This window comes from Gymnoscopelus microlampas (assembly GCF_963454915.1).
Source record: "Gymnoscopelus microlampas genome assembly, chromosome: 23".
Taxonomy (NCBI): domain Eukaryota; kingdom Metazoa; phylum Chordata; class Actinopteri; order Myctophiformes; family Myctophidae; genus Gymnoscopelus; species Gymnoscopelus microlampas.
In genome coordinates this window covers 21,833,068-21,894,015 of record NC_139960.1, presented here as the reverse complement: position 1 = coordinate 21,894,015, position 60,948 = coordinate 21,833,068, and the positions used below count along the sequence as shown (strand labels likewise).

The following is a 60,948-nucleotide window of genomic DNA, read 5'->3' as shown; positions in this document are numbered from 1 at the left end:
ACATCTTTGCCAAAAATAGCCGATCTACAAGCCCACAACGAGGCGTTGTGAGCTTGTAGATCTGCTATTTTTGGCTAAAGTTCTCCTCAGAAAAGGGATGCTAGGGTTCAAGTGGTTATGGTAAAAAGAAAAATCCTATCACATAAAGATTTAGCGGACCCCCTGTAGTAATTCTGAGGACCCCCTGTTGAAGACCCCTGCTGTAAACTGAAAAAAAAGAACTTTTTTTTTCTTTTTTTCAAAAGGGCACTTCTGGTCAAGAGGGCAAAGGGCAGGTGGTCTAGCACCACCCAGAGTCTATCTGTGCACGTCCCTGAATAACATATGCGAGGAGAGACAATGGGCCCCTGGGGAGTGGGGACAGACAAGATTTTTTAAAAGTGTGCAGCAATTGAACCAGTTTTACACATTTTTATGTTCTAGAAGTCATATTTCATAAAACACCAACACATATTAAGCAGACAAACATTTTATTCAACTAAACTAATCTTCTAATACCTAAAATATATTCTCACCAAAGTACACATACTTTTGTACTGCTCATTGATGTTACGTTATAAGTCATATGCTCTCCTTAAATATAATATAAGACATTTACACAGCTTGTGTGTATTTTGTGAGTAACCTTTTTCGTTCAGTTCCCTTTCGAAATGATCTGTTGCAGCATAAGTATCGGTCACACAGACCACAGGTTAAGGTTGTAACCCTAACCATATACAGTACAGTGTGTGTGTGTGTGTGTGTGTGTGTGTGTGCGTGCGCGTGCGTGGGAGTATGTCATATAATATCATTTATATATTTAATTTAAAATTCATAAGAGGTTGAAAGTTTAACCACTTTCAAACTGGCATCCCTATTTTAAGCATGTCAATATTTTTTATAAAATTTGCAAAACATTTAAAGAAATATCGAAAACAGCTGATCTACAAGCTCACAACACATTGCATCGCGCCGAGTTGTGAGCTTGCAGATCGGCTATTTTCACTATTTCTTTTAAAAACAATTTTGGGGGGCTCACCCAGAGGCTATGGCTATTTGGGGGCCCTTGGCATGGCAATGTTTGGGAGCCCCTGTTATAGACTCATTCATGTCCTTGTTGTTATAGAGCCGACAACACCAGAACGTTTCCCTAACCGTCGTCATGTTCCTGTGATGATGTGTGTGACTCCAGCTTGTTCTGAGGGGACGGGCTGTCTTGATTGGCTCTCATCTTGAACTTGGTGATGAACTCATTACTAGCCAACGCCCCTTCCTTCTTGGGGCATGTGTGTTTTATCATCATTTGGTGTTCTGGACGGTCTACAAAAAAAAATTACAAAATAAAATAAACAATATGAGATAAATTATTCTTAACAACTTTTGTCCTGGCGACCCTATTTGGGCATGTCATTGTAGGCGATTTAAAAAAAAACAATTACGGTACATTTTTGTCCAATATTTAGATAAACAGTGAAAATAGTGCATCTACAAACAGGTTGCATTGTAAGCTTGTAGATCTGCTATTTTCGCTATTTGTTGTACAGCAAAGTATAAAGGGCTTCAGTGGTTATGCCCTGACACCGAGCAGAGCAGCAACAGTAATAATTAAAGGTACAGCCTGTAGACTCTGCCTGACATCTGAATTCTGATCCGCCAGAAGCAGGATCAGAAATCACAAATGCACAAGAATTTGATTTGGTGACGCAGAATAGCTGTGGGAACTTGTAATATTTTGTGAACTCCTACATTATATTCTATTTATTTATTTGTATTAATTGTGTGTGAGGCTCGCTCTGTAGGAGACGAGCCATCTAGAAATGGGTCTGTGTTGTGTCTGCCTGTCTGTGTGATCGGCACTAATCTTGCAAACCGCTGGACCAGTCAGCGCATTTGCAAAATGTAACTTTCATTCTATAACAGAAGTCATGGTGACCCTGTGTTGTTAAGTTATATATTCATCAAATCAAATCAAGTTATTCATCAAATCAATGACTCGACCAACCTCCAGGTTCTATGGGCTTCATCAGGCGGTTGAGCTGGACGTTCCAGTGCCGGACATGTTGACTGGCGTACCTCAACTTCTCCTGGATCTCCTGCAGACACACCAGTCAAGAAAGTGGTGATATTAACCCATTAAGACCTGAGGCAGATTCTAAAAATGTCTTTTAAATCCTAACATTGGCCGTCGACCCCCATCTAAAAATATTTTGTTCCAGGGCCCCCAGAAGCAAAGGTTTGACTTATTTGGCTTATCCTACTATCCTACTATAATTCTAGTAATTCTAGTAACCTCTGTGCGTGCGTTTGTAGTGGTGGTGGTGGTGAAGCTACCCGGTTCTCCTCACTGGCTGGACCAATTGCTCTGATTTTGCACACAGCCATTGACCATTACCATCTGAACACAACTGTGAAGCCCGTTTTTCAATTTCATCAAATCTCAGCTTCTTATTAGCGTTTTTGTGTCAAAGAATGTCGTCCCATAGCTGCGGCTGCCCAGCTATGGGACGAACTGCCTCCCGGGTTGCCAGATCATGTGCGCATATCCCCCCACGGCTGCGCTGCGCCGACCGGGTATGGTCTAGTATATATAATTTATATATTCAAAGATTTTAAAAAATCTTCAAGATTTTTCAAACATAGCAGATCTACAAGCTCGCAGTGCGGCACAAAGTGACGCACAGTGAGCTTATATATTTGGGGGGGGGGGGGGGGGGTAGACTTGTGAATGACATTTATAATTTTAAACATGATATAATATGTACGGTATATATTTTTTATTTAAAGTAATAGACAAACAGAAGGCAAACAATACATCTAAAAACCTTGCTCACATAGAAACGTGAGTAAATGTAAAACATGATCTCTCATTTTCTCCTCCTCTCATCTCACCTCCAGCCTCTGGTGGCTCCTCTGACGGGAGGCCTGCAGGTCCTGCAGCTCCTGGGAGGCGGAGTGGAGGGCCGATGAGGGGGCGTCTCGCTCCTCTGCACCTGCCTCCTCCGGTGCCTCTTCTCTGGGCCTGATGATGCTCTGCCGCTCCTGCAGGAGCTGGAACTGCAGCTTCTTCTCCTCCTCAGCCTGCAACAACCTGGAGGGTGAGAGAGAGAGAGAGAGAGAGAGAGACATGTTTCACTGTATTAAAATCAGTTAACCACTTTCAACCATGGCATCCCTATTTTGGGAATGTCATACAGTAGGTGAAATAATAGCAAAAATAGCAGATCGACAAGCTCATAACGTGATGCATCGCTTGATCAGCTATTTTTGCAGCATGACACCACTGTAAGATAGTATTTAATAGGGCTTAAGTGTTAAAGGTCTGCAGGCCCCTAAGTGAGGTGATACACCATGGGTGTGATGAATAAACAAAAAAGGTAAAGGCAGGTGATTATTTAGCCTCAAATCATCATCAATCAATTCATGCAGTTCATGCCTTGATTTGTGCTGAAAAATCTACCTCGTTCCGAGTACAATTGCAGCACTTTATCGCCGTGTAATATTCACGTTCTCAGTGGATGTACACAATGTATACATTTTGGGGTGAATTACGCACGCACGCACGCACGCACGCACGCACGCACGCACGCACGCACATAACCAATCTCCAACATTCCTTTCGTCAGCAAAATACTTAAAAAGGTTTTCTACAAACAAGTGCATACAGTAGCAATCTGTAGTATGTACCAATCTGGTTTTAGAGCTAATGTCAAAGCCCTCATAATGTTGTAACCCTAACTGAAAGCACTTAAGAACCTTACATTGATGCAAACAGACTCTCCGATTATTTGAATTACAAGTGACTTTGTAGACGTACATTGTTACAAAACTTACCATCAACCAATTAAGCCCTATTTAAAGTTTGTCTATGCAAAAATAGCCAATCTACAAGCTCACAACGTGCCTGCCGCATTGCAAGGTGTTGTGAGCTTGTAGATAAGCTATTTTGGGGGGAAAAAGTTGGATTTTTTAATACAAGTTAGTAGGCTACTTTTATGTTTGTACTGTAAGTATATTCTGATGCCAATACTTTTGTACAGAACTTTTACTTGTAACAGTGTATTTATACATTGAGTTATTTCTACTTTTACTGAAGTAAAACATCAGAGTACTTTTTCCACCACTGGGCAAAGGCAGAAAATCTTCATTGCTCTATGAAACCCAGTGAGTAGGTCAGAAACCAGACTTAAATCATAAAAAGACCACATCTCCAACAAATCAATAGTTAGCTTCTTGTCCCTCTGAAAAAGTGGTCCATGCGTTCATTTGGTTAGATTATGTGGAAGGAAAAAACCTTGATATTAAATGTGTTCGAATTGTAGAATTTGAGGAATAAATGAAAAGACGAATGATGTCTCTGTGGTGTATTTCAAGGCTCAGGACTACAAGTAGTTATTAAATATGAGAATATTACTACCAGGTTATTTTTGCTATGACACATTAGTGTAATAGTAAGGAACTAGATTAAATAAATTGATGACTCACTTAAAATCTACTGTGCCAGCAAAGAGGACAGAGGTTGCCTAACAAAGGCCTAATCAGTCCTCACATTTACATAGAGATGTGTGATGAGTACATCACCTGATGAGGCTTCAAAGGCTGACTGAAACACTTTGATAAAGAACAAAGGGTGGTCATTAATGTAAATAGTAGTGATGAGCGGGTCGACCCGTAACCCGCGGGTCAACCCGCGGCGCGGGTGGGTCGAGTCAGAATTAGGCAATTATGCGGGCTGTGGGTGAGCGGGTCAGCCGCTCTCACACGCAAAAAAATTTAAAATAATCACATGCTCTTGTTTTGTCTGTATTCCTAATAAGAATAAGAATAATAACAATAAAACAGTTTGAATATACTTGGGGATTATTTTCTAACCATGATTTTACAGAATAAAAAAAAAATCGCGGGTCGCGGGGCGGGTTGAGCCATAGATTTATATATGGGTTCGCGGGGCGGGTTGAGGCGGGTTGGGTTCCGTCGCGGGGCGGGGCGGGGCGGGTCATGAAAAAACCCGACCCGCTCATCACTAGTAAATAGCATTAATCATGTGTTCCTCTGTTTTACTGATTCTCCAAGACAGGTCAAACAGTGGCTGGAAGCCAAAAAGCAAGCTTGTAAGAAACATAGATAAGATAATATAAGATAATATTGACTTGCAGTATTTTTCCCTGACTATGAAAAGCCAAAGGTCACCAGACTTAAGCAATGGCTAATGTAAATGTAACTTTTCCTAAGTAGACTCAGGATGAGAAATAGTATGATATTCTAAATATAAAACTTAAAACCTGTTGAATATACATAAGATACATTGTATCAAGGATTTCTACTTTTACTGCTTTAATAAAAACTAGACTAAAAGGTTTACAGATCAAAGATCAATTCTAGGTATTAAAATAGTAGACAATAGTCTTTCTTTAAATGTTTCTTTTCATATAACTATATTTTAGTACAGATAAGTCACAGTGGACAATTGTTTATTTACACTAAAAGCTCCAAACATGAAACTGTATTTTAAATTAGGACTGTACGAGTGGAACTTTTGTTTGCAATGATTTAATGAAATACTTTTTGGTCTTAGGAGGACAAGGAGTTGTCTAACTAATGAAATTAAGTATCAAATGTATTAGTTATGATATATGCTTAAAAACTGAATACTGCTGTGACCGCATACTAATTTGTTACACTCCTCCCGGCAGCGGCTGCTGCAGGGAGGTAGAGTTTCTGCGATTGGATGATCGATCTGTCAATGAGAGGCGGGTGTTAAGACCCCGCCCCGGAGGCGGTAATGTGTATAGTATATAGGCACTTACATTAGACAGAAACAGTGCGCGATACAACATTGACCCTTGTATTTGTTCGCCATTTGACAATAAACGCAATTGTTGAAACGATTCCTCCGGACTCCTCGAAACTCATTATTGCTTCCACCGGGAGACATCTCCTTTTCCGTCTTCCAAACGGGCTTAGACACCACATCTCCTTAATCAAAAGTTTACTAACGTCTCTCAGAATTATCCATGGCACACAAAGATAGAGACAGCCTTTTGTGGCGCAGGAGAAGTTCCCAGTGCTTTGACTGCTTCCTGTTTATATACTGTAGTGTTGTGACAATTGCACAGGTTGTCAAAGTGGGAGCCACCAGGGGGCCAATTGGTGTGTGTGTGTGTGTGTGTGTGTGTGTGTGTGTGTGTGTGTGTGTGTGTGTGTGTGTGTGTGAGAGAGAGAGAGAGAGTGAATGTCACGAGTGTATATGTACAGGCATGTATATCATAGAAGACTTAAATGAAACCTCTTAATCCTCTTCAAATACTGTAATATCCTCTTCACTGGACTTCCCATTAAAGACTCCAGAAACACTCAAAATACTGCAGCCAGAATTCTGCTGTCCTAAAAGGCTGTCCTAATAATATTAGTGATATGATTTTGAAAACCAGAATCGGCATCCACAATAATACCGTAATAATGGTTCTCAAACATTTTCATGTCAAGGACCACCAAATTGATATATTTGTGCCAGGGACCCTCCATAAGAGAATGTTTGTGTTTTTTATTTTTATGATTCAACAGCTCACAACGTGTTGTGTGCATGCATGACTGCGCATGTGTGTGTGTGTGTGTGTGTGTGTGTGTGTGTGTGTGTGTGTGTGTGTGTGTGTGTGTGTGTGTGTGTGTGTTACCTCTCCAGGTCCAGTCTTGCTCTCTCCTCCTCCAAGCGGGCCTGCACCTCCACGCTGAGAGCGGCCTCCAGCTCCTTCTGGGTGCTCTCCAACTCCTGGATCCTCCTCTTCTGCTGCACCGCCTCCTTATCCTTCTCCTGCATCTCCGCGTGCATGCTGTCCCTCAGCTGGGAGAACACACACACACACACACACACACACACACACACACACACACACACACACACACACACACACACACACACACACACACACACACACACACACACACACACATATTACTATACAGTACGTGTGAGAACATCAACACTTTAGGAGGGCGATTTTCTGAATGCCAAGTTTGGGGAATTTTTAACCCTGAAGCCAAAAATAGAGGATCTACAACTTGTAGATCCTCTATTTTCTGTGAATGACACTGGCACACAACTAAGTATGAATCAGTCATAACTTTAACCCCAAGCCCTAAAGACAAGTAAGACGCGCGAACGCGGGAAGCGAACGCTTTCATCTTGGCATCCGGCCTGAAATATGCACAAATGAAATGGAATTCTTAGAGATCCCAATAGCTGAACTCGTGTAGATGCTTTTAGATGTGTTATCTTTTACTGTAGCTGCTATATTTCTCTCAGAGGAGTGTAGTGTGTGTGTGTGTGTGTGTGTGTGTGTGTGTGTGTGTGTGTGTGTAGCTGCTATATTTCTCTCAGAGAAGTGTAGTGTGTGTGTGTGTGTGTGGGATTTCAGCCACACTGTAGTGCACTCTGGCGGCTGCACACAGGCAGTGCGGGCAGTGCACACAATACTGCACACAGAGACACACACAGCGACACACACAAGCCGAGCACGGTTTCATAGTAAGCTCCACTTCCCTGCACTCGCAATAACCTCTAAATGTCTAATCCTGATCCTAACCCCAACCTGAATCTTTTCCTGATTGTAAGCCTAACTCCCCAAACACTTTTTATACAATCATTTCTCTTGTGAGGACCACAACTCTATGGTCTTCAGCCCCAGTTTTATTAAATTGTGAATATTGTTAATATTCCCCCACAGCCCCTCAGGGTCAGCTCTGTAGAGCAACAGTCAAATCAGGACAGTGGGTTATACCCACAGAACCCCATTTATAAGCACCTTTCAGGGTACCCAGGACACTGCACAAGATGATCAATTAATAAACAAATAATAATAGACATAAAACATTAACCACATGAACCCCAGCGTCCCCATTCTGGGGTGTAAATTTGCAAAAATAGCTGATTAGAGAGTAGACTGTCTATTTTCATCTGAAATTGTTTGGTCTTAAGGTCATTACACACTGGCGATTATGCGAATATACGCAAAATTCGGACTCGGTCCGAATAAATAAAAGACGCTTTAAATCAACACTGCATAGTACCCAAATACCAGTGTTAATTTTGACAGCAAATTCAGATTTAGTCTCAGTCTTAGTCTTTTGAATAACACACCATTTAGTTGTAGTCCTATTTTAGTCATTTGAAATGGTTTAGTCTTAATCTAGTCTTAGTTGACTAAATATCAAAATATCTTTAGTTTAGTTTTTAACACTGGAGGTAAAGACTTCCAGAGGTTGCTGTACTAACTACTGTTTACTTACTACCTGTTATTAGGATTGTTGTGAACGTGGAGATTTCATCTCACCATCTCTGCCTCCTTCAGCTGTCTCTCCAGTTCCAGCTGCACCTCCTTCTGTTGTCTTCTGTCTCTCTCCTCTGCCTCCCTTCGACGACCCTCCAGTTCTCTTGCATGCTTCATAAAAAGACACATGTTCATCTCTTCACTTAAATCAGTAATTCTCAACTTTTTAATTTCAACGACCCAAACGAGTATTTAGTTTCATGGTCATTTTGGGAATAACGTAATACATTTCCACAAAACAAGTTTTTTTTTTTTACGGTGTGGCTCTGCAGGAGTAAATACATCCTCCTGCTCTCTCACCTGGATGATGCTCTCTATCTCCTTGTCCTGTCGTTCTTTCTCTCTCTCCGTCTCTTGGATATTTAAGTCGTCTGATTGGCTGCTTCCACTGCTCCGGGCGCTCAGGCTGCGCTCCCGTTGGTTGTGGTGCTCCCGCCTCTTCAGTTTCAGTTCCTGATGCACAGAGGACTTGCCCTCACTTTGGAGGCGGAGAGCTGTCTGAATGGCTGTACGCAAGGACACACACACACACACACACACACACACACACACACACACACACACACACACACACACACACACACACACACACACACACACACACACACACACACACACACACACACACACACACACACACACACACACACACGTTTGTATTACTATTGTTATTTAGTATTTTATGAATTGCAGTTTTACCCTATATAGTATAACCCTAACGACGAAAATAGCTTGTGAGTCGGGTGTTCTCTCTCTCCTTTCCAAGTTTGATAAATAAACCGTAACGTTACGCAGATGCACAACTCTCTCTAGTAGTCTGTCTGTGTTGTTAACCGAACTGGGCAGTGCGTATCTGTCTGTGTTCTGTGACTTTGTGCCTGATAAAAGTGAGTGAATAGTATTTAATATGATCGATACACCGCGTTGCTCGTGTACATGCCATGTTTTCATATGCGTGTCGCATGTCTGTCTGTCTGTGACTGTGTCACTGTCTGCGAAAGTGAAGGCACGCACAATTGACGAGAGAGGGAGAGGGAGGGAGAGAGATAGATAGATAGAGTAAGCTGTTTTTACGCACCCTTACCCTCCTGTTTTTGTCAGAATCGTTCATAAATAATACTAGCGATCTTCTATCGCTACATTCTTGATTATTAAATGCATTATTAAATGCAGAAACAGTAGCCCTTATGCTGTTATTTGGCCTAACTTTCTGGGGCAATTATATGGTTAAATCAATTCATTTTACTTCATGAAAAATATATAAAAAGTTGTGCACACCCCGGGGTCGGGCATGACTTTTAGTCTCGGGCACCAAATACTTTACAAATTAAGCGCTGCTTCTGTGTACCCCTAGGGGTATACGGACACCCATTTGTGAACCACTGGTCTAGGACTCTCCAAAATCGGGATCGGACCAAAAACTCGGGCATGGGTCGGTGTGTTGTTTCCCATACTGTACATCCAACATACCTTGTGTCCACTCCACTTTCTGTTTCTGGTCAGAGGCGCTCATCTCGTATGTTTTATTATGGGTTTTCACACAGAGTAGACAGCGCTTCCCCTCCCTGTCTGGGACAGGCTGAGAGAAACACAAGAGAAAGTCACATTTATCACCGCATGTCAGATAGAACAAGACTAAGAAATAACAATAATTAAGAGCCTGACGTGCCTATTTTTGGCATGTCATTACTGTCAAACTTTTCAGAAATAGCTCAAACATAGCAAGCTTGTAGATCGACAATTTCTTTCCATTTTACATGTCGTTGCTGTCGGGCACAATAACCTTGTGTGTCCGAAACTTACTTTTCAGGAAATGTAAAAAAAAAAAAGAACATGCATTCCAATGGATCCAATGTAGTTATTACTGTATTTAGTCATAAGCTTAATACTTTTCATTGGGGAAATATTTATAAAAAAAATAAAAAGAAGTCTGCACAGGCAGCTGCTGCTCCTGTGTGGACTTCTTTTATTCTTCTATGTTATTTTTTTTGTTCTGCACCAGTATATAACACTATATACTATGCTCTGAGACAAGCTATGAAAGGAAGGGAGCATGAGCTCGGCTTCACTATCACGCCCAGAAGGTCAACGAGACCTGACAGACCTGGACTACGCTGACGACATCTGCCTGCTATCTGACCACGTAAAGCAGGCACAGGAGCTCTTGTCCAGAGTGGAGTTGGAGTGTGCTAGGGTTGGCCTCATGCTAAATGCAAAGAAGACCGAAGTCATGACCTATAACATCCCCCAAGAACATCCGCCCCTAACAACAACAGAAGGCACTGTGCTAAAAGAGGTCAGTGACTTTAAATACCTGGGCGCATGGGTCGGCTCCACAGAAAAGGACCTTAAGGTGAGGAAAGCACTTGCCTGGAGAGCTCTTAATGGCATGACCAGTGTGTGGAAATCCAACCTCCCCCGACGCTTCAAGATCAGTTTCTTCTCTGCGACTGTGGAGTCCGTTTTCCTCTACGGCTGTGAATGTTGAACACTAAAGCAAGCCCTACAGAAGTCCCTGGACGGGTGCTACACCAGAATGTTACGTGTGGTTCTGAACATCAACCAGGACGAGCACATTACCAACAAGCGTCTGTACGGGGCACTACCAAGTGTATCAGAAAAGATAGCAGTCAGGAGGATGAGACTAGCTGGCCACTGCCACCGGCACAGAGAATTCCCGGTCAAAAAGCTTGTACTGTGGGAACCAACACACGGGCATCAATCAAGAGGACGTCTCACACCTACCTACGTAGATGTACTAAGGAAAGATGCTGGTGCAGAAAGCACAAAGGAGCTGGCCAGATGTATGGAGAACCGAGATGACTGGAGACTCCGATGGAGGGCTCGTCTGAGGACGACGTAGAGAGACCAGCAACCAACATCAACATGCATAACAATTCCTTTTGAATAAAAAAATATGACCCACATTTTTTTATAGGCAGAAATGCACAAACCTTTTTCAAAAATAGCAGCTCAAAAGCTACGCGATGCGTTTTCTGTTTGTAGATCTACTTATGACGAAGTATGAAATATGGCATTCATTTATGGAAAAACTAAAAGATGAAATATGGATACAAGGTTTCTGCCTGACCGCCTGGAAAACAGAGTGGACTGGGCCCATTTCTCCACTAACCTCAACGGCGCAGGTCTTATCCAGTTGTATCTCTCCCCTCTTGTCCTTGAGATCCTCTCCAACATAGTAAGCTATGGAGGAAGGCTTCAGGACAAACCATCGCTCTGTCCAGTTCCTACGCATGTGGCCTTTTTTCCACATGTAACCCTGAGACATAGAAGCAGGCATATCAATAACAATGAAGACCAGCACAGTTTTGCGGACCTTGTCACGCTAGCATTTCACTGCTTGTACCTGTACAACAAATACTTTCTTATTATATAAAGTCATACTGGGTAACATTAATTTTCACGTGTCTTTTTCGTGATACCTCTCGTACAGTAGCTCTCATTAAATTAAGTTTGTCTATACAGAAGTACAGCATAAAAAGGAATGCTGCAGGGTCCTAGCACCCATGGAAATTTTGTATTTACTAATGTCACAATTCATAAATAAATGATAAATAAGTTTCTGGTACTGTATATGTCCAGTGTCTCCATCATTTTGGTGTTTATTTGTGAGTGTCAGGGGAAGACACTCACAAATAAAAATTGTGTTTAATAATTTTTAGTTTTTTATAGAAATATTATAGATAATATTTCTATAAAAAACTAAAAACATATTTTTCATGTTTAATTGAAAAAGTTACAAAATATAACTTTAACTGAAATTAAAATTAAAACTAACTGAAACTGTATTGTGTGTTTACAGAACTAAATCATAGAGAAAATGTCCTTTATTTATGTCTTTGTCACTTTATTTCATACATAAGCCTAGTATTGTAAAATCTATCTTCTGATTAAAGGTACAGTAGGGTAAGTGATATTTTTGGGTTAAAACAAAAAGTATTTTGTTAAAAGGTTAAAGCACTATATTCTGATAGTAATCATTGCTATAGAGTGTTTGTTCAGTAACAGTAGTCTCCCCGTCTCTCCAGCTCTTTAATAAACAGAAAATACATTTTCCGGTAGGTGTCAAAATCTCAGCCAATCAGGAGAAAGTACCAATTTTTAAGCTTCATTTTTTATAGTGTTCCAGTTCCAATTTTGTCTGCTCATTTCTAAAGGTCCTTACACACCGGGCGACACCGGCGAAAATAGCGAATATACGCAAAATTCGGACTCGTTCCGAATAATTAAAAGACGCTTTTTCGCTTCGCTTTTTCGCTCCATGTACGGAGCCATTGACTTTATAAGGTTTTTAAAAAAAACGCATTATTCGCACGAAAAAATCGCCCCGGTGTGTAACAACCTTTAGTGTCATCACTTCCAATTTCACTTGTTTAATCTATATCCTGATTGAGTTCTCTATCCTGATTGGATAAAATTGGAAATGAAACTGAAACTAAAACGAAAATGCATTTTCTGTTTTATAAAGAGCTGGAGAGACAAGGAGACTCCTTTTACTGAACAAACACTCTATAGCAATGAGTACTATCAGAATATAGAGTTATTTAACATTTATTTTAACCAAAGAAAATCACTTACCCTACCTTTAATTATATTTGCAAGTTTTAACTGTGAATGTAATATTTTTTAATGATGTGATTTTTTTTATTACTTTTGTTATATTACATAATTAAAAAACATAATTCCCTCCTCTCCTTTTCGAAATCCCCGTGGCATGCCGTAGCGGATCGCACTTTGAAAACCTGTGGTGTAAGCTACACTACAAGTAGTAGAGGGACACAAACACACATAGTGGCTCACCCTCTTGAGGACACTGTGATACATCTCCAGAAAGACCTCGTCCAAGGCCAGACTGAACGCCTCGGCGCTCGTCACCCTCAGTATCCGCCCAGCGCCCATGTGCTCCAGGAAGGCCCAAACAGACATTCCCTCCTCACCGACCGATGCATCCTGGGATAGCAGGTCGTCAAAGGGCTTCCCGTCCCACTCCGTGTTCATCGCTGAGGAGATTTTCTTGAGAAGGTATTCCACCTACCGTAACAAAATCCCCAAATTATGATAATATGAACTGTTGTTAAAGGTGGTGAAAGTGATATTTTTGAGTAAAAACTAAAGTTAAAGCTCTAGTTTCTATTCATGGCTATATAGAGTGTTTGTTCAGTAATAGGGGTCTCCCTGTCTCTCCAGCTCTTTAGTAAACAGGGAATACATTTTCAGGTGGGACACCAATTTTATCCAAATAGGAGAGAGTACCCATTTATCAGCTTAAGTTTTGAAGGTGTTGGAGAAAGGGCCATGGGATCAATACAATTAGTAGGGTTCATCCTCTGCAGAGCACAAAGTTACACATCAAATTCAATGATAATCCAGCCAGTACTTTTCAGGATAACTCGTGTGAACGGACGAATGGACAGCCTTGCCACTAGCGGGGCTAAAAATAAACCCAATCTCTGGGAAGCTGCTGCGCTGACCACATACATCAGGGGTAGATTGGTCTCAAGTGCAGGAAGGAAGTAGCTCATGATTCATTTCCTTACTTGCTCTTGCTTTTTTTCTGCTGTGAGAAATCTGAATGGATGTGACTCTTTCTCCCCAACCAGGATCAAAAGAAGTCACACACATCCAAAAGCCTTTTGAAGGCAGGTGCCTTTCCCAAAACGGGCAGAGATCAAAGGCAAACAAGGAGGACTGCACACTGTAGCTCCCTTTCAGTGACTTTTTATAAGGCGTCCAAAACAAGTGACGTTGTGAGCCACCGCTCTTCTTCAGACTCTTTCTCCCCAACCCCCATCCCCAGTTTTCGATTTGTAAAACAATTGTCTTAACTACTTAAGCCCTATATACTTCTATTTAGTTCTACAAATAGCTAAACCAGCCGAATTACAAGGTTATTAAAGTTTTGTTAAATTGTTAAATGTGTGGTTAACTTCCATATTTAATGAAATTGTTAAATTGTGATATTATCAAACATAACAGAGAGTCTACATTTCCCGAAAGGAAATGTGTGTATGGGATAAAACATATCCCCACCGGCCATTAGGGCCATATAAATGAAAGACCAGAGTGGGGATATCAAAAGGAGAATTATCGGTCCCCCCTAGCAAATCTAACCCTGCCCACCCCTTTGGTTTACCTCCTCTGGGATCATGACTAGGGGATAGCGGTCCTCAGACAGTAGGTTGAACAGACAGAAGAGTTTAAAGCAGTCTCTCTCTGAGGACAGTGCCCCCGCTGGACATTGTCCGCGGTAGTTCTTCTTCATAGTCATCATCCAGCACAGGTCATCAAACTTCTCCTTGTCAAACGTACCACCTTTGACCTGGACAGACAGCAACACAGGACTGCTTGTTATTAGGGTTGTCACGATCATGACATCTCACTTGACCATTAATTGTCATGCAAATAATTGCAATTAATGATTTGATTGTGTATTTGGCATTGGATATTGGAACATACAGTAAGACATGAGAGCGACAGACAGACAGACAGACAGACAGACAGACAGACAGACAGACAGACAGACAGACAGACAGACAACATTATGCACCAGCAAGAATTGTTGTAAAACAAAAACTTTTTTGTTAAAATGTTAAAAGAGTCCCTGGCTAATAAGCCTAATATGCCGTAATACATTATAATTGCCCTCTATAACTAAAAGTAAAAGATAAAAAGATGAACTATTTCTTTTATCATTAGTTCATCTTTTACTCAAGGGGGACAACGCCCGTCGCAATTAAGTTGATGATGTCATTTGTACATGTGTGGTCCAGCCCTAAGGAATGTTTTAATACATTTTTATCAGCACATGCATGCCATAAATTCCATAGGGCTATATTTTGAGAGTGTTTGTTCAATAACAAGGGTTTCTCTTGGTGTTCTTTTTTTGGGGGGGATATTTTTTTGGCTTTTCTGCCTTTATTGGATAGTACAGTGGAAGAGTGACAGGAAACATGGAGAGAGAGACAGGGAGTGACACGCAGCATACCTCATATAGGCATTAGAGCCTATATGAGGTATGCGCCTTAACCACTAGGCTATCGGCACCCAAATCTCTCCAACTCTTAAGTAAACAGAAGACACATTTTGAAGTCAGAATACCAATTTCATCCAATCGGGAGAGAGAACACATTTATCAGCTTCAATTTGATAGTGTATCAGTTCAAATTGTGTCTGTTAATTTTTTTCACTTCCAATTTGACTTGTTTATCCTGTATCCTGTGTGAGTTCTCTCCTGATTGAATGCAACTTTAAAGAAAAGAGGGTTCTGCTGTCCACATGACCCTTTGCATTGCGATTGAGGTCAGGACAGTTCCCATACCAGACAGTGATGCAGCTAGTCAGTGGTTCCCCTATAGAAGGCCTGTGGGACTTTGGAGCCCTTGCTGAGCTTCTTGTGGCTTTTTTCACCACCCGTTCAGAGTGTACATGTATCCCAGGTGAGTTTCTCTTTACCCAGACGATATGTAGTCCTCATATCATGATATCAATATAATATTGATATATTAGCCCAGCTGTAACCCAGGGGGTTCCTCCGGACCCCACTTAGAGAACTACTGAAGTATACCATGACTTGTAGTCAATGGGTTAACATGCCGGACTGGTCCTTTAACCTTTATTACCAAAGATTATTGTCTTGGCTCTTACTCAGCAACGCCCTGTGACATCACAATCACACACACATTCCTACCTGGAAGCAGACCGCAACGCCCACAAACCTCTGATACTGACCACTGAACAACTTTGCTGACATAGTACACACTAAAGCTCATTTTAAATTATTAAAAAGATTACGGTAGTCGGTAGAGTATGTTAATACAACATAACTAGCACATCTGCAGTGGTTGGAGGGCAGCCTAGGGCACCTAGCCACCTACTAGTAAAGACAAGTAAAGTAGTACCGCCTGAAATAAGCGCAGTATCTCCCCTGGCCTATAGCAGGGATTTCTTTGTCTTGGAAGAGCAGTAGTTTAGTCTATGGATTGCAGCTTTAACCCTAATAGGGTCCATTTAGCTACATTTATACACTCTCTGAGTTACAAGTGGATACATTAACACGGAGGAGCTGTGTAGTGTGTTGGCACATGGTCAGTGACTGTGGACAGGACGACAGTACCTTGTCGAGTATGTATTTGTTGAGGTAAGGCATGTAGCCGTGGTTCGACACGGGTCCGTCGTCGTCATCCTGGAAGTGCTCCTCCAACGCCACTGGGTCATGAGGGATGTTTAACACCGTGTAGAGGTTATGAGACAGCACCTTTTACAACCACATGCAAACACATGTGCAGATTAGATTTAGATATTTAGACAGATGCCAGGTTCATGGTTTACCTGGTATTCTCGACAGGCACTACACAGCTCTTTCTGCATTCTCTGCATGTATATGCGTTTATTTACCGTGCTTATTGTCGCTCTGGATAAGAGTGTCTGCTAAATACCTGAACTGTAAATTGAGACAGGACCTATTGCTGTCACATACACACACATGTACACGTTATGACTAGGAGACAGGACCTGTTACTGTCAGCCACATACAGTACTTCACATGAGGGATATTTAACATCATGTACAGGTTATGGGACAGGATCTGTCACTATCAGCCACATACAAACACATGAGGGATAGTAGCACTGTGTAGTGGTTATGCTATTCTTTCTATCGATTAGTCACCCCATGGAGAAATGAATTCATGGATATTTTTTTGTTTTTGTCGCATTCCTAAGCCAATAATTTGATGACCAGCGGCCCGGTAGGCAGCGGTTCCGGTAAGAGACACAAAGGAGACTGTCTCCTATACCGGAACCGCTGCCGGTCATCAAATTATTGGCTTAGGAATTCGACAAAAGGTGACTGATGGATATTTTTTATGGATTATTTATTAATGATTTTATTGTATAGGATATACAGCATATATATATATTTTATTGTTATTGTGTTTAACAGTCATGTACATACATAAAAGGCCACCACCATTTGCCACACACAAAAGCCCAGTGTGTCCATGAACTTTACTGCAGTCAGTACACGATTGCCTGAGCATTCTGCTATGATTGCTTGAGTTGAAATACTGTCTGGCCATGGACCTGGTTTTAACTAACATCATGAGAACTGTATTGTTGTGGATTCCGGAAAACCTGCTATCTACGATTGAAAGACCTTTGCCGGGAACCATAGGGGATGGTTTTGAAGACATCCAGACGAAGGTCACCCCCCTGGCTCCTTGATAACAATTCAACTCCCCCTTGGTTCAGACTCTAAAACAAACCACTTTATATCATGCTTTTTGTGCTATCGAAGCCAGAAGAGACTCTTTATTACAGACTACGGTCGCTTTCGATCTAATTGTTTGTACCGCCTCATATCTCTTCCATATTTTGTGCAAAGTTAATTGTAATATAATAACCTATTATAACCAGTCATGTTGTGTCTTCTTTTTACACATACCTTTTTATAACACTCTCTTTTTAATTATATTTTGCCACGGTTCTGGTTCCGATCGATAGGTTGGTTAATTATTGCATTATTGCATATGATTTCCTAATCTACCAGTGACTAATCGATAGAAAAAGAGTAATTTTGGGGGTGAACTATCCCTTTAACCTCAGTCATATAAGAACCGCTGGGGGTGAGTGGTCCGCGGAAAAAATGGGGGAGAGTGTGTTTTGGGGGAGAGGGTTCCGGTTACCGCCACGGTCACATACAAACACAAACACAGGGAAGACATGCAGTTACAGCAGCACTGCACAGACTGTAGGTCGCAACCCAAACTTGGCTAGTCTCACGTAGCCAGACAATTAGAGGTCTCCGTCTACTGATAAGTCTAGGGAAATCTATAGTCAATTTATGGGCTAGAACAGTGGCAAGAACGGCCTCTAACAAACCTACGCCCACAGCTTTGAAAACCAAACCCATCCCAATATGAAGGATCGCCCTAAGGTCTTTGCATTGATTCTGCTGTTTTTCGAATTGTTTCCACCCAGTTTTAGCCCCTACATTGAATTTAGATGTCACCAGATGTATTGGTAGGTGGAGATCTCTGATCATCTGGCTACGTGAGACTGAAACCTGGGTCACAGGAGATATCTATCAGGTCATGGAATCATGTATACATCATTAGAATGTCAAATGCAATTACATAATACATTTTTTTTGTGTTAATTGTTCACATGTAGTATGTACTCATACAGCAGTGGTAACCGGAACGCGCGGCCCAAAGCACACTCGCCCCCATTTCTTTCTCTCTCGCCGCCAACGATGGATCACTCACCCCGCTTGTTGTGGAACGCTCGCCCCCCAGCGGGGGACCACTTTGGCAGCTAGAAATATGTGGGTCTGATCGTTCCGAGGTCGCCGGATCTGACCCGGGGCGAGTGTGTTTTGGGGCGAGGGTTCTTGTATTCACTGACTGCAGTGAGTAATTACTGTCTTTCTACAGGCTTTGGTATGCCTTGAAAAACTTTACAACATCAGTTAGCTTCAGCTTTGCTGAATAAAACCTGTGTTGTGGTCAAAACATGTTGCTTGTTTGTCCTGAATGCATTGCTGTTGAGTCAACAAATGCTGAAGCCTTTTGCTAATAAAAATTCAGCTTTTTGTTGTTGTTGCTGTCCTCCTTTATTTAGCTTTTAATGGTTAAAACATGGCTCTTGTCAGCAGTCAAACAATTTTGAATTAATTAGGCTATCATTGCTATATGCTGTCGTTGGGTTGGGTCACGAGAAGCATGGACGGATAATTCTGAAAAGGTCTGTGCGCCCCTGGGTTAGAGTAGCCTACTACTATATACTCCCTTACATACCTGTCCTGTACGCGACACACACACGCACGCGCACACACACACACACACACACACACACACACACACACACACACACACACACACACACACACACACACACACACACACACACACACACACACACACACACACACACACACACACACACACACACAGCTGATGTTCAGCCTGTCTGGACAACAGTCTGCTATTTCCCTGGATTCTTCATGTCCCCAGGGAAACATGTCTGAACTGGCCAGCAAGCACCATGGCAGAGACAGAAATGTGACAGATAAACAGATTTAGGTGGGTGGTACTACTGGGTACAGTAGCAAATAAATGAATAAATAAATAAACATCTCTTTTCAGCTTGGTGACAGGTGTCAGCAAGTGATATGACAGCAAGGGAGGCAGAATTGTGGACTTTGAACATGTACAACAACTCAAATATGAGTAGGAGCTCTGCTTGCATAACGAGTTGAAATGGGAGCATAGGCTACTCCCATTTAAACTTAGTGTATTGTGTTTTCTTTCAGAATTTCTTTTCAAAATTCTGCTCATCTTTACGGTAATAGTTCTAACACTAGGCATAGCCTATAGCTACAAATGTGGACAAGTTTTCTATTCAGTAGTGGTGGAAAGTAACTAGTACATTTACTCAAGTACTGTACTTAAGTAAAATTCGGAGGTATTTTTGTACTTTACCGGAGTATTTCCAATTTTCACTACTTTTACTTCTACTCCACTACATCTCAGAGGCATATATTGTACTTTTACTCCACCACAATAATTTGAAAACTTTAATTAGTTACTTTGTAGATTTTGATCATTATTACAAAGCATACATTAACCCCTTCAGGCTGCAGTCTTCAGCCCTATGTACATTTCGGCTATTTGAAAATAGCTAGATAGAAAAATTGTAGATCAGCTATTTTCAAAAGATTTTAAATCATTTTATACATTTGAAATTTTTTGAAATGGGACATTCTGCATAATGAGTACTTTTACTTTTGGTACTTTTAAGTACATTGTGATGCCAATACTTTTGTACTTTTACTCAAGTAGGCTACATTTTTAATTCCTGACTTTTACTTGTAATAGAGTATTTCTACATTGCAGTTATTTAGTAAAACATTTAAGTACAGATTGATAAGACTGATAAATTACAGCCTATATCACTATTTAGACGGGAGTGTTCACTCACCATTTAACATAATAGTCGCAATACCACGGTGTCACTTGCCGAAAAATAACTGATCCCCAAGCTCACAAGGCGTCGCCTGCGATGGAGTTTACATTAAGAAACTTAACCATTTCATACTTCGTCGTAAGACGGTGTCGCATGGCGCAATCACGCTATATATTCTTTATTTTAATCAGTAAAATGATCGTCTAAGAAGTTGTGAGAAGAAGTTGTGATTTGGATTTCGGACCTTACCTTTAGCTGTGATTTGGACACCTTTCCGCACTTCTCCACATCCAGCGACGTGAAGGCATACCATATGGACTTGAGGAGTTCAGATCTGAGCTCCATTCTGGAGACAAAAAGATCTATTTGTTGTGTTTGTTAATATTATGACATTTGAGGGCAGTTTGACTCAAGCGCACCAGATCCTCATCATCATGGCTGTAGAAAACAAAGCCCAATGTAGTAGGACACAGAGGCGGAGTAGAAGCAGTGCATGTACTGTAGCCTGCAGTTACTGACAGAAACATCGAGCTGTCATGTGATTGTTGTGGTACAATTACAAAATGTATCATAATGGTAGCCATATAGTTGCTTCAGAGACCAAATTCTTTACACCCTTTATCACTTTCAACCTGGCGTCAGGTCAGTATGCTATAAAGGCATGGGTTTCCGAGGCTAGTATGCTATAAACACAATCACTCTGCCCTAAATCATGGTTTAAGTCAGGGGTCTTCAACAGGGGGTCCGGGACCACTAGGGGGTCCTCAGAGTTACTACAGGGGGTCTGCGATATCTTTGTGTGATAAGATTTTTTTAATTTTTTTTACATTAACCATTTGAACCCTAGAATCCCTTTTTTGAGGAGAACTATAGACAAAAATAGCAGATCTACAAGCTCACAACGCCTCACAGCGCGATGCGTTGTGAGATTATTTTTTGGCAAAGAGTTATAGGTGTAGAGGGAAAAAAAGAGCAACATATGAAACATATTATAGGCCTACAATATAGAAGGGGTCCCTGCTTCATCTCTCTCTCAGCTAGGGGGTCCTTGGCCTGAAAACGTTGAAAACCCCTGGTTTAAGTGGTTCAAGTATAGGCCTATTTCACTAATTCAATGTACACATATTCTCAGACATACAAACAAAACATAACCCCAAACGTTTTCATATAGGCTATAATAGTTGTTGTCAAATGCCATCATTCTGTATCCTATAGTGAAATGTTTTATTATTAACCATGTAAATTATAATTATAGTCTTTATAATAGAATGTCTGGTTGAATATTTTGTACATAAGTAAAAGTAGCCATGCCACAATTTAGTTACAATTAAGTCCTGTATTCAAAATGTTACTTTAGTAAAAGTACAAAACTATTGGCATAAAATATACTTGCAGTAGCCTACCAAAGTAAAAGTACCCTACTCAAACCTTTTCAAAAAGAGCAGATCCACAAGCTCTCAGGACTCAGGTGCTGTGACATGCTGGGCAGCCAAAGAATAAAATACGTTTTAAGTGGTTCATGTAGGCTGTTATATTTTTGTAATAATAATCTAAATCTACAAGTAGTAGAGTAAAAAGCACAATATTTGCCTATATGATATAGTGGAGTAGAAGTATAAAGTATTTGAAACATTTAAATATAGCCTACTGAAGTAAAGTAAAAGAACCTCAAGATTGTAATTACGTACAGTACTTGACTAAATATGTACTTAGCTACTTTCCACCACTGCCGTTGAAGATACAGTAGCCTAGCCATACTGGAAAACTAAACAAAAGAATACTATCACACTATGGCAGGGTAAACGAGGACACTAGTCAGAGTAGAGACCATCAGCACTGCATAGTGTGTAGACAAATCAATTCAATCACTAGGTCACGCAAATTGGATTTTATTGTGACAAATACACAATGTCTCTTTTCGCTCCGATTTATTTAAGTTTCAAGGTAAACAATACATTGTATGACGTCTGTTACACATGCAGTTTAAACTGTGAACATTAACTATTAATGTACATTAAACAAACTGATTGATACCGCCTGATCCTCTGGTTCAGAGTGAATCAGTGCAGGGTTGGTTGACTCTGGGTGGGGGGTTGGGGTTGTGCTTCTGTTGTCGTCTTTCAAGGGCAAATCTCTAATGACCTTTGTCTCAGGCGGAAGAAATTAGATGTCATTCCATACACTCATAACTCAATGCCGCTGGGTCAGTGGTCGCTTGGATTTGACCAGTCCTGATGCAGGGAATTTACCACTTTGGCATCCAACCAGGATGGTTCCTCTCATAAAATCAAGCCCTGGGCTCCATCTAAAGGCCTTTAAGATGGACGAAAGGAAATCAAATGTTTAAAGAATTTAAAGAGTTTAACTTGTGTTACAAACAACAACACGTCTAAAATGATTATAGTTTAACATTTGAGTTTGTCTAAATCAAATCACATATTCATGTTTAAATTAATCATATTAGATTATTATATATATATTAGAACATAAAATATTTTATGCTTGTCCACATGATAAAGAGTTTCACTCAAAGTTCACTTACTAAACTATTCATTACATGCACAGTAAAATCCTCAGTGGTAATTTATCCATTTGTGATGCGAAGTGTTACAAATGTATGCATTTGGTTCCATTTCTACCCTCTCAGAGATAAATGAACACACAGGATTTTACGGTGTGATAGTACAACAATGCTGGGGCCAATACATTTTATGTTCAGAGACAGAGAACCGTCAGAGCTTGAAATTGATATTATCCTGCACATCTAATGCCATTTTCCATAACGAGGCATAGATTTTTTGTTTTGTTTATTGTCGGTCAGATATGTTCTACACAGATTTGCTCATGCTCTCACCCACTGCTGGTAATCATTAGAATATATTTTACACAATATGTGCATCATGTGGGATACATAATACAAGCATAACACATTTACAAGATCAATAATAATAGGAGAGGTGAGATGGATTATAATGAGTACAATTATCTGGATATATTATATATTGACCCAACTTGCATGTTGTTCCGAAAAGAGGGGTACACTGCAAAATCTAGAGTGGTAATTTAACCCTGAAAATTAAAATAAGGTCCAGGGACCATTTTTAAAATATTCAGTGTTCAATACCACTCATGGCTTTTGCTTTGCACTGTAAATGGATGCAGATAGTACAATCAACCCCTCTGCTATAGACATAGCTTTATATTTTATATCAAAGCAATGGCAACACAGAATAATGAGCTGCACATTCTCACTAATATTTAAATCAAATAAAAAGTAGTTTGATGGAGACAAGAAATATTGTATTCTCACATTTTTACAAAAGCAAAAGGAGATGATCATTTTGACCAAAGACCAGGCATGTTTCATGCATGTTGGGCACTCACAGCACCTGTGCAATGCAATGCATTATTGGTTGTAGAAGGCATGAAGTGAAATGTTGCACTACTAGAGTCATACTTTTGTTTTTAAGCCCATAAAAAGGAAGTTAGTGCCTGTCAAATATCCAACACTGCTGAGGGAACTATAGGCAAACATGTGTAGCATAACCTCATGTAACCTTCCTCATCGTTTGTCTAACATACTTCACTGCACCAGAGTGCGTAAGCACCTGAAACCTCAAAGGTCCACCTGCACATTTGGCAATAATATGTTTTTTCAAGTTTGACAATTATTGTGTGAATATTGCTAAATCTCTTACCAATTCACTCAATGCAGTGGAAAACAAAAATAATTAAGCACACAATGTATAACAGTCAGTGGAAATTAACATCTACTAATTGCAGCCAACCTCAATACTGCGTAATGGTGCATTCTCCATTGTCATGTTTGAAGAGGGAATCTGCTGGTCAATGTTCATGAAACATCAGAAGAAATAATTCAATCCTGCACAGAGTTGTAGACGTTAGGTAGGACTTAGGGAATCTTTTTGAAGAATCCATGGGGCAACTTATTTACATGGTCTTGTCTAAAATAAGAGGTTATGGGCAATGTGTCCAAGTGTGCCTACTTCTCCATTGATCATTAATGTGCCACTACGAGTCGGGGATGTCTTGGTGACAATCTCTTGGCTAGCAGACAAGCTAGGGCAATGCCACCTATCTGGGTGAAGGCTAGTCCCAATACAGTGGCAGCAATGTGGAAGACGTTGTCATTGACGAAGCTGAAGACCTTCCGGAAACAGCCGTGTGGATGGATCCCGGCGGCGACCACTCCTTCACTGTCCGTTGAAGGAAGTGGTCGGTTCCTGCACCCCTTGCGCCTCACACAGCAGCTGTCCGGCACTGACACCCAGGTGCCGTTCCCCATGGCTGAGAATCCTACATCCTGGTTGGCCCAGTCGGAGGTCAGCCAGTCGCGCCAACCCTCGGCCCCGCAGCACTCGAGGGCCCTCTGGAGGCTGTCCAGAGCGTCGGACCGACCCTCGTCATCGGCATAGCCCGCCACTGCTCGCTGCAGGCCGCTGCGAAACCCTCCAGCGATGTCTTCACGATAGAAGAGGCCAGAGAGTCCTGTGGCGAGGCCGGCTATAAGTGCAGCCAACTGAAAGAACCCGTAGGCCCTTAACACACAGGGCAAGTTGGCGGCCACCCCCAGGCACCCGAGGAAGCCCCAAGCGGTGACGGCTGCACCTGTAGACAGAAGAATGAGCGGGGCATTGGGATAGCGGTTGGCGGACAGCAACATGTAGTCTGCCAGCGAGGCTTGCGCCCACACTCCCATGGTGAAGATGGCTAACCCGGCTGCCCAGAAGAGGCAGCTGAATGCCAGGAGCCCCAGGCGTAGGAGATGCATGACGCCCACGGGCCGGCAGCAGGGCTGGCCGGCGCCCGGAGGCGGGAGTGCCGGGGGTGCCAGGGAGGCCTCGGAGCACAGGGAAGAGGAGAGGCTTCGCTGCTGCTGGAGGGGGTCTGGATGCTCTCGGTAGGGAGAGAGCAGGTAGCCTGGGATGGCGGACGCTCGACGAGGGAGAGACGGAAGAGTGAGGAGGTCGAGACCCCTTGGAGAAGACGGCCTCCGTGTGGCGAGCTGCTCGCGCTCCCAGTCCAGAACCCGTCTGCCGGGACTCAGCCGAGGTGGCAGGGAGTCGTAAGGCAGTGCAGAGCTCATGGTGCTGGCTCCGGCTTTATCAACCTCCCCCTCTCTCTCCTTCATGCAAACCCTTCCTCTCTCTCTCTCTCTAGCTATGCCCCCTCTCTTTCTTGTTCTCCTGCAACACAAAGCCCCCCCCCCCAATTCTTTATGACTGGCTGTTAATACGCCACCGCCACCCCCCTGCACCAACTATACCATAAATCCCGATGATGGGTGTCGCGTTGAAGTGTTATCTGCATCCGCAGACGCCTTTATTCCACTCTATTTATCTGTTTATTCGAGCCATTCTTTACACCTGCATGGTCACCACAAATTCCTCCGTCGATCGTGGCGTCCTCTCTGCTGTCCCTCTCTCTGGTCAAGCCTGGTGGTGTTTTTCTGCGGTGGGATGGACTTGGAATCCACCCACGCACACCCTCTCTCGGTGCGGAGGAGACACTCGTTTGGTTTTTATTATGCTCCATTTGTGGCATCAATGAGCCGGCAGAAAGTCCTCAAATCTATTTAAGTGACATTTTTGAATTTTCTATCTGCTTCCTCAAGCCTTAGCCTTCATGACGCACAGACAAATTTGACTTATTTAATATTTTTACATTTCAAAATAAGTTTATGGTACTTATATTTCGATGTCAACACAAAAGAGAAATGTAACTAATGTGTGTTTTGAAAATCAGGGCAGTAAAAACTATTTTTGAAAGAAACTTTGATTACAGATGGAAATTGTAATGTCCATTAATCTCTAGCAAAAACACAGAACTAACCCTCCAGTCCTTTAAAATATATCGTAATTTTGAAAATAATTTATATACACACGCCAATACATCTTTTATGTGAAGGTCAAAATATTAATTGGACCATTGGAGACGACGTAATTTATAGTCAATTAAGGATATTATAGTAGGTCTTCAATTAAGATAGGGGTGGCAACTGTTGAGCTCATGAAAATTAACGATATAGATTCAAGCAACGGTCCTACTCAATATAAAAACATTAATACAGGTGACAGTTACAAATTCTCATAAAATCTATGTTTATGTTGCTTGAATTTAAACTTCAACAAGACTAAAGCCTCTAGTGAGGGTGGTAACAATAATTAATGTAGTAATGAATGAATCTAATTAATTAATTAATAATAGCAATAATAATAATAATTAATATTATTATTGGCATTAATTGATGGGTTCAGAGATTGACACACAGAACAAAATCTGTGCAGATAATGCTAACAAACGAAAAAGGTGCTCGTAATTGAAAGCAATTTGCTTTGGGTAGTTGGTGTCAGGCTCAGCCAAAAAGAGAGCTGTAGTGTACATTGCTGCTTTGTTAATGTTAAAAGTTTTTCAAAAGTAGAGATGCAACAGGTTGTGACCTTGTAGATCAGCTATTTTTGCCACTTTTGTGCAACGCTGTCATAGGAATGAGTGAAATAGGGCACATGAAAAAACATAAAAAGATGAACTATGCAGAATAGTGCCGACCCAACCACATCAGGAATACCAGCTCACAATTTGTAGCTACGTATCTCAGTACTGACTGGCAGTGGTCTGGAAGTTAACAGGAACGCTCGCCCCAAAACACAAACCCTTTTTTTGCGCGGAACTCTCACCCCCAGCGGAGGACCACTCGTCCCACTTGGCAGCGAGGCGGACCACTCTGCCCGCTTGGTGAGAACAGACAGAACCTTGCAGGCACATTCCCACCAGGCCGAGGAAGAAATACCACCCTTATCACATTGGCCTGTTATAGCGCCACCAGCAGGCCGATTTTTGCAAAACAAATATTTTGAACAAAATGCCTCAAATCATGAGGTCTGATTGCGTGAGGCCGAGGAATAAATGGCACCCTTTTCACATTGGCCTATTATAGCGCCACCAGGAGGCCACAATAACCTACCCGACCTGGCGGAGACCTGTGCTTTTCTGCACTTTTTCTGGTTAGTCATAGTTTACTTTAGGTCATCATAGCTTAGTTTTTTATAAGTTTTCGTCAGTGGAAAAAGGTAGTCGATGAACATTTTTCACAAATGTTTGAATTTGGAGTTTTAAGTTACAATAGGTTTGTATAGGAAGGGGGCGTGTCTGATAAAATGAATATCAAATGGATCAATACTGAATCGAGCAACTTAAACAATAGAGGGGGTCAACTTAGACGATAAAATTAACTTTTGAATTTTAATTAATATAATGCTGCTCCATTTTTTTAATGAATGAAAACACATCTTCAATCAGTACTACGAGTCATACCGGATGCTAAAAATAGACTTTGAATGCAGTGAGAAAATATCCCTAAGGTCATTGTAATTATGCACTATTGCTCCCTTGTTAAATGGTACATGAATTTTTATCATCAGTCTCTCTCAAAGGCACCCCGACCAGTAAAGGGCTAATTAAAGACTTTCTGTTAATTAAACACATTTGTTAGAAACGGATGCCATTTTAAAAAGGACAGTCATAATAACAGTACAGTTGGCTGACAGGAAACGGAGAGAGAGAGATGGGGAGTGACACGCAGCAAAGGCCTCGAACCTGCGACGCGCTGTCAGGCTACATTGGAGCCTAGGTGCCCGGAACGCTAGGCCAGCGGTCCGGGCCTATGTGTTGGAACTTGTGAGCTTGCATATCTGCCATTTTCACTATGAATGCCTTTAGATTTTGACTTTCTCATTGGTGACTTGTATTGGGCACAAAATGTTTTCAAACCAATGGACTAGACCAGGGGTCTTCAACAGGGGGTCCTCAGAGTTACTACAGGGCGGCTGCCAAATATTTGTGATAGGAGCTTTTATTATACACTAACCACTTGAACCCAACCCTTTTCTGAGAACTTCAGCCAAAAATAGCAGATCTACACGCTCACAACGCCTCGTGCTGTGAAGCGTTGTGTGCTTGTAGATCATCTATTTTTGGCAAAGAGGTTTGGTTTGGTACAGAGTGAAACGTCAATTTTACTAAGTACTGAGGGCTGAAGTGGTTAAATGTCTGAAAATACATATTAACATGAATCCAACGCAACACCGATGATAGTGCTGGCAAACAATTCTATGAAGCCATCTAAGTTTAATCTGCGACAAAATTTTATAAAATATGTAGTGGGGGTCCCTGCTTCATGTCTGTTTCAGCTAAGGGGTCCTTGGCCTGAAAAACGTTCAGACATAGGTCCTTCTTCTAGAGTAAATTAAAGTTACTACTGTGAACAGGACAACTGTAAGAGATAATTCATACTGCTTTATACTGTTGACTGATATAGAGTTCAATTAAGTGGGTTGAATATCCTCAGTGGAGAAACATTTATGCTTATGTTTCTATAAATAGCTCACTGGCCTTCAATTGCATTACATTTAAAATTATAGGCAATACACAAATGGTAAAAAAAAGAAAGAATGAATTTAATGAATACATTTACATTCATTATTTGACTTAAATAATACATCTGAATAAATAATGGAAGTAATGTGCAAAGGTTTCAACTGAAGAAATTCAGGGCAAAAAGAAAACTCAACTGATGCAGCATTCAAACCGTCAGTCAAAACAAGGATAATCTTTCAATCAAACATTTCTGTCACAGCTATTCAGACTTATGGGTTAACCCACCTTCAAGACAGTTACACTGTACACTTCAATTATGGCACCTAGGCTAACGCAGAAAACACCTATGGGTTCAGGATGCAGTGGTCCAAAAGAAAATGTTTTTTTCATAGTCTTAACGTGTTGCTTATAGATTCGACTAGCTATATTTTTGCTACTTTTGCACGACACTGTCATACGACCAAGTATAAAATAAGGCATTTATTTATGAAAAAAACAAAACAAGAAGAATTATGGAGATAAACAAGGTTTCTGCCCGACTGCGACGATATGAGGTGTGCTTACAATGGAATCACAGCCATGCTGATCTATAGTATTATGGCACACCCTCTCATGTAATATTGCTTAATTAATTACTGTATGCTGGCACTCCAGTGACATTCCATCATGTGTTGCAATGTAGACATGGAGATTTGTCTTAAGTTTCTGTAGTTACTATGAATTGTTCTGTCAATGTCTTAACCCATTAAGACCTGGAACTGTATCATTTTTAGATTTGAGCTAAAAAGCATTATTTTGGGCTATTCAAAAATAGCAGATATACAAGCTCATACGAGCTTGTAGATGTGCTATTTTTGAAAAATCGTGAAAATGTGTGCAAATCTTTGAATATATATATTTTTAAAGCGAACATTTTTAACTCAAATCGTTGCTTCTGGGGGGTCCCTGCAACAAAATATTTTCCAGGGACCCCCAGAAGCAAAGATTTGAGTTAAAATTGTTTGCTTTAGAAATATATATATATTCAAAGATTTGCACACATTTGACCACAGACTGAAAGTGGTTAAGTCTGTCTGTGGGTTTTATAAATATCTATCCAATGAAAAGTATAAAGACTGGAACACATTTCCTTAAAAGCAACAGTTTTAGATATACAAGGTTTCCACCTGACAGTGACTGTATACATTACAACCTGAACCCTTTATTCTACTGTAAACTATTTAAGTAAAGGGAGTCCGATTATGACCCTTCAGGATTCCATGAACAAACAAACAACATATAATTAAGCAGTCAACCGCACTGAGTAGGTAATTAACAGACTATTATTCTGTTTAAACCTGGTATCGTCGATAAGAATCTCCCCAATTAACAGTTTAGCCTGAGGCATGCATATTAAAGCTGCCTCTGACAATATTATTCCTGATGCATGTTCAGTTATTTTGTTCAGAAATCGCAGAGTCCAAAGGTTCTCCATGAGCCGCTTCCATGTGCTTCTGCAGCTTAGCCTTGGAGGTGAACGCTTTCATGCACAGTTCACAGTGCGGTCTCGACGGCTTCTGTCCTGAATGACAGCGTTTGTGTCGCGCCAGCTCCGAGGAGCTCTTGAATTTGAGGTCACACAGAGAGCAGGGATAGGGGCGTTCCCCGGTGTGAATGCGCTCATGAAGCTGTGCTTCACTAAGGGTGAGAAAAGCCTTCTCGCAGTGACCACAAGGGAACGGTCTCTCTCCAGTGTGAATGAGATTGTGTCTGGTTAGTGCGTAGGGTTTCGTAAAGCATTTCCCACAGTAGGTGCACGGGTACGGGCGCACGCCCGTGTGCGACACCATGTGATCTTGTTGTGTTTTTTTGCTCTTGAAACGTTTGTTGCACTTATTGCAGGAATACGGCCTGTCGTCCACGTGGGACCTGTAGTGTTTGGAGAGCTCGCCCTGGGAGAGGAAACCCTTCCCACACTGAGAGCAGAGGAAGGGCTTTTCCCCTGTGTGCATCCTTTCATGTCTCGCCAGGATGGAGGCCAGCGTGAACCTCTTTGGACAATGGGAGCAATGGAAGGGCCGCTCGCCTGTGTGAGTCTGGAGATGCTTCATGAGCATGAAGCGAAGGGAGAAGCGCTTGCTGCACTGGTTGCACTGGTACGGACGCTCGCCCGTGTGGGTGGCCTGGTGCCTCTTCACGTCCGACTTGCGCGTGTACGTCTTGTCACAGTGTTGGCACTTGAACTGCCGCTTGACCTGATGGGTCTGCCGGTGCAGCGAGCGCGCCAGCAGGGTGGCAAAGCCTTCGCCACACTGCTGGCAGACGTAGCGCAGGCTAACGCCGTGGCTCTTCTTGTGCTCGAGCAGCTCGGAGGCGGCGGAGAAGCTCTGGCTACAGATGGAACAGATCTGAGGGAGTTTGCTCTCTCCCGAGTGGGACTCTTTATGGTGGACGGTTAAGGCGCGGAGGTTGGCGAAGGAGCTCTTGCACATCTGGCAGGAGAAGGAGATGGGCATTCCGTGGTGTTTGCTTTCGTGTTTGGTCAGGTCCCACGAGTGCTGGAAGGTACGATCACACTGGGAGCAATGGAAGGGCCTTTCTCCCGTGTGGGTGAGCTGGTGCCTGCGGACGTCTGACGTGCGCGTAAACACCTTACCACATGTTTCACACGTCAGGGCCTTCCGTTTGCCTTGGGGGGGTGAGAGTTCTACAGCAATACCATCACAATGTTCATTATTATCATGTTGTTCTGTCTTGAGCGTGTCCCCTTTGGGGAAAAGCTTGATTGAGGTGAATATTTGATCCGTGTTGCAAGGAGAAGGCAAGAATTCATCTCCGTCCTGCTTTGCATCCATGAGTGTCCTGTACTCGTCTGTGCGGACATTTTGTATGTGGATATGAGGGGGGCTGTCTTCATCTGAGTTATGGAAAGGACACTGTGAGCAGGTGAAGATGATGGAGGTCATCTCTCCACATTCATCTAGAATAAATAAGAAATAGAGAGCGGTTCAAATATGTGCATTTGGTTTCAACCAGTCACTCTGTCTAATATATCCGCTATATCATTTTGATACATTTTTGACGACAAGCTATCGGAAATGATGCAGCCGAAGTGACTCAATTTTTAACCACTTTTATTCTGGTGTCTCTATTTTGGGCATGTCATTATAGGCGAGTTAAATTGTTATGAGCTTGTAGATCAGCTATTTTTGAAAATAGACGATCTTAGGGCATAAGTGGTCAAAGAAGTTCAGTTTGTGTATTTTAAATGTATTCATTATATGGCTTGGTTGAATATTTGATTCTGATCTGTTATTATTCAATAATGACCGCTGAATCACATTAATAAATCAATCAATCTGCAGTGCTTGGTTGTTATCGCATTCAATAAGGCAGCTATGTTAACACACTATGTCATTTTACGCTTAAGTAAACTAAAGAATGTTTTTGAAAACATTTGAGGCAAGCAATAGGCAATGCAGTACCAGATTTTGATTCATATTTGATCAATATTTCCAACTGGACATTTCCTAGCCAACCTGTTGCGTTAGCTGGATGCACCTGCCATAATCTAATGCACCGTTTCCCAAATCAATTTTAATGGATCGTGAGTAAATATCCCACATTTTTACCCTAGATTAAAAGAAATATATAATATTTCAAAAGATTTAAAAACGTAAAAACGAATTTACAAATAATTTCCATAAAAATAAATGTTTAACTCCCTGAGTGCCAGGATTGCCAGAATTATTTCAGAATTGATTCTGAAAAGTGCCAGAGTTTTTTTCACAGAAAACAAAAAGTGCTTAGGAAGCGAGATACAGCCTTTTTCAGTTCTAAGTTAAACAAGGAGTGGATGGAGCTGCACATCTTCAGATGATGATATCTTGGGTTCTGAACATGTTTTTACTATTTTTTCAAAAACACGTCAAACACGTTAATGGCACCCAGCGCCATAGCGGTAAAAACACGTGAAACACGTTAATGGCACTCAGTGAGTTAAGAAGTAGTGGAAATAGCACATCTACGAGCTCAACGCGGCGCAAAACAACGCGTTGTGAGCTTGTAGATCTGCTATTTTCACTAGTTTGAGTCCCGGGCAAACATCTAATTTCTTTTTTGGGTCTTGAGCTAAAGTTTTGGAACCACTGATCTAATGGACTTTTATCTGTCTTTACCGGAAGCAATTAAATCCTAAATGTATTAAATAGTTTTGTTATATTTTGTGACAATTTTATTAATTGCTTTATTAAGTAGCCGTGAATGGTGAGCAGGTCACTGTCGAGAAATAAACCCCTTCACGGTGATAAAGACCCCTCCGGGTAATATTGGTCAAATCATTGGTTATCAGCGATCTAGGACTCTCTGAAAATCGAGTTCGGATCCAAAAATCGGCCACGGGTGGGGCTCTAGTTTATTTACCTGTGTTAATTCCTTTGACTGCTATGACAGATGAGGCAATTGCTACCTCAGCACTGTTCCTGGTGAAGAAAAGAATATATATTGCTGATATATTAGTGGCAAACAACAGAATGACACGTTATATTCATCATACAAAACGTATGCAAATAATATACTATACATTTTATGTTTTCCAATATTCTCCTTCGACGAAGTCTTGGCTTTAAGTGTGTGCTGCCTGGTTGACTTCTTAATTTCAAGACGGGTGGATCTGCGCACGATTTCCGAGGAGGGCGACAGTTGAGTTTCAAGGCCAGGGGGCGACTGTTGCCTTTCAGAGCCAGGGGGCGACTGTTGCGTTTCAGAGCCAGGGGGCGACTGTTGCCTTTCAGAGCCAGGGGGGGACTGTTGCGTTTCAGAGCCAGGTGGCGACTGTTGCGTTTCAGAGCCAGGGGGGGACTGTTGCGTTTCAGGGCCAGGGGGGGACTGTTGCGTTTCAGAGCCAGGGGGCGACTGTTGCGTTTCAGAGCCAGGGGGGGACTGTTGTGTTTCAGAGCCAGGGGGGGACTGTTGCGTTTCAGAGCCAGGGGGCAAGTGTTGCGTTTTAGAGCCTGGGGCCAAATGTTGATTTTCAGGGCCAGGGGTCGGCTGTTGAGTTTCAGGGTCAGGGGTCGGCTGTTGAGTTTCAGGGTCAGGGGCCGACTGTTGAGTTTCAGTGACAGGGGGTTCACTGGAAGAGTCTGTCGGCCCTTGGCTGACAGACACAGACTCTTCTTCATCCCTGAACTGCAAGTTTGACTCTGTCTGCCCGTTCCTTACCTGCCCAGGCCGTACAATGTCATCAACTTCATTGTCTAATTGGACGCTCACTTCATGTGCTGTTCCTTCAACTGTGGTGAATTCTGACTCCACCTCATTTGAATCATCAACCACCTTCTCTGCTGATGCATCCAGGTCCATGGCTTCCTTCCTGAGCGTAAACGTCTTCGTTAAGGTTTCCAGTGCTTTAGCCACTTCTAGGTTCTCACCGGATTCTCTCCCATGTGAACTCAGAGCCTCCATCTCTTCACCAGCGTCACCACCATCCTCTATAGCCTCCATCTGTGCTTCACAGAGCTCCGTCTGGATGTGGACCTCCTCTGTTGACTCCACTACCTCTTCCGCGAACTCGGGCCCGACTACCACTTCGGTGTAATCGGTGTAAACCGTCACAACCCTATACTGGTCTGCTCCCACAAAAGTGATGGGATTAAGTATGTTAGCATAGCTATGCATCGCTTCTAGTCCAATGGCAGCGGTGTTTTTTTGCGAGGGAGGGATGGATAAAGCAGACATTATACAGCTGCCAGCAGTGGATGAAGGGCCATCTAGCAAGAGAGAAAAGAGTAAAAGTTAAGGTTCTTTATTGTCTTGTGTACATGTACCTGAAAGTACAAATTAGTTTTGTGCCGGTTCTTGGACATTGTAGCAGCATAGTGACAGTGATAAACTAGAAAATGTGCTCCTCAGAGCACAGGTCTCCGCCAGTACTGTTCCTGATTAATCCTGTCTTACCTCACTTCAAAAGATATAAATGATCTTTTGAAGTGCCACACCTATTTATAGGACTCTATTTCATCATGCGTCTCGCTAGCCAATCAAAGCACACCCTTTCAACATATTGTCACGTGTCACGTGAAGCTTGACCAATGTTAGCTTGGTGGACACACGGAAGGACGAGAACGAAAACATAGTCTCCTGGCGGAGACAACAACGACTGATGATAGGAACATCAATACAATTAATATACTGTATATACATTGTACATTATGTACACACACACACACACACACACACACACACACACACACACACACACACACACACACACACACACACACAGCAAATACAGACAAAAAGTATACATATTTTTCAAAAATATGCTGTGGCAGCACAATATTTTGATTGCACTATATGGCAATGGTAGAACACTTGTGTATAAAACATAGAATCTGCACACCAGGTAAGCCGGCGACTCTCTGTATTAAAAGGTCTGAGGAAGAGCCCTAGTGCTCGAAACGTCACTATGATAAATCTTTACAAATGGGAGCCTCCTGGTGTGTGTATTTTATCTTTATTACATGGTGAGCTTTTTTGATTCAGCACCCTAGTAGGTCTAGGATGTCCATGTCTTTTGAACTTTTCTCATTCTTTGGTACAGCACTGGACCCAAGCCTTCCTATTCTGGGAGCAGATCCCAACAACGCATCACTTTGTGATACGTTTTGAGCTTGTAGATCTGCTATTTTCCCTGAAGATATTTTGTGTAGAGCGAAAACAAAAGGGTGTCAACTAGGTATAGGGTTTAAGTGGTTTCAAAGACACTCACATGGCACCTTCAGAAGACCCGCGCTTTTATGGTGCTGGTAGATGAAGCTTAGCTCTGCAGGCGTCGCCTGCGCACACTCCTCCAGCGAGGACGGAGCAGACCCCAGCCACGCTGCAGTCTATGACCACAAACCAGAAACACAGCCTGTTACACTTAAAGGGATAACTCCACCAACTCCGTTGCTCTGTATCTGTTGGTGTGAATGCGAGTCGTGACTGAAATAAATGTGGCTTTGTTCTACAGTACGGTACGGCTGAACTACAGTACAGGTGATGACATTTAATTAACTGAAATTGTAAGTTTGAAAACAACGCCATCACTATAATGCTCTAGAAATTTCTAAAGGCCAGTGTTGGAATCATGGGGGGGAACCATCAGCCATATATACCCATTGAGGCCTGAGGTTCCGATTCTGCAAAATGTCTTCTAAATCCTGAACGGTTTTCTGAAAAACGCATGTTTCTATGTCAGTGGTTCTCAAACGTTTTCATGTCAAGGACCCCCAAAATGTATATGTATTTGGCCGCTGACCCCCATCTCAAAATATTTTGTTCCAGGGACCCCCAGAAGCAAAGATTTCAGTTAAAAATGTTTGCTTTAAAAGAATATATATTCAAAGATTTGCACACATTTTCACGATTTTTCAAAAATAGCAGATCTACAAGCAGCTTGTATATCTGCTATATATATATATATATATATATATATATATATATATATATATATATATATATATATATATAGCAACATAAGTTCATTTTTCTTCATATTTTTTCTTGGCACGAAAAAGTTTGAGAACTACTTGATTTAGAAGGTATTTGTAGAATCAGCCTCAGGTCTTAATGGATTTCATTCACACCAAATGACACAGAGATCAAATAGAAAAATGTCAGAGTTGGCTTTTATTGCACACCCAAAAAAAGACTGCTTTGATGTAGTATATTGTGACATACAGCACGTTTGGATGTACAGTACAAGGACAACTTGCATACAGTGTGAAAGGACATTGCAATGTGTTTTAAATGTATGTGTTGTGTAACCCCGAGAATATTAATCTAAAAAAAAACATAAACTAAAAGCGTTCCATTACGTGGATACAACTGTGACATAATTCAGCTGCATGGGTTTGTATAACATGGAATGTTTTGCAACACATTGCACAAGGGATAGAGATTGAGACATCTGGGTGGCGATGCCGTAAGATTAATAGTTAGGTGCAGGTGTGTGGAGGGTACCTGTTTGAGGTCTGGTACTGGAAACAGCTTTTCCAGTTTGGAGACCAACTCCCACAGGAGAATATGCAGAGCATCGTCATATTTGGATCCATATTCCACTGGAAAAACCTCCTGGAAGGCAGCAATCATTCATAAAACAGCCACAGACTATTAGCCTTCTGCTTTGAAAGTCAACTCTATAGATGAATTATATAATAATAATGATGACAGCATATATATATATATATTTATTTACAAAAAAGGTCAGTTATTAGGGCTATGTTACACAGTCAAACCATGAGTGAATTTAACTCTGAGTGTTAAGATTCCATACGTTTTATCCTCTAGAGAGAAGAGGTAATTGCAATGATGTCCAAACTGCAATGAAGATGGTGGTGCATCTAGGGTCCAATTCTATTCTATATAGTCTCCTTCAAATAACTTTATTAACATTATCAACCAGTAGGTGTCCTACTCGACACTGGGTCTAAATTTCTCAATGGAAGAGTAGGGAGACCACCTCCAACCACTGCAGATGTGCTAGTTATATTGTATATTAACATACTCTACCATAAAGATGTACAAGTTATTTTGTGTTAACATACTCTACCATTACAATAATGTTTTATTCATTAAAGCAACCCCTAGATTGCAGCATTATCGCTCAGGATTCAGAACTATGCTGGTGTCGATCTGAAAGGATCAAACCTGGTAGAAGTATGCTCTCTCTGCCGGGTCTTTAAGCAGGCTCTGTACAAGAGCAATGAAATTGGACTCAGTTTTTTCCACATCCGCATTCTTGAACTGCAAAACAACAAACGGATGTCACAAAACAGAACCAATAAATAAAGTTGAAAAATGATCAATATGTAGGTCAAATATATCGTCACTGTCAGGAAGAAACCTTGCTGGTCTAAAACCGCTACTTTTCAGGAAATAGAAAAAAATCACCAATGGATCTAATTATTATATAATAATTATTATTATTTAGTCACAAGCTCTTTTCATTGGTTAAAATATGAAATATGGAGATACAAGGTTTGCTTACTGCAGTGTTTGTAGGGGTGAAGCGCAGCTTGTCCAGACAGCGCTGGACTGCTTGAGAGTCAACACAGCCGCGGCTTGAACCTTTGCACAGCTCCAGAATAAGCTGAAACACCGAAATATAGTCACTGCAAAACCCAAAGAATTAAGATGCTGCGATTTTGTCTGTTGAAATAAATATTAATCAGGTCTATACTCTGATAGTAATCATTGCTATAGTGTTTGTTCAGTAGATTTCTTTGGGGCTTTTCTGCTTTTAGTTATAGTACACAGTGGAGATTGACAGGAAACAGGGAGAGAGAGACGGGGAGTGACACGCAGCAAAGGTCGTCGGGATCGGGATTCGAATCCATGACACGCTGTCAGGCTGCATTAGGGCAGGTACACACTGTAGGACTTTTAAAGTGGTCGGGGGTCGTCTGATCGTTAAGCATTACACACTGCAGGAGTTTATTTCTTGAAATCGGCTGTCATATATCGTTGTGGTTTTCACACTATAGATCGATCCCCGACCAGGGATTACACACTGTAGGATAGTTCACTAGGATGCTGTCTCCAGAGTCAGACCCAATACATACATTTGTGTTTATTCCAATTCATTTGACTCTCTCTCTCTCTCTCTCTCTCTCTCTCTCTCTCTAGGACGGTAACTATGCGGGGGATCTGTTTGTTGTGGTCAGGTCCACGACCTTCCATAGCCACGGTGGCTGTAATGTGCTCTCATTGGCTGTAGCGTACATCTCCTCGCAAGGTGGTCGCAGCTCCTTTCATACTGTATGATATTGTCTGCTGTCCTGTCTGGGACACAACTGAAGATCTAGCGGGGTAGATCTTTGAAAACGGTCGGAAAGCCATCGTAGAGCGGATGATCGCGGCCAGATCGTCTCGCAGAGCCTTTCACACACAGCGAGCATTATCTCGCCGATCAAAGGCCGATCTGCGTCAGATCGGGAGGTTTTGACAGCAAAATCGGACCAAATATCCTGCAGTGTGTACCTGCCTTTAGAGCCTGTATGTGGTATGCACCTGGACCGCTAGGTCAGCGGGCACCCCTTATAACTAACCCCAACTAAAATATTTTCCTTAACCATAAACTATCACTTTTTTTCTTGAAGTACAGAGACAACTCAGGTCCAGTTTATCAAGTCTAGCGGATGTAAGTGGTATAACAACCTTGGACACACTCGGCACTTCTTGCTCACCCTTGCTCTCAGCCCAAGAACGAGCTGAGCTCTCTGCATGTGGGTTATGAGTCCAGGCACCGACTCCGTCACCGTGAGCACCAGCTGCTCCAATGTGCCGTAACTCATGACGTCCTTCTGCTTGGCCACCTGCCACATGGCGGCGGACAGCAGCCGCAGCGGTGGAACCAGCAGCCGCAGGGAAGAGAGGGGCAGACCCGGGTCTGCGGGACACAAGAGGAGCATGGGTCGTCATAGAGATAATCTGTGAGCTTGTAGATCGGCGATTTTCGGTATTCAATTGCATGATGTACAGGGCTTAAAGGTTTTATTTTCTTTGTGTCGATTTGTATGTATAAGAAAGGTTTCCTTATATTTCAACAAATCAAAGAAAAATATATAATATTTATATTTTCTTAGAAAACAAATGATCCCAAATTATTATTTCTCTTCTTTTCCCCAGCACAACCACTGGTGGAAAAAGTACTCAAATTTTCAAAAGTAAAAAAAATTGGTATCAAAATGTACTTAAAAGTACCAAAAGTAGAAAGTACTCATTATGCAGAATGTCCAATTTCGATGTCCCACACGTTTTCAAATGTTTAAAAATATTTTGAAAATAGCAGATCTACAAGCTCACAATGCCTGCAACGCATTGTGAGCTTGTAGATCGGCTATTTTAAATGGCCGAAATGTATATAGGGCTGAAAAGGTTAATGTATGTTTTGTAATAATAATAAAAATCTACAAAGTAACTTAGTAACTAAGGTTTTCAAATAATGATAGTGGAGTAAAAGCATATAATTGCCTCTGAGATCTGTAGTGGAGTCAGTAGAAGTAAAAGTACACTGAACATTGGAAATACTCCAGTAGAATAAAAATATCTCAAAATTGTACTGAAGTACAGTACTTGAGTAAATGTACTTCGTTACTTTACACCACTGTCGATAACTACACAGGGCATCAGAATATGAACTAGTGTAGTTGCTGGAGACAAATAATGTAGAGTGGCCATTAGACTAAATTACATGGCAACACATTTCGCAGACCTGGTGCATCAACACAAAAGGACATACACAAATAACATAAATGATTTAAATAAACACATTATAACACTTTTAACACGCGTGATGCGTTTTAGTGGCATTAAATAGTCATGTACTACCGATTAACCTCGCGTCACCAGCATTTCCACCGCGGAGGAAAGGCTGGTATTCGTTCTAAACTGGCCCGTGTGATCCGGTTTAGAAAAAAGGAAAACAAAAACTATCATGTTCCGGTGGTGGGTATCGGTTGGCATCGCATTGCTTTTGTTCCCCACATACTGCGCATCAATTCGTTTAGCCTCGCTAGTAACACTGCGAGTTGGGAAAAAGATGGACATACCAAACCATTATTATACAAAAAGAAGCGAAACACTTATATATATATATTTAAAAAACACATTTTAAACTAGGGGGATCATTTTGGAGGTGCACGGCACCAGAGGTTCCGGCCACCTGATGACGTAAAGTTATTTCCGCTCCAACCGGATCAGAAACCCGAAAATGGTATTGATCCCAGGCTAACTGGTTGCTAGGCAGTTTTCCCACTAATGCTAAAGCAACTTTACTCAGATACATACCAATAATTCTTTGATTTGATCCTCTAGAATCCATGACTTTTAAAAAAAACGTTCTGGTGCAAAAGTGTAAATGAATGTATAAGTGAAACGATGGGTGTTTGTGGTTTTAGTGGCTAACATGCGCTAATGGAACGCAAGCACCCGACGCCTCAACTCTTCTTCCGCCTCATCTTCTTCTCTTGGTTTATTGGCGGATCGCAACCAACGTAAAGGTATATACCGCCACCTACTGTACAAGAGTGTGTAATGTCATGTCATTTATCCCAGCGATTAACTTTTATCTTATTCTGCTACCATTACCAACCGTTACTACTCCCTTCCCCTCTGCTCCAAGAATTAACTTTTTTTTAACAATTAACAAACTTTGTCATGTAATTGTACTCTTTCTCTCTGCATGACTGTCACAATTCTCTCTCAATTCTCTCTTGTTTGACTCTATCAAACAAGATGTCGACAAGGGCAAATATTGCGGCATGGTCATGCTGGACCTCCAGAAGGCTTTTGACACCGTTAATCACCCAATTATGATCAATAAGCTCAAAGCAATAGGCTTTGATGACACGTCGGTGAAATGGATGAGATCCTACCTGGAAGGGAGGGAGCAAGTGGTGGAAGTAAACGGCACCCAGTCCCCTCCCCTCCCAGTGACTTGTGGTGTTCCTCAAGGAAGCATACTAGGACCACTACTATTCCTGATATATGTGAATGATATGTCTTCAGCTTGCGACTGCAAACTGTTCCTGTTCGCAGATGACTCGGCTCTGCTGGTCTCGGACAGGGACAGGCTGCAGGTTGAGAAAACTCTCAGCACTGAACTCAACAAGATCTGCATCTGGCTCTCCGACAACAAACTCTCATTACACCTGGGTAAAACTGAATCCATCCTCTTTGGGTCCAACCCTAACCTTAGAAAGGCTGAGAGTTTCACGATCAAAGTGGGCGAAAATGTTATCACAAGAAAGGAGGAAATTACCTACCTGGGTTCCATCTTGGAGGCAAACCTCTCAGGTGACAAAAACGCTGAAAAGACGATCAAAAAGGTCCACAAAATAACACGGAGGATGTGGAGGCTTGTTCGTAAAGTCAGTAAGAATACTCTGAAGATTCTTGTAGGGGCCCTCATACAAGGTCATTATGATTATGCATGCACTTCATGGTATCACAACACCTCCAAGGCCCTAAAAACAAGGCTCCAAACATCCCAAAACAAACTTGTAAGGCTACTTCTTGGCCTCAATTACAAAACCCATCTAACCCCTGATCATTTTGCTAGGATTGGATGGCTTAGGGTTGAGGACAGAGTACAGCAACTTGCTATGGGCCTGGTCTTCAAGATACACCACAACATTGGGATCCCCCTGTATTTGTCAAAATACTTCCAAAATGTTAATCAAGTCCATGATCATAACACCAGAGGCAGCTCCACAAACCATGTTCAACCCAGATTTGGCACAACAAAGGGAATGAACTCTTTCTCATGCTATTCATCTAAAATGTGGAATGCCCTACCAAAAGGAGTAAAGGAGTGTAAAACCCTACTCACTTTCAAAAATGCCCTAAAGATACACCTTCAGGAGGCTGCAATTCAAAAATGGCCCCTGTCCAAGTCCTAAACCACCCCATGTCCTAACCTAACCTACCCCCCCCCCTCTCTCTTTCTTTTTTTGTACATATTTTTCACCCTTCATACCAGTAACCTGTAAACTGATTGTATGACATTCTGTATAGTAGTGTGTATATCTGTCTGTCTCTTATATGTCATCATGATTTGTGTGCGTGGGGATCTCATCTTAAACAAGCTACGTGCTTAACTGAGCTATCCAGTTTAGTAGACCTTGTATTGTGAATTTGTACTTCCATGTACTGTTATGTACTGTCATGTACTGTTTTCATGTCTTACTAAATAAAGTACATCAATCAATCAAACAATTCAATAAAATATGCTCTACATTTTCTGTGTCACCACAGTTCCCACAATTGTTGCTCACTGCCTTATGCATAATAAACAATGTGCTATTTAACCCTGTATGACCCACCCTAAGTCTTGTAATTATGCTTTCTCCCCTTCTGCTCCTTTCATTAGAACTATTTGCAGTGACTGTTTTTTGTATTTTATAATAGCCTACCAGCTTCCTTTCCGATCTTCATCCCACCTTCTCTGACATATTTCCAAAAACTAAAATATATCCATGAATTCAAGTCTCCATGGGGTGACTAATCCTTTAAGTAGACTTAGTAGACATTTTCTATTCAATTCAATATTTGACCTAATTGTATTTAATAGAAATAGATGAAATGTGAAAATGAAGAATAAAACAGAATAAGCTAATAGCCGAAGTTGTTTACATTACAGCAGTTTTCAATGGAGGACATGAAAGAGACAGGCTTTTTCAATACACATCTACTATGCATCTCTCGCACGCACACTCATGCACAGGTCTATAAAGCATTAAAAAAATAATCATTTTACAGATCGGTGGTCACATGAACACAGACCAGGCTTTTTACATCAGACATAAGGGAATATACAGTATATATTTTAGTCACTTTTTTATTGGCACCGTTTTGCTTGATACAATGCTTTAAAGACTGAGCTTGAAAATAAATGTTTTCTTTTTTACATTTTGAAGCAAAGTGTATTCAATGTTTATAACAGGCAAAGCTCACAAAACAAAAAATTCAACAAGTCGCTTGGTTTCTTAAACAAAGTGCATTCTGGACTTCAACAACATGGCTGTGGTTTTAGTGATGTATCTACAGTATACTCAAAATACAATCAGTGCATTAACCCTCAACCAAATGTATCTACCATAAAGTGTTAAATTAACACTCAAGATTTTACAGTACAGAGCATGTTCTGAGTAATGCAAGATACAAATGTACTGTACACTTGGTAAAGCCAATTTATTAAACCATCATCACAAATCTTTCATATTGTCGCTGTCAGGCACAAACCTTGTATGTCCAAAACCGTTTTCAGGGAAATGGTAAAAAGGACCTGTGTTCCAATGGATCCAATGTACTTATGATTTAGTTACAAGTTCTTGTTAATACTTTTCATTGGTTAAGTATTTATAAAACCCACAGACAGATATAAAGGAACACTTCACCTATTTTCAACCTTGTCTTCATACAATTGATCTTACCATTTGTATCTACTCGCTCTGTGTCTCAGAGGTGGACTGTGCACAGTTCAGAAAACTACCTACAAGTGACATCATCGGTTTGCAGGTTTGGTCATTTCAAACTTTATTATTATCATTTGACTATTTATTGTTGCATGGCTTCTATTACAGTATGCTAACTTTCCAGGAAGAGAAAGGCTGTAGTTTCTATTAGCTTGGAATTCCCCATCCATGATGTCACTGGTAGGCAGGTTTCTGATGAGATACGGAGGATATTTTATAATGAGCATTAGTGAGGATCAACTTTTGTGTGACACTGACAAAACAACAAAGTATAAAATAGGGCATTAATAAAAAATAAAACTCAAAAGAAATACTAGTTTTCTGCCCGACAGCGATGAAATAGAGATGATTATCCATGGATGAACATGAAATGTGTTCATGTTTAATGGTTTCCTCATGGCACCAGAAGAATGAGAAGTTCAACTGTGCACAGTGTACAGTGAAATGTACAAACATATTTTATTCCTGACAAATATTTTCACTGCAAGTACATTTTCTCCCTGCTTCAAGTTCAGGTTAGACTGAAATAAATAAATGCATTTCCTTGTTTGACATTTATGTTTGATAATATCACAATGTATTCATGTATGTTAACCCTGCATCCCCATTTTGGGCAAATTTGTCAAAACATCATTCATGTTATTTTTTAATATAAATTATAAAAGAATGAAAAACAAAAAGCGTAACTAGCAGATCCACAAGCTAATAACTCGATCGGCTATTTGTCATACAAAGACGTAAAATGAATAGGGATGAATTGGTTTAGAAAATCCCCCCCCCCCCCCAGCTTTTTTAACAAAACTCCTGTATGTTGTTTTGGGGAATATAACATTATTCTAACCAATTTGTATGGCAGAGTATGTCAACACAATAGAACTAACACAACTGTGGTGGTTGGAGCCTGGGGTGGTCTCCCTAGCCTGCTCTTCCATTGCAACATTTAGATCAGGGGTAGGCAATTGAGATAAGCCTAGGGCCAATATCACTCCCAGACATTCCATCGCGGGCCGGGCCTCCCCGCGAACATGCACGCGCGCGGGCGCAACATTTTTCTGGTCTAATTCGGGTCTAACTCGGTCTAATTCGGGTCTAATTTGGGTCTAATTCGGTTCTGTTTGACCAATATAAATCAATTTTTTTCCGGTTTAAATATCAGCACAGGCGATTTTTCTGGTGATTTTTTTTTTCTTCTCCATTTTCCTCTAATCTAGCTATAAAATGTTATAAATCCTTTAAACTGCATCGTGTTTATGAGTGCATGATTTCAAAAGTGGGTTCAGGTTCTATGAAATAAGTATTTATAATTATTTTAACATTAATTTTTAATACTTTTTTTATAACACTTTTCAGTAAATCATTCATACTGTATCTTTACTAATATGTGACTGATGGCACCAACAATGTGAACATTAACATAATTAAACCGAATTAAAATCAGACCAAGATAAAAGATGAATCCATTTGATCATGGAGTGCTTGATTTCAGAGTCTCTTGAAACGAGCGCTACATTAGTTATAATTACAATGCGCCATTTACTAACTAAATAAAAATACATAGGGGGGCGCTCGCTGTTATTTGTTCAGTCTGTCGCTTGATTGCAGAAAACATTTCAGCTGCTGCTAGTGAGCGAGATACAAACAACAACAATGGCGCTATCGAAAAGGATTTCCACCGCAATAGAATGCGCCGTCACATTGCTGTTCTGTCACATTTATGTTTCTATTAGTAAAGATACAGTTTGAATGATTTACTGAACTGTGTTTTTATTTCATACCATACTACTGCTTGTTTGCTATTTCAGCACCAAGTGCTGTCCAGTGTCCACTGACTTTTTTTCATGTCATTGAGCGAGCGCCGCCCACGTTATACCCCGCTGTAATTCTCTGGGTGCATCCACATATCTCCGTCAAGTTACCGTACGGACGCCGGAAGTCCCATCCACTCCCATGTTAAGTTTAAAACCGGAAGTACCGTTCGGTTTTTTTTTTAACATGGGAGTGGACGGGGCTACGGTCGCGTAGCCAGCGTACCGTTGCACGCTAGCTTACGGACACGTGTGGATGTACCCACTCTCAACATGGAGTAATAGTCATTATTTAGGTGGGGATAGTTTCTGTATTTGGATATAATAGATATAATAGCGGCCTATATGTGAGACTATCGGTCTGATACTGTATAAAAATAAAATCCCTCCCCCCAAAAAAAATCAAAAAATATTTTTCTAAAAAAAAAAATAAATAAATAAAAAAAAAAATTAAATTCTCAAAATTATCTCACGGGCCAGATATTATTTCTGGGGGGCCAATTTCGGCCCGCGGGCCGCCTATTGCCGACCCCTGATTTAGATCCTGTGGTCAGGTAGGACACCTACTGGTTAACAAGAGGTATTGCATAACACTCTGAACGGAAATTGCTGATTTTCCCAAAATCAATGAGCTCTTCCATGGTTTGTAGCCCGGGACATACATGTTACGGATTGCAGCTTTAACATAAGTAGCTCCTTCACATTGTTCTATAATCCACAATAAATGCTAACAAAACTGCACGCGCACACACACACACACACACACACACACACACACACACACACACACACACACACACACACACACACACACACACACACACACACACACACACACACACACACACACACACACATTTGACCAGTTAAATGTGATTTTTTTTTTTTAAGGTCAGTAACTAACCAATGAGAGTGCAATTAATTTCTTTCTCATTGCAACTCCTTTTCATACTACAATGCAGTCATTATCAGAGACAGACACTTTGCTATGACTGTCTGTCCCTAATGTACTGTACATCCACATAAACACAGGTAGACAGCTGTTGAACATCCTTCAAATTGTTATGCCTCAATTACGCATTGAATATAGACAAACTACAAGCTTGTAGATCAGCTATTTTAGCTGACGCGACACCGCTGTACAATGAAGAAACCCGTAATTAGTGGTTCTCTCAACATGCACATTGATTCAAGTAATGCTGTGTGCACTTCCAGCTTAGTGCCGGTGCAGCAGACTCAATGGAATACTTGAATGAATACATTAAAGTTACATAGATCGAAAGCATGCTGCGCCAGGGCATTTACTGCCCAAACAATGCTTTCTTCTCGTGCTTGTGCTTTTACACATTTTCTCCCTAATTCAGTCAAAAAGGACACCCGTGGGTAAGAATTGCACTCTTGAATTGTCTGCGGTGGTGGGCGGGTGATTTATCTCTATGCAAACCCAGACACCCTCTCCAAGACATTTATTGTGCAAATAAAATGTCTCAGCAAACAATGTTTTTTAACCTCAACTTTGAAAATGTTGTTTGCAGGCATTTATTTACACAATAAATCTTGGTGGAGCAACATGCTGTTCTAGCTTTAAATTACTCACCAAGGACTGCCATTTATAGTTTATTTTCCCCAGTACAGATGGGAAATGAGGGCCCACATAGTACAGATGGTAGAGGGTGTTCCATACAGACCAGTACAGACGGTTTAGAGCGGCTCATAGAGACGGTGTTATGGTGTTGAGGACAGAGGAAGCAGGTCAGTCACTGAAAGATGATTCAGTGCCAGAGCTGTCATCGTCATCCTGTCCCTCTGTGTTCCTCTGGCCTCCATCAGGCACAGGTGCATCTGGAGATCTGTGAACAGTAATCATGGGAAAGTTACTTGCTATGTATATACTGTATATACCCTGCGACATACTAGTGTCATCATGTCCAGGCGATGCACTTGTACATCAAGCTGAGTCACGCTACAGAAACAGGAGATAGGCTCCTGCCCCCCTGAGTCTAGACTCTGACCTAGCTGTGACTACACACCTGTTGTGCATCGATCAATGCACACAGGATTAACCATCCATGACAACACATGTACATCTGCTCTGCCTTGTACCATCTTGAACTCACTACAATAAACGTGTTTGTACCATCTGCCTGACTGAGTGTCATATCAGAGGAACTCCAGCAAAGCCTCAGAGGTGACATGTGGCAAACAAACTGCTACAATGTACAAATAGTATTTAGCTATTTATAGCGAGCAAATAAAATAAAATACTACAGCATCTACAGTTGTGCAAATGCTATTGTATTAGTGGCATAAGTATTCTTGCTATAAATAGCTCTATGCTATTTGTACACCATTGTTGATCAAATGTACTTATTTGTTTTACTTTATTCTGACTTTTTAAATCTTCTTTTATACTGTGTAGTGTATGTTGTTGTTGTTGTTATTTTTTATCATGAATTTTGTCTACAATGTTGAGGAGGCTCTACATCCAAGAATGTATCTGTCTGTAACGTTGTGACAACTGTAATGTAAACATGTGACAATAAAACCATTGAAGCCTGGTTGGCTCAGTCACACATTTCTTACAGCTTACGTTGTGACTGAATGCTTTGTGGTAACAGCACTTAATGTCATTAAATAGCACTCACTCAAGCAGGCTGGGATCCAAACCTTCCAGGACCATTTTGTTCTTTATCGCCATGACTGGGACCCCCTGTAAAAGTGAAGGCATGTTGGGATAAAGTGAAACATACCAGGGTTTTTTCCCCTCAGATATTGCAGTTATGTGGTTGATGCACTGGTTGAGTCATGAGGGCACCTCTAACTATACAGTACAATCCTCAGTGTTCATTTAACTCTGAGAGTGTACAAATTTCCATTTGTACACTTTCAGAGTTAAATTAACACATTACTTTTACAATGTGGGTTTCATGGTAAACTCACCACTTGGACCATTTTTAGATATCGGGCATAGCGTGGATCCTTGGCCACTGTCAAGACGCTTTCTGCTACATGCTCTGTTGGCTCCTGAGTAGGTTCTGAAACATTCTGAGAGGTCTGGTGTAAGGGCAGAAGAATATTTAGATCAAATATGAATTGATAAGTGATTGTAAGATGTGTATGTGTGCACTGCAGCACTATATAGAAAACGGTCTCCGTTGTAGAACTGTAAGTAACGTGAGTATGTTATTCCAAAGCCTATTTCTTTGGGGAGCGCTCAATTTGGTTCACGGTGAGGGAAACTTTGAACCATTATGTGCACTGTTTTTACAGCAAATGCCAACAAAAAGACAAAAAGACGAATCGAAGGCAGGCCGATAGCAAGGCCTTGGACGGAATAAGTTATCATTCGAACCAAAACGAGCGCAGCCTCCACAACAATCATAGTGATAGGGCATGTGCGTAATTAAACATTGTCCGTGCATAGATCAAACTATTCCCAATCCTGGGCTGAATTTCCATCTTGGTTCCTAGAAGACCCACTTTTGGGAGATACCAGGTTTCTACATAACACTGGTGCTCAAGTGGTTGAATAAAATAAGGTTCAGTGTATGTTTATTTTACATTAAAGTATGTATAATAAAATTATGCTTGATAAAGAAAATGTTGTATCTTTTACAAAATATGGGTAATCGCTGGTCTAGGACTCTCCAAAATCGGGATCGGCATTGGACCCAAAAGAAACTGGTATCTAAGCATGTCTATCTACCTCTGGAGGTGGCACTGACACCCCCACAGGATCAGAACCATTTCCTTGGCTTTGATTGACTGCCGGTTCATTGGTCTCTCCTGTTAGGTTCTGACTAACACTCTCAATTTTGACGTCCTCCAACCCAGGAATAGAGGACAGCTGTGGAGAGATTGAGAGGATATTCACTATATAGCACAATGAAAACACAGACTCTACTCTATTTGAATGGCATGTGCACACAATGCCATTAAGGCGTGTTCAGTATTCAAGATGACATGAGATAACATTATGCAGTGGTTTTCAACATGGGGTCCGGGGACCCCAATGGGTCCTTGAGAGGGCTCCAGGGAATCCCCAGCTAAATTATTAATAGTCTTCACCAATTACTACATGTAACAGTAAATATAACAAGAGAACAGACAAGAATGTTTTGATCAGAGTTTCATTGTTATCTCTATAACTACAGTACATAGACAGTGAAGGATTTCTGGACCACATGACAGTCCATATCGGACCAAATCATGACTAACAATAAATATACAGAGGTGTAAAATCACTGATGTAATGTACACATGTGGGGACAAGTTGAATAGCTGACCTTTGCTTCCAAAATGCTTAGTGTCGTTTCAATCTGCTGTATTCGGAGGGATATACTTGCAAGTTTCTGCGAGAGACAAGTTGTGACAGGACAGCATTGTGTTAATCAACTGCTACATTGATTTAGACGTTTATAGTGACCCAAACCAAGAGGGTGAAGAAATCAATGGAGGGTAAATGGTATAGACTGATACATTACCTCTTCACAAACTGTTGAAAAGCGGTTGAGAAACCTGACTGTGTGCACGATGAACTGATTGAGATAAGCTACAATCCTCCTCTGTTGTATAGCTGGGACCTGATAGGAACAGACATGATGATCAATAATAGAGACAAGATCAATACATGATAATTAATTAGACATGACAACCAATAATCGATACATGATGTTCAATAATAACAGAGACATGATGATCAATAATAAGAGATATGATAATCAATAATAGATACATGATTATTCAATAACAGACATGATCAATAATAGAGTGATAATCAATGATAAATTAGATACATGTGCAAAGCAGTTACTGCAGCACAGTAAAATCCAGTGGTGTAAAGTAACTAAGTACATGTACGCAAGTACTGTACTTTTGTAAAAATGTGAGGTATTTGTACTGTACTTGAGTGTTTTAATGCCGTCTGTGGCCGATTCTGTCGGAAGTTCCCAATGGGTAGTGACGGGGCGCATCCGGTGAAACCCGGAATTACACTAAATGTAAACAGGAAGTAAACGAGGGTGAAAAAATGGCGTTCGGCCACAGACGGCATTAAAACACTTCTTTATTGAAAGATATGGATTATTACATTAAACTACTACCACGTAGAGACAGTTAACATTTAGGGCGTGGGGGTAAGCACCTTTATTTTCAATTTGTACATGTTTGTAGTGTCTACGGGGTATAGTGCTGAAAGTCCCTGTGTCCATGGGGGACGAACCCTACAACTCTCGTAGATTGAAAACGTCAGAATCATAAATACGTCTACGAGAGTTGTATTCTACAGAGCTACAGTATCTGACCTGAGAGGCACAACAGATCTGTTTGGAATGTAACGATCATCGTTACATTATTTACATTCACGTCGATGTAACATTTGTATGTAAGAATGTAAACATGATCAGTTCCTCGGTACCACACTAACCTTAGTCAGATCAACTCCAGAACCGACAATCGGTAATCCGTCCTCATCCATGACGGATATTTTGATGTACTTTTCTGATAAAGGTGCGAGAAAGGTCTATATTATTTACTTTAAATAAAAAATACGATTCATATCATGTGACCAAAGTGAACGTGTGACAGCTCCATGGCGGCACAACAATAAGCGAACATGGCAACACAAATTCAGAAGCTCTTCGTAATACTTCGTCGTACTACGGCGTCGCGCGCCAAAACATATGCGATCTACAAACTCGCCACGTCGTCGCGTCGCGACGGTCGCTGAATGCTGGTGAGCTTGGAGATCGGCTATTTTAGGGCGGAACACTGCGCATGCGCCGAGGACAGCCAATCACGAATCACGCAGGTCCTATGCTCCAAGGCTCCTTTGCTACTGATTTGTATGGGTCCTTTTAAACCAAACAGTGGTGGAAAAAGTACTCAAAAGTTTTACTTAAGTAAAAGTACCAAAATGTACTAAAAAGTAACAAAAAGTATTGGTATTAAAATATACTTGTTTAAAAGTAAAAGTACTCATTATGCAGAATGTCCCATTTCACAAGTTTTCAAATGAATAGAAATATTTTTAAAATAGCAGATCTACAAGTTCACAATGCCTCACATCGTGACACAGTGTGAGCTTGTTGATGGGCTATTTTCAAATGGCTGAAATGTAGGCTATAGGGCTGAAGTGGTTAATATATGTTTTGTAATAATAATCAAAATCTACAAAGTCACTAGTAACTAGTTTTCAAATAATTATAGTGGAGTAAAAGTATGATATTTGTACATTGGAAATACTCCAATCAAGTAAAAATACCTAAAAATTGTACATGTAGGCTAAACTTTCCACCACTGTAATACCATGCTTCGTTGCAGTGGTCTGTGGGTGGTTAGAATGGGGCTAGAATTAAATGTGCCAGTGAACACAGTTGATAATTGAAAGACAGATTTGCATAATGTTAATTCATTACTTTAAAGACTTAATAGCCTACTTGCTATTTTCGGTGGAAACTCTGCTTTCCGTTGGGGGGCAAAAAGAGAATTTACATGCAGCCGCAATGTCATTGCTTTTCCACTTAAAATTGCAGCTTAATAGCTACATTTATGCCTGTACAAATTAAAGGTCAGTTACTCAGTTTATTTGAACGGTTTGCCTTAAACAGCTGGGTTCCCAATCCCCAACATGTTTGACCAATCCAGTCAGCTCACAGTTCATTCTGATCATGCAACAGCAAAGGAATCTAGGACAAAGTCTCAAATATAGCTGATGCCATTAGTTTGGAGAGAGTATCTGGCTATTGTAGCCTATTGCTTAAGCTTACCAGTTTTATTTGAGCAATTATAAATTCAATTCAAACCACTTATAAAAGGCACTTGGTTGGTTCCCTTCATCAATACAAGAGCTACATCTGCAGTCTCCACTTCACCTTCTTCTGGACTGCTGCACTACACCAATGAATGTGAATGGATGTCTGAATGTCTGACACAATAAATATTCTATTATGAAATGTTTAGAGACATTTACTGGGTATTTAAAGTAGAGCATCCAATACCAATTTCGTTTCCTACTTGAACAATAGTCTATGATGGTGTGTATGAAGTATGGTAGCCTATAATCAAAGTTGAGAATTATAAAACTGCATTCTCAGATGTAGGCAACACTGAACATTTGAAGATAGATCTTATTATTCACTTTGTATAACTATACCACCAAATCCTGTAAATGCATCTATGCAGATTGATTGATTGGTTGATTGATTGATTGATTGATTGATTGATTGATTGATTGAATACTTTATTAACAGTTTATTTAATAGAAAAATAACAAACAAGGGGCAATAGATTTGGTTAACCACAGCATGTGATCACATTAAGGGTCTGCAATAATAATGCCAGTATTGGGAATATTTGCAATCACTGGACTATATTACACCCTAAATGCCAAACAATGCTCCCATTTTGCAAGCTATATTCAGCCTTACCATTCAATATTAAAATGAAATGACCCAACTGTAATTGCAAATTGTGTAGTGCAATTGGTACTGCAGCGGGAAGAGTGCTTAAGTGCTTTAGGGGTAAACATGTAAACCACTTGGGCAGACAGATAAATGCGCGATCCCTAGAAGTAATAACAATGGATTAGTGACAATGTGCCCAAAAGTTACATGATAGGCCATGTTCTGGGCCCTTCTATCACATAGAGAAACAGGGCTTACTTTCATATCAGATCCACCAGCAGGTGGAAGTAGAGTTCTTAAAATAGTGACTGTATGTTTCTGGCTGATCTTTATGTAATGTACCTTGCAGCAGTGGTTCTCAAACGTTTTTGTGCCAAGGACCCCCCAAATGATATATATGTGGCAGCGGACCCCCATCTGAAAAAGCTTTGTGCCAGGGACCCCAGAAGAGAAGATTTGTGTCAAAACAAATTCAGCACTTTTGGCAAAAAAAAAGAAGAAAAAAAAGAGCAGATATACAAACTCGCAGCGTGGCACGAAGTGACACGCTGTGAGCTTGTAGATCTGCTCTTTTTGAATAGCCAACGTATAAATGGATAAAGTGGTTAAAATGATTGTGACTCTATTTTGCTGGGGACCCCCTGGAATCCCCTCAAGGACCCCTGGGGTCCCCGGACCCCACTTTGAGAACCAATGCCTTACAGTGCATGAGATGTGTAGGATGTGCGTGACTTCCCATTCCATTACATGTCTACAGAGTGCAGTGGTGGAAAGTAACTAAGTACAAAGTACAATTTTTAGGTACTTTTACTTTACTGGAGTATTTCCAATTTGAAACACTTTTACCTCTACTCCACTACACCTCAGATATATTAGATATATAAATATTGTACTTTTTACTCCACTACAATTATTTTAAAACTTTAGTTACTAGTTACTGTACTTGTAGATTTTGATTATTATTACAAAACCACTTCAACCCTATTTAAACTTTGGCAATTTGAAAATAGCCGATCTACAAGCTCACAATGCGTCGTAAAGCGACGCGTTGTGAGCTTGTGGATCAGCTATTTTCAAAGGATTTTTATACATTTTATACATTTGAAAACTTGTGAAATGGGACATTCTGCATAACGAGTACTTTCACTTTTGGTACTTTAAGTACATTTTGATACCAATACTTATGTACTTTAACTCAAGCACATTTTGAATTTTGGACTTTTACTTGTAACAGAGTATTTCTACATTGCAGTATTGGTACTTTTACTTAAGTAAAACATGTTAGTACCTTTTCCACCACTGACAGTGTGTCCCTGACCCCTCCATACAGTTTCTCCTCGGTTTAATAATTTACACTTTACAATGTATCCTATGGCTGTGGAATGCACAAGGCCAGTACAGCAGGCAGAAATAGATGTTCCTGAACAGAGTTAACACACATTAGATAGTTTTCCACAAATGGAGGCGTATTCTCACCTGTTAATCGCAAGGGTCAAACAAAGCTCATTATCCCATAAGCTATAAATAAGCTACAAATATGGTGTGTGGCTTGTGAATGTATTGATTGGCTTTGGATGGATGCTGAAGCTGCTGCGTCTTGTGTTTTTCAGTGACGTGTCTCGTTTTGTTGTTTATTTTGTTTTTTATTTAGCTGTATGTTTTTGCTGCTGTTTTCTGTGTTTTAGCTTATCCTGTGTATTTGGTTTTTGATTTTCTGTACAGCACTTTAGAAACCCTGACAAAGTAGTACAATGTGCTGTATAAATAAAGTGGATTGGATTGGAGACTTGGGCCAGACAGACAGATCATGGTGGTTTGGACGGGTACAGTGGTTTATACAGTACTTCAACAGCTGTTTGTGATAACAGTCAAAGACATTTTTATAAATTATATATATTTTTAAGTTTCAGAGGTATCTAGTAATAATTGCCAAGGAATGTGTCCTATAAAGGCACATAAAATCACCACTTTGGCTACTTTGGGTAGCCAAAGTGGTTATGAGAGTGGCTATGAGAGTAAAGTCAGGAATTCAAAACTTTTACTTGAGTAAAAGTACAAAAGTATTGGTATCAAAACATACTTAAAGTACCAAAAGTAGAAAGTACTCATTATGCAGAATGTCCCACAAGTTCTCACATGTATAAAATGTATTAAAATCCTTTGAAAATAGCAGATCTACAAGCTCACAATGCATCGCATTGCGACACATTGTGAGCTTGCCAAAAAAAAAATATATAGGGCTGAATTGGTTAATGTATGTTTGTAATAATAGTCAAAATCTACAAAGCAACTAGTAACTAAAGTTTTCAAATAATTGTAGTTGAGTAAAAGTATAATATTTGCCTCTGAGATGTAGTGGAGTAGAGGTAAAAGTACGGTAAATTTGAAATACTCCAGTAAAGTAAAAGTACATTAAAACTGTAGCCTACTTACTGTAAGTACAGTACTTAAGTAAAGGTAGTTAGTTACAGTACTTTCCACCACTGTCTAATGGGACAATTTCCCAATACACTCCACCATGCCACACAATGATTTTAGTGACCATGACAACCTTTTCAGTTACTGAGCAGTCAAATCCCATTTGTGTCTCAAATCTGATCTTTATATAAGACTGACTGTCCACACACTGTTATTTGCAAGTGATCAGATCGGATTTGTGTATTCTGACATCATTGATTGATTGATTTAACCCATTAAGACCGGGAACGCATCTGTGTGTCATTTTTAGATTTCTTTGGCTATTCAAAAATAGCAGATCTACAAGCTCATAGCGCGGCAAAAATCGTGAAAATATTTGCAAATCTTTCAATATATATATATTTAAAGCAAACATTTGTAACTCAAATCTTTGCTTCTGGGGGGTCCCTGGAACAAAACATTTTGAGATGAGGGTCCGCGGCCAAATACCTATCTAAACATTTTCTAAATCCTAACAGTATGTTGCTATATCAGTGGTGCTCCAACTTTTCCATGTCAAGGCCCCCCAAAATGATATGTATTTGGCCGTGGACAGAAGGCTGTCACTCTGGTCTCACGTGGAATTTCAGTGGCCATTGATTGGATTGATTGAATACTTTATTAACAGTGTGCCAAAAAAAGCACAGAAAGTGCAGTTCTATACAAGCTCTGCTAAAAGTATTACGTAAAAGCCAAGAAAGCACTATGGCTTGTTTCCATGGGGGTCCATGTGTATTCAATTCATCGCCACGGCAACCTTGAGATGAAAGCTGCCGAAACCAGCATATGTTTTATTTTTTGAAAGGCCTCAGATTAACAACCACATGCTGTTCTCAAACATTTTTATGTCAAGGACCATGTCAAGGAGGATATATTTGGCCATGGACACCGGACTCCTTGAATAGAAAATGAGGGTTAAAAATGCGAGTGCTTTTTTTTTTCTCTTCACATTCTTTCAACATTTTCAAGCTCACAATGAATCACATCACGGCACGTAAGCTTGTAGATCTGTGTTTTTGATAAGTCAAAATATAAAATACGGTTCAAGTGGTTAAATTGATGATGTGATGCTATATTAACTAATTTAGCTGGGGAAGCCCTTCAAGGACCCCTGGGGGTCCTCAGACCCCACTTGGAGAACCATTAAACTAGCAAATGTCATTTACATTAATTTCAAGTCATTCTAGATCATTTGTAGATTACTCAGGCGAGATGGAGTTGGGACAATCTCTATTAATATAATGGTAGGACTTCCGGGTTATCTGCAAAGGGGCGGAGTTTGGCTGTTATTGTTTCCGTCCTTAACAGACGACGTCACACTGGTAGCAAGCGTCATACTGGTTGCAAATGAAACCCATTCTGTCAGGTCTCGCTAGGACGCGCCTCACTAGCCAACACACAAGAGGGGGTCGGGGTGCGCTGAATCCAGCGCACCCCGAAACAACAGGTTGAGAATTGATTGCATGAAACAATCACCTGTGTATCCAGTCTCAATGTTGGTAAACAAATAATTTGTGTGATTCTTTGTCTCTGCTCCGTTATGTTCTTGCAGACCACGTGTCCAATTTCCTACACATTTCGCCTAAAAATCCCTCATGCTTGCAGCCTTTGGATAGTGTACTTTTAATTGTTCAGTATACAGTACATTTGTATTCGTTATTTAGCCCATATTTTGCCTCAGTAGCTAACTATTCTATCCTTCTTCTTCATGTACTTTCCGCCATACATGCCTTATGGCATCCAGTGTGAAGCTGCCCCGTGTGTATGTGTGTGTGTGTGTGTGTGTGTGTGTGTGTGTGTGTGTGTGTGTGTGTGTGTGTGTGTGTGTGTGTGTGTGTGTGTGTGTGTGTGTGTGTGTGTGTGTGTGTGTGTGTGTGTGTGTGTGGTAACTGTCACCAGGCAGACATCCATATCTGGGAGATCCATATCACAATAAAAACACCATACAAAAAGGAGGAGAACCTGACAGAACTACGTATAGGGTTATGACAGCAATGATGTAATTTACTGACTCAGATGCCCTACACATAAATCTATACATAAGATTGCGTAGCACAGCAGAGCAGGTGGGTACCCCGACAATAACAAACATCTGGCTTGCACTGGAGCTTCTTGGAGCTCTCAGCCGCAGCCGCATAGTCATCATAAGCCACTGTGAGTCGTCTGATGCTGCCTTGTTTGTAGTGACACCACAGGTGGGCAGTATACAGGTGTACAGAAAGATTTAAAAAGTAAAATCTTCTGAGCACATGCTAAATTTGCGACACAGCATGTTCCCATGAGCATACAGCTTCCCAAGCTGTCTACTGTATGTATGTCCTTGTCATCAGAGAGGTCATTTGAGATTATATGGCCCAACTATTTAATCTCACAGCAGACACTAAGGGCAGTGCCGGAGAGATAGAAGTCAGGAAAGGTTAACTGTCTATCTTCCCTACTTCGGACAATCATCATCACTCTTTTTAGCATTGTATTTTATATCAAAATCAACACCTACTGTGAGCATGTACTCAGAAGCTGTTGAAAACCAGCACTATATGGACTAAAAATGACCAAGTCATCCACATAAATGAGGTGATTATTTACCGAATTGCCAACCCGACACCCTGTATCACATGCATTTAAAATCAAAGATAAATCATCCATATAAACAAGAGAAAAGGAGACAAAATTCCCCCCTGGCATACCCCATTGCTCACAGGGAGCAGAGGTTGACCTCCCCCATTTCACTCGCATCGTCTGGTGAGCATACCAGAAGACCAAGATTCTGACTAGGAAACTAGGGACCCCTCTTTGCAACAATTTAAAACATTATTTCTCATGATCAATGCGGTCAAACGCTCGTGACGCATCAATAAAACACATAAACATTGTAGAATTTTGCCTATTATATTTATCTAAAATGTCTTTAAGTGCAGAAATACACATATCAGTGCCCTGCTTACGTTTGAGGCCAAAATGGTTATCGATAGACAAGGTGTACTTTTCAAGTCTACTTAGTATAATTGTCTCCATGACTTTGGACAAAACGCCGGCTAAGGCTACAGGCCTATAATTTTGTGAGCTGTTTAGCTCACCCAATACCCACTTTGTCTTTAATGACTGTCACTAACACAGCAGGGAGCATAGAATCAGGTAAAAATCTGTGAACAAAGAACCTGTAAAACACATCGCAATTACAGGACACCGTTTCTTACTGGCATATTTAAGATGTTCAGCTGATATATTGTCCAGACCCCAGGCCTTATTATCACCAAGTTTCAGAATAGCTTCATGGACGTCACCAGGGGTGACTCATAATCATTGAAATCTACATTATCCACTACAAACAGGTTACTTTTCACACAGTTTAACAGTTCAAAATACTGATTCTGCCATAACTGCGAGATTGCATCAGAACCACTCACACCATCTATTTGATGAAAGACGTGTTTTACAATTATTTATATTTTTTAATCTCCTTCCAGAAATCATTTACATTATTCTTATGCAACTTCCTTGCCGGAGAATCTGACCTCATAGTGTTTTCATTTCTTTTGATAAAACAAAGGGCATATTTAAAATCAGCATTAGTGCGTTTTTTCGTTTCAAACAGAGGTCCACTCCATGTCTACCATTGCCAGCCTCAGCCAGGCCCGGATTAACCCTGTGTGGTGCCCCAGGGTGACCTCAAGTTGAAGTGCACTGGATGTACCCCGTTTTAAAAAACCTCTGGCACTCGATGTGTTAATAACACAGGCCAGGAAGGTTGGATGGCAACAAACTAGATACCTGAGTAAAGTTCACTTTGAGCTGCATCCAACACATCCACTGCCATTTCAGCCGGCCTTACCGTTAGGCCACTAGAGGCATTTTTGGGGGTAAAGGATTTTGTGTTTTATTTTTTAATCATGTGGTGCCCTCATTGGCTGGTGCCCCAGGCCACTCGCCCCCTACAGCCTATGGATGATCCGGCCTTGGCCTCAGCTCATATTTTAAAAGCCTTTCTAGCCTCTGCATGGAGATCTTCAACATGGTCATTCCGCCCTGGCTCTTAGCATTATACACTTTTGCCCAATGTTTGTAGAGAGGCCTGCTGGACATACACAGAGACTCCACAATAGCTTCATACAGGGAACATAATACATTATATTACAGTGTTGTGGGTTCTTGCAGTTCATATCCCGACACATGACCACATCTTTTTTTACTTAAATATTACCCAGCAGTAGCCTGGTAAACCCTCCCTCCGGAAATCTCATTTCCATTTGATTCCAGGAGTGAGTCTGTTATGATTGCCCATTGTGGGAGTTTCTAGTGGAATTACCAGCTAACCGAGCCTATCAGCGTCGTCGCTCATCGTTCTGTGATTGACAGCGACAGTTGGCCAATCAGGTGGCGAGTACGAGTGAGCCCGAATGGGACCGAGTGCAGCCGACAAGAATGGAACAATCCGCCATTGTTTCTGTGGCCAGTTACACTTTTTACTTTCGTTTTTAAAACGGTCTCAAACTTCTTTTTTGAGGCACGGAATTTACTTTTAAGATATCGTTTGGATAGAATTTAGTTGTTTAACTTCATATATGTGGTCAATTAATCATGACAGAGCCTATATAAAAATAAAAAATTAGAGAACCGGGAGGGGCGGGCAGTGTCACGCATTTATCCGAATAAGGCAACCTATTTTGGGCATGGCCGTCTCAAAAGTCCCGTTGCGTCACATTAGTCTGGAGGTCTGCTGATTGGCTGGAGGGGAACAACGATCATTGGCTGAAGGGGTTGTCAGTCAACTCCCGCCCAACTCCAGCCCACAGCCAATATTGCAGAATGGGCGATCATGCCAGACTCACTCCTGGAATCAAATGGAAATGAGATTTCCGGAGGGAGGGTTTACCAGGCTAACCCAGCAGGGCATCAGAATGATTCAAATATGTATCCAGATCTTTCTTGGTAAATGTAGACCAATCTATTTCCCCAGCACTCGTCCTGTTATCCACAGGCAACAACACAGGTACATTGCCTGCATTTAACACCACACGAAAGGGTATGTGGTCATCAGTGTTGCCAGATTCTGTGAGAGGAAACAAGCAACCAGGTCTAGGAAAACCAGCCCAAAAGAAGCGACTATGGGCCACATGAGCACTTTAACATATACATCAGCTATTGGAAATAGCAGATCTACAAGCTCTCAACGCTTCGCGATGCGACGCGTTGTGAGCTTGTAGATCAGCTATTTTCAAATAAAATCTTGCGGGCAAATTATAATAAGCAGATCTGGCAACCCTGGTGGTCATTGGTAGCCAGATCATAAACAATTTCCACTGTATCAATAGAGTTATGAGCATCCGCTGTACAGAGGCAGTGATCAAGCCAGGAAGTAGTGTGCCAAGCCTCGCTGATATAAGTATAACTATTCTCAGGTAAAAAAAAGACCTTGCTAGATAAAATCAATCCACTGTCTGAACACAAATCTATTAAATGATTACCAAACTAGAAAAAGTGCTCCTCGGAGCACAGGTCTCCGCCAGGTCAGGTAGGTTATTGTGGCCTCCTGGTGGCGCTATAATAGGCCAATGTGAAAAGGGTGGCATTTCTTCTTAGGCCTTTCAATGGGATGACAC

General features: G+C 41.0%; 4 protein-coding genes across 5 annotated transcripts; all 4 read right to left on the bottom strand.

The window, feature by feature from the left end:
- Nucleotides 1-322: 322 nt before the first annotated feature.
- On the bottom strand, nucleotides 323-20,781 carry def6c (DEF6 guanine nucleotide exchange factor c). The gene is made up of 12 exons (XM_084050541.1): nucleotides 20,537-20,781; nucleotides 16,438-16,578; nucleotides 14,458-14,643; nucleotides 13,125-13,355; nucleotides 11,437-11,583; nucleotides 9,774-9,882; nucleotides 8,604-8,809; nucleotides 8,307-8,414; nucleotides 6,651-6,817; nucleotides 2,869-3,067; nucleotides 1,982-2,072; nucleotides 323-1,299 (listed from the first exon to the last, which is right to left on the bottom strand). Exons 1-12 carry the CDS (start codon nucleotides 20,630-20,632, stop codon nucleotides 1,130-1,132), a joined length of 1,851 nt encoding a protein of 616 aa, XP_083906667.1. The 5' UTR covers nucleotides 20,633-20,781; the 3' UTR covers nucleotides 323-1,129.
- A 3,527-nt stretch (nucleotides 20,782-24,308) lies between these two features.
- LOC311039731 (tetraspanin-7-like) lies at nucleotides 24,309-25,394 on the bottom strand (the record flags this gene model as incomplete). The annotated part of the gene is made up of 1 exon (XM_084049685.1): nucleotides 24,309-25,394. One exon carries the CDS (start codon nucleotides 25,392-25,394, stop codon nucleotides 24,309-24,311), a length of 1,086 nt encoding a protein of 361 aa, XP_083905811.1.
- A 3,446-nt stretch (nucleotides 25,395-28,840) lies between these two features.
- LOC311039747 (uncharacterized protein) lies at nucleotides 28,841-40,643 on the bottom strand. The gene is made up of 9 exons (XM_084049709.1): nucleotides 40,496-40,643; nucleotides 38,893-39,095; nucleotides 37,695-37,796; nucleotides 37,355-37,450; nucleotides 36,668-36,778; nucleotides 35,433-35,550; nucleotides 33,246-34,431; nucleotides 33,086-33,144; nucleotides 28,841-31,643 (listed from the first exon to the last, which is right to left on the bottom strand). The coding sequence occupies exons 1-9, from the start codon at nucleotides 40,527-40,529 to the stop codon at nucleotides 30,115-30,117; spliced, it is 3,438 nt and encodes a 1,145-aa protein (XP_083905835.1). The 5' UTR covers nucleotides 40,530-40,643; the 3' UTR covers nucleotides 28,841-30,114.
- A 5,851-nt stretch (nucleotides 40,644-46,494) lies between these two features.
- On the bottom strand, nucleotides 46,495-51,069 carry LOC311039864 (WASH complex subunit 3-like). 2 transcript variants are annotated; one of them, XR_014600206.1, is made up of 8 exons: nucleotides 50,914-51,069; nucleotides 49,973-50,071; nucleotides 49,775-49,840; nucleotides 49,195-49,335; nucleotides 48,429-48,542; nucleotides 48,134-48,198; nucleotides 46,698-47,338; nucleotides 46,545-46,602 (listed from the first exon to the last, which is right to left on the bottom strand). XR_014600206.1 is itself a non-coding variant. In XM_084049872.1 (7 exons), the coding sequence occupies exons 1-7, from the start codon at nucleotides 50,962-50,964 to the stop codon at nucleotides 47,242-47,244; spliced, it is 633 nt and encodes a 210-aa protein (XP_083905998.1). In that variant the 5' UTR covers nucleotides 50,965-51,069; the 3' UTR covers nucleotides 46,495-47,241. The 2 variants fall into 2 exon arrangements, 1 of the variants encoding a protein (XP_083905998.1); XM_084049872.1 differs by having other exon boundaries at nucleotides 46,495-47,338.
- Between the last annotated feature and the right edge of the window lie 9,879 nt (nucleotides 51,070-60,948).

Bases quoted from the DNA above. Each gene is read 5' to 3' on its own strand.
- LOC311039747 (XM_084049709.1), bottom strand. From the start codon at position 40,529: ATGGATTCTAGAGGATCAAATCAAAGAATTATTG. The intron at 37,451-37,694 runs GTAAGCAAACCT...GTTGTTTTGCAG, and splicing joins TCACCCCTACAAACACTGCA to TTCAAGAATGCGGATGTGGA. The intron at 36,779-37,354 runs GTTTGATCCTTT...GCTGCCTTCCAG, and splicing joins AGAGAGCATACTTCTACCAG to GAGGTTTTTCCAGTGGAATA.
- def6c (XM_084050541.1), bottom strand. From the start codon at position 20,632: ATGGAGCTCAGATCTGAACTCCTCAAGTCCATATGGTATGCCTTCACG. The intron at 13,356-14,457 runs GTAAACCAAAGG...TTGTTACGGTAG, and splicing joins TAGTCATGATCCCAGAGGAG to GTGGAATACCTTCTCAAGAA. The intron at 11,584-13,124 runs GTGAGCCACTAT...TCTATGTCTCAG, and splicing joins ATCACAGTGTCCTCAAGAGG to GGTTACATGTGGAAAAAAGG.
- LOC311039864 (XM_084049872.1), bottom strand. From the start codon at position 50,964: ATGGATGAGGACGGATTACCGATTGTCGGTTCTGGAGTTGATCTGACT. The intron at 48,199-48,428 runs GTGAGTTTACCA...TCACTTTTACAG, and splicing joins ATCTAAAAATGGTCCAAGTG to GGGGTCCCAGTCATGGCGAT. The intron at 47,339-48,133 runs GTGAGTGCTATT...TACTGTTCACAG, and splicing joins TTGGATCCCAGCCTGCTTGA to ATCTCCAGATGCACCTGTGC.